Source organism: Sus scrofa, chromosome 16 (assembly GCF_000003025.6).
Source record: "Sus scrofa isolate TJ Tabasco breed Duroc chromosome 16, Sscrofa11.1, whole genome shotgun sequence".
Taxonomy (NCBI): domain Eukaryota; kingdom Metazoa; phylum Chordata; class Mammalia; order Artiodactyla; family Suidae; genus Sus; species Sus scrofa.
This window is the reverse complement of record NC_010458.4, coordinates 47,599,861-47,657,792: the sequence shown is the minus strand read 5'-3', so window position 1 is coordinate 47,657,792 and position 57,932 is coordinate 47,599,861. Positions and strand designations below refer to the sequence as shown.

Below are 57,932 nucleotides of genomic sequence, written 5' to 3'. Positions count from 1 at the left end.
CTGCTGCTCCTGCTCTTCATGCCACAAATATTTATTGAGCACTTACTTTGGGCTGATACAGTTCTAAGCATTGAGGATAAAGCAATGAAAACCTGACAAAAGTCCTTGCCCTCATGACAGTTACAAAGAAAAACATACTGGGTCAAATGATGATCATGCCATAGAAAAAAAATTAAGCATGGAAGGGGAAAAAGTTGCAGTTTATTTTTTTGTTGTTGTTTTTTGCTTTTTAGGGTCACACCCATGGCATATGAAGGTCCCCAGGCTAAGGGTCCAATCAGCACTATAGCTGCTGGCCTACGCCACAGCAACTACCAGCGGAGACTGCGACCTACACCACAGCTCATGACAAAACTGGTTCCTTAACGCACTGAGCGAGGCCAGAGATAGAACCTGCAACCTTGTGGTTGCTAGTCGGACTCATTTCCACTTCACCACAACAGGAACTCCAAAAGTTGCAGTTTAAAGTAGCATGGTCATGGAGTTCCCGTCGTGGCTCAGCTCAGTGGTTAGCGAATCCGACTGGGAACCATGAGGTTGCGTGTTTGATCTGTGGCCTCGCTCAGTGGCTCAAGGATCCGGCATTGCCGCGAGCTGTGGTGCAGGTCACAGACGCGGCTCGGATCACAAGTTGCTGTGGCTGTGTTGGCGGCTAATCCTCCGATCAGACCCCTAGCCTGACCTCCATATGCCCTGGGTGTGGCCCTAGGAAGACAAAATAATTAAATTTAGAAAAGAAATAAATAAAGTAGCGTGGTCAGAGTTCCCCGTGGCTCACCGGGTTAAGGTTAGGGTCACTGTTGTGGTTCGAGTTCCATTCCTGGCCCAAGGACTTCTGCATGCCGCAGTGTGGGGAGCGGGTGGGGGCTGGCGGCTGGCCTGAGGCTGGGTCAGAGTAGTCCTGCGGAAAAGACAGAGGAACCATGACCAGAATGTGGGAGGGGAGGGAGTTAACCAGGCTGATACCTAGGGGAAAATCCCTCCAGGGAAAGGGAGCTACAAGTGCAAAGGCCATGGGGTGGAAGCACATTGGTGTGTTTGAGGGGTGGCATGCAGAAGGAGGGGAGGAGTGGTGGCGGCTGAAAAAACTTTAGAGAACTTCTCAAGCTAGTGAGAAACTTTGGATTCTGGATCTTGTCATTAGAGGGGATGTGTGTTATGAAAAAAGAACCAATGACTCTAGTTTTGAGCTGAGCAAATGAAAGGTTGGAGTTGCAATTACTGAGAGGTTGGGGGCAGGGTTGGTAAGATCAGTTCAATTTTGGACAAGTTGTTTGATGATACATACAGAATTAGTAGCATTTCCCACACTTGAGAAATGGAGGGGCAAGGCACCTGGGAAGCATCAGAAAAGGATTATGCCCAGGAAAAGCAGAGGACCAAGGAACTGCGGGAGCTGGAGCCTCTCTCTTCTCCATTAGTATTTGCTTTCATTTTGTGGCCTATATTGTTTGTTGGTTCCAAAATCTTTCCAGGTATTCTTCCCCCCCTCCAAAAAAACATAAACAAGAGTTCCCATCATGGTGTATCCGAAACCAACCATACTAGGAACCATGAGGTTGAGGGTTTGATCCCTGGCCTCGCTCAGTGGGTTAAGGATCCCGCATTGCCTAAGCTGTGGTGTAGGTCGAAGATTCGGCTCGGCTCGGATCTGATGTTGCTGTGGCTGTGGTATAGGCCAGCAGCTGTAGCTCCGAATGTACCCCTAGCCTGGGAACCTCCATATGCCACAGGTGCTGCTCTAAAAAGCAAAAACAAACAAAAAACCCAACAAAATGAAACATAAGTCGTTCTGCATAGTAGTGGAAAGAAGAGACCTGAATTTAAAAAACAACCCTGCAGAGTTCCCACTTTGGTGCAACAGATAGGCACCCTCTGGAGTGCTGGGACACAGGTTCATTCCCCAATTGGCATAGTAGGTTAAGACCCATGCCAGCTTCAGAGTGGGGAAAAAAAAAAAAATCTGGCTCTATCACAATAGCTAGGGGACCTCAAGCAAGTCACAACCCAATAATCTTTTTGGCCACAGTGTTGGCATATGGAAGTACCTAGTCCAGGGATGGAACCTGCATCGCCACAGTGATCCAAACACCTGCTGTGACAACGCAGGATTTTTAACCCACTGCATCACAGGAGAACACCACAACACAATTCTGATCTATAAAGCGGGGATATTTCCACCTATCCTACAGGGCTTCACATCACAATGACAACTCACAATGATAACCAGTTCCTTTTATGCGCCCCCTCCCCCACCCCAGAAGACAAGGTCTTATTATTGAGCTCTGGCCGTGTCTGTACAGGAGAAGAGGTGAAATTAATATTGCTGATTTCCAAGGCCAGTTGACTTCCATCTTTGCTTCCCCCGTATCTTTGACTCCTTCTCAGGATTCATATACAAACTCCACCATTTTTTCCTTTTTTTTTTTTTTTTCCTTTTTACCCTCTTTCCTCCCTCTCCCCTTCCTTCCACAAACTCCAGTTTGCTTTTCTCTCCTTTTCTTCTGATTGGCCATACTATTCCAAGATGGGATGCAATAGCCCCAACCCAAGTTTCTCATTTATGTCTACAACCATCTGGGAAGACTTTATGGAAAACCTGGAAAAGACAGAGGACTCTGTAATAAATTGAAATTAAAGCATATTTGTGGACAGGAGGCTCAATCATTCAGGTTTTTTCCAACTGAAAAATTTACTCTCCTCTGACTATATTTCAGTCACAGATCTTGACTCAAGTAGGAATGTCATTTGTCCAAGGTTACAAAGCAAAACAAAAATGCATAAATCCATGGTAATCTCTTGTCATTATTATGACTGACACAGTATTTTAATTGTGTACAGTGGTAGAATAAAGAAATAATATAACCTAGCCAAACGTTTCAACTTGTAAATCTACGGAACAACTATAAAGAATGGAACAATTTGTTCTCTGCCCATGGGTAGCTGGACACAATCCATGGGAGTTAGGAAATTCACGAACAGCTCAGCCAGTGGAATCAGGCTGAAATTCAAAGTGTGCAACTTCAAAGACTGGGAGAGGTGAAATTGCCTATTCTGAAATCTTTAGATGGAACCACAATCATCCAGGAAACTCATTAAAAAGTTCCAGAATTCCTTATAACAGTATCAAATAATATTTATCTGGATATGTAAATTCTCTACTTTTAAAGCATTTATTCACTATTTGTGAATAATCACGATGTTAAGCCTAATGTAGCTGCCTAAAATTAAAAAGAATTTATACCCTAAAGCTGTACGCAGCATACACCAAGCACATGAAATTAAGATAATACATGCACTTTTTTTTTTTTTTTTTTTTTTTTTTTTTTGCCAGCATGCGGAATTCCTGGGCTAGGAATTGAACCCGAATCACAGCAGTGACAATGCCAAATCCTTAACTGCTAAGCCACCAGGGAAATCCCAGATACATGTACTTTTAAAACTCAGTTTGGAGTTCCCATTGTGGCTCAGCAGTTAACAAATCTGACTAGCATTCATGTGGATGCAGGTTCAAGCCCTGGCCCCGCTCAGTGTGTTAAGGATCCAGCGTTGCCATGAGTTGTGGTGTAGGTCGCAGACACAGCTCAGATTCTGCATTGCTGTGGTTGTGGCATAGGCCAGCAGCTACAGCTCTGATTCAACCCCCCAGCCCGGGAACCTCCACATGCCATGGGAACTCTAAAAAGCAAAACAAAATAAACCCTCAGTTTTCCTTTTAAAAACTTGTTTAAAGTTTCACCATTTGGCTTTGGGAAATAGGTGTAACTGGTTATATTTATTTACTTTCTGACAAGGACTGTTTTAAGTCACACATTAACTACCTCATAACAACCATGAGATTTGGTACAAATACCTTTCTTACATATAAGCAAACTGAGACACAGGCTAAGTAATTTGTCCAAGGTCACATAAGTAACTGGTGGAGGGCAAAGCAACAATAGGGCAACACGAGCTGGGAAAGCAAGCGGGTCTTGGGTCCGCAACTGTTAAGTTTTCTGGGGACACCCTTCTGATTTGTTGCACTCACACACAGACAAACACACAAAATCCTGATTGTGTGTCCATGTTCTTTTTCTAACTCCAAAGTGGAATCATTAAAACATTTTCAGGAGTTTTCGTCATGGCTCAGTAGTTAACGAATTCGACTAGGAACCATGAGGTTTTAGGTTCGATCCCTGGCCTTGCTCAGTGGGCTAAGGATCTGGCGTTGCCGTGAGCTGTGGTGTAGTTTGCAGACAGCTCGGATCCGGCATTGCTGTGGCTCTGGTGTAGGCCAGTGGCTACAGCTCCGATTAGACCCCTAGCCTGGGAACCTCCATACGCCACAGGAGCGGCCCCAGAAAAAGGCAAAAAGACAAAAAAAAATTTTTTTTTTTTCTAAAAACCGCCCAAGTGACTTGAGTGTTTTTTTTTCCTACGAAAACTATTCCCACGAGAAGAAATGCTCACAATATGAAACACATGTGGGAGGTCGTGGAGGTCCTCCATCTAATTTATGTGCCCTGTCACTTAGCAAGTGAGACGTATAGGACAGTAGAAACATAAACTGCCAGAAGATTAAGTTTGAATTCTGAGCCTTGGAAAATGTCCAGATGGGAGACATTTCCATCCCAATCCTGAGGCAGGGAGACTGTCTGCTTCAACCCCACCTGAAGCTAAGGTCCCTGGAGCCATGGTTAAAAGCACTCTTCTGCCTTGACCCTTCTTTACACATGCACATCCATCCGGGCCTTCACAGGTACTGCAGATCTTCCCCATGAAGCACTTGATGCTGCCTCGAAGTACACTTAACAGAATTCCTGTTGTGGCTCAGCGGAAAACAAATCTGACTAGCATTCATGAGGACGCAGGTTCGATCCCTGATCTTGCCGAGCGGATTAAGGATCCAGTGTTGCGGTGAGCTGTGGTGTAGGTTGAAGACACGGCTTGGGTCTGGCATCGCTGTGGCTGTGGCCAGAGGCTACAGCCCCGATTCGACTGCTAGCCTGGGAACCTCCATATGCCGAGATGCAGCCCTAAAAAGACACAAAAGAAAAAAGAAAGAAAGTTCAAGGATTAACTGTAAAATGTGCTCAAAATTATAATAGGGTTAATAACAGCAAACAGAGCAACCCTAGCTTTGCCAACACACGAATTTACTACTAACCAAATCAACCTAGAGTGGAAGTACAGAAACTAATATTCCAAAAGACCGGTCCAATCCTAGTTTAGTCACTTGTTAATGAGACAATAGACCAATTAACCTATCAAATCATTAGTTTCCTTATCTGTAAAATGAGAATGAGAAATGGTTACGTCAACAGACTCTTATAAGGATTGAGATTTCATGTTATGTGCATACAATGTAACTTTTACCATACTTACAGACTTAAATTTATTTCCAAAAATACAAAGTATATATGACAAAATATCAACACTTGTTCTTTCTGGGTGGTAGGTTTACAAGTTCCTATTTTTCTGTATTTTTTTAAACTTTCCAAGATAAAGAGAAATGAAAGTATTGATGTTATCTATGTTTAATACACATGTAAGGAAATCACTTCATGCTGTGAGTCTTCAGCAAATGAACCACATGCATTTTCAACAGAATCTTTGGAATAGTGGTTTAGAGCAGGAAGTATTATGCAAACATAACCAAAGAAGGTCAGAGATGTAAAAGACCTCTGAAATCGATCTAAACCTCTATTTTCCAGGTGAGAACATAGCCCGAGTGGTTTTTCAAAGTTATATTTCATTAGTTAATGCCAACTCCAACAAAAACATCCTGATCCTGGCTCCTGAAGCGGTCTTTGGAGTTAAATATCACATTTGAAAAATGATTTTTTAAAAAACTTTCAAAGTCTAATTTTATGGCACAATTTTACAATGCAAACTCGTCCTATTTAATTTTCTGCATTCTGCTGAATGGTTTTGTTTTGTCACAACGCTGGCAAACTTGTCTTCATAAACAAAGTACGCTGATTTCCAAGAATAAAGAGTTTAAATTTTAACACAGAAAAATTCAGTTGCTCAAGAGTCCTTACCATTTAGTATGAATCCAAAAGTCATAAAAAGCATAAACTATTTATTACTTTCTATAGTATATGCGGCACATAGAAAACAAAAAATTTCTTCAACTTGAAGAAATAAATCTGTTATAATGGAAACCTTATTTAAAAGTTTATCTTTGGAAAACGATTCAGACTTCTATATTAAAATCTATAGACTTAAATGTCCAAATTGTATAGTAATGATAAATTTGAAATTATTCTTTAACATTTTTTCAGAAAGAATTCTAGGAGTTCCTGCTCAGCGGAAACAAATTTGACTAGCATCCATGAGGATGCAGGTTCGATCCTTGGCCTCACTCAGTGGGTTAAGGATCCGGCGTTGCTGTGAACTGTGGGGTAGGTTGCAGACACGGCTTGGATCCCAAGTTGCTGTAGCTGTGGTGTAGGCCAGCAGCCGTAGCTCCAATTCGACCCCTAACCTGGGAACTTCCATATGCCACGGGCATAGCCCTTAAAAAAAAAAAAAAGGAAAGAAGAGTTCTAAACTGAGGAGATCATCACAACCAACTTGGTGGGCTATATGTCCAGGATTATCAGCTAATTTTACATTACCAGGAAACATCTGAATTAAAAACAAAAAACTTTCGAGATTTAAAAGCACCACTTGAAATAATTTGGCATTTTAGGGTCTTGCATTCTGTTTCCTGACAAATCAGTCAAAGGACTTAGGAAACTACCAACTAGCACAGCACCCAAAGTAGTTTAAAACAATAACAGATAAAACTCCTGAGTGTAGTTTCCCATAGCTTAGTTTTCCAGTTTTCCACAGGACTAGTGATGTCAAAAATGTATATTATGGAAAGGAAACACCAGGTTTAATAATTATAAAATATGTACAAAGCTCCAACATTCCCCAAAGATACAATTCAAGTCACAATTGAATTATAAATGTAATTGGATACTTTGATATAATGAAACAGCCTAGCTGGTTTAAAAAGAAGTATGTAAACCATAAAAGATAAAAAGCATTTAAAAATACACAACAAAATTCTAACCAGTAGGTTTCAACTTTGATTTTTAAAAAAGTAAACATGTATTTACAATCTTCAAATTTCACACATCTGTTACTTTTACGTGATCTTTATTACCAGGATAACATGAAATACAAACCTCTTAAGCATTTATACACAGAAAAAAAATTAATAGGAGGCCTGGTGGAATGCACTATCTGTAGTAGCTGAAATATGAAAAGGCCAGGGACTTTATCCATGCAGTCATAAAACAGACTTAACCAAAACTGCAAGCTAGAAAACAAGCAGTTTCACTTCAGAGACTTTATTGCAGGGGCCCAATTTCCTTATCTGAAGAGAAATGATGAGAGAGAACAGTTATCGGAAGGGCGAATTCTGGGAGACCCAAAGAGTACATTTTAGGTATTAGGACCTGATTGCCTAGAGTGTCAAAGTTCACAGTTCACTCCCGGACCGTCCCTAAAGATTTAAAAACTTTAAACAACAGTGAGTTCTTAACACAAGAACCAATGTTTAAAGCATAAAATCCTTTCTTTGGAGTTCCCCTTGTGGCTCAGTGGAAACGAACCCGACTAGCATCCATGAGGATGCAGGTTCAATCCGTGGCCCCGCTCAGTGGGTTGAAGGATCTGGCATTGCTGTGGCTGTGGCGTAGGCCGGCAGCTGTAGCTCAGTTTAGACCCCTAGCCTGGGAACTTCCATATGGCATGGGGGCAGCCCTAAAAAACAAACAAAACAGATAGACAAACAAAAATCCTTCCTTGGAGTGTTCAGACCAGTTGATTATCAAAAGCTATTTATAAAATGCTTCAATACTGATGATATTAAAGCTACCAAATCTCCGTAATGACCAGAAAGGTTTGGCCTCCTGGGTCAGAGTCCAGTGTCATTTTGACTCCTGACAACACTGCAGAGATGTCAGATCAGATACTTCTTAATCTCTCAAACAAGGTGGCCTCTGCCTCCTATGTTTTCCTTCGATCATAATCTCCAACCATCTTCTTGATGTGTGACAATTTGCTCTTCAACTGCTTGCAATAATTCCTCTTACTTTTGTAATCCGCAGACTAAAAAGGGAAACAAACAAATTATTGAGTAAATTTAACAAAATAAAAACACACGAGTTATGTGCTAGCTGCTGGCAAGGCAGAGGTGAACAAAGAAACATGAGAATTAGTCATAAAGAACTGCTAAGAGTGGTAAATAAAGTAATTCTTTAGGTACCTGGCAGGATCTGTAACCGCATGAGCAGCTGATTCTTTTTCAAGCCTATCTTCTAACCTGAGTTTACAAGGATACACTCATTTCTAACGATTTGTAAAGTCATCAAGAGAAAATTTATTGGCCAGGGATCAAACCTGCGCCTCACAGATGCTAGTCAGATTCATTAACCACTGAGCCATAACGGCAACTCCCCTATATACACACTTTTAAACTCAAATGTAAATGTGTGACATTATGTAATTTAAAAAAATTAATACAGAATCTTTCAAAAACCAAAACAGTTTTAAGTCAATAAGGACTGATGATGCCGAGTGGTGGCAAGGATATGAGCAACAGGAAACTACACTGTTGGTGGGAATATAAACTGGCACAAACCAGGAACGCTGGTGGCAGCTCCTACCCAAGGCTGGATCCGCACTTGCTCAACAACCCTGCAATTTCACACCTATGTATATACCTAGCAAATGTGTGCCCCCGGTGCAGAGACACTTAAAAATGAACCACCACTCATGCCACCACATGAATGGAGCTCACAAACAATACTGAGCAAAGGAATTACAAAATCCATATGGTATGATTCTATTTACATAAAATTCAAAATAGGCAATACTAATCCATGATGTTAGAATTTAGGATGGTGGTTACTTCTGGGGTGAGTGTAAAACTGGAAAAGTGGACAAGGGGTACTAGGAAATGTACTTCTGTTTTTGTTTTTTTTTTTATTATGCCCACAACACGTGGAAATTCCTGGGCAAGAGACCAAACCTGTGCCGCAATAGGAACCCAAGCCGCTGCAGCCAAATCCTTAACTTGGTGTGCCACAAGGAAACTCCCCAAATGTAACACTTTATCGGGCGTGCCAGGCACAAAGGTGTGTGGTTCCTTTGTGAAAATTTACCAAGTTGTACATTTATGATCTATGTACTTTTTTGTATGTATACTTCAAACTAAAAAAAAAAAAATTTTTTTTGTTTTAAGGCTGCACCTGCGGCATACGGAGGTTCCCGGGCTAGGGGTCTAATTGGAGCTACAGCTGCCGGCCTACACCACAGCCACAGCAACGTGAGATCTGAGCCGTGACTGCAACGTACACCACAGCTCATGTCAATGCCAGATCCCTAACCCATTGAGCAAGGCCAATGATTGAACCCGCAACCTCACGGTCCCTAGTTGGATTTGTTTCCTATGTGCCACGATGGGAACTCCTCAAACTAAAACAAATTTTTTTTATAAAATCAGTGCTGGTTATAGCTGCAAACAACTGAAATGAAGGATCCAACTTAGTACAGTTTTCATCTTGCAATTATAGGGTCTTTTGTTCATAGTCAGTGCATATGTGGCAACATATTCATAGCCATTCTAAAGGTTAAAGGAAAAACATAGAATAAAGAAGTTCTTCCTAAAAGAATCTTAGAAGCCAACATACTTACTCCCTTAACTTGCTTCAGTCTATTGTATTCATCAGCAGCAGCCTATTAATGAGAAACAAAGGAATGTGTTTAGTGGGGAATTTTCTCTTTCAAAAACAACACTTCTGATGTATCTTGGAGCTAAAAATGCCAGCTTATGACAAAAATATAAGAGAATTAAAATAACGAAGTCTTAAAGTTCTCCAAGCTATTAGGGAGTTTTATGACCTTAAGGTACTTCTCACGTTCCATTTGCACAGGAGCAGGTAACTTTGTTCCGCTGCCTCCCATCCACCCCCGTGCCAGTCTATGTGCCACACCGACACAGAGAGGTTTGTTATTCAAGCCCAGCTCTGAAGAGGTTACATCCCATTATAAAGCTGGTCTGAGCATCCCATTAACCTCCCTACTCATCTAGTTGCCTGCCTTTCCAGTCTCAGTGCCCACCATGTGCAATCCCTTTAAAAAAATTAAGCGCATTAATGCTTCCAGATTTCCATCGTGGTCCCCTTACAGCTGCATTCATGTACCCCGCCTACTGTCTGGAGAATTTGTAGTGGTTACCATTCAATGAAGCCTCCCCTCAACAATCCAGGCCCTCAGTCAACTTTGTTCCTTCTCCGAGCAGTGAGTTACTGTACTTTCTATACATAATGTAAATATGGCATCAGTCCCATTGCCTGAGCTGTTTAGGTGTCAGTCTCTCTCTTTGAATACGAGCTCTTTGAGGGCAGATACGAGCTCTTTGAGGGCAGACACGTAGTAACCTTTCTAACCGCAGCAGTTCCACATCAAGAACATAGTAACAGTGAAAACATTTCCTGGACTGAGAAAGGTACATGATACCATCCAGAAGACATCAAAGAAAACAATTCAACACTGAAAAGCAGATCACCCCAATTAAAAACGGCAAAGAGTCTTTTATAAAATGACCATGAAGTGCCACTAAATATTTGATGCGGTAAAAAGTTTAAATTCTAGTATCTAAGACACAAGGCACTATTCTTTCAGGCACAAAATGTTAGAGATTTGTGGGTCAAAGGAGCCCTCTAGAGCATAACCAGAGGGAATTCAGCCAATATAATTTTTTGCCTTTTTTAAAAAATTACTGTTGATTTACAATGCTGTGGGAATTTCTGCTGTACAGCAAAGTGACCTAGTTATTTATATATATACATATATATATACATATACATATATATATATACATATACATATATATACATATATATGTATATATAAAACTTTCCTTTTCTTACACTATCTTCCATCACGGTCTATCCATCAACTGATATAATCTTTCTGCAGGGCAGCTTTGCAATGGAGGTTTAAATGTACATAACCTCTGACTCAGCTACTTCACATTCTGGAATTCATTCCAGCGTATCAGTGGACAAGTGGGCAAGGATGGAGAGGTTCACCCATTGGCACTAGGAGGGGCAGAGTGTATGTGCGGCAAGTGGGAGACATACCTAAATGTTTGTTCATACAGGATGACTCTTGATTATGGCACAACCACAAAATTGAAAATCGTGGAGTTATTTATGTATTTATTTGCCTTTTAGGGCCACACCTGAGGCATATGGAAGTTCCCAGGCTAGGAGTCAAATCGGAGCCACAGCTGCCAGCCTACACCACAGCCACAGCAACACCAGATCCGAGCCATGTCAGTGACCTACCCCACAGCTCATGGCAACGCCAGATCCTTAACCCACTGAGCGAGGCCAGGGATAGAACCCACATCCTCATGGATCCTAGTCAAGTTCATTAATTGCTGAGCCACGAAGGAAATTCAAAAGTTATTTTTTTAAAACATAAAATTATTTTCTAAGTAGATCTTTATTACTGACATGAAACAATAATCATAAACTGTTGGAATAAAAAAGCAGGATATAATTAATGACAGAAAGTATTTAAAAAGAAAAACCTTGGAGCTCCCATCGTGGCACAGCGGAAATGAATCCCACTAGGAACCATGAGGTTGTGGGTTCGATCCCTGGACTCACTCAGTGGGTTAAGGATCTGGCGTTGCCGTGAGCTCTGGTGTAGGTCGCAGATGTGGCTCAGATCTGGCATGGCTGTGGCTGTGGCGTAAGCCAGCAGCAACAGCTCCGATTCGACCCCTAGCCTGGGAACCTTCATATACCAGGGGAGCGGCCCTAAAATGACAAAAAGACAAAAAAAAAAAAAAAAAAAAAAAAAGAAAAAGCTTCACAATGATGGGGGGGTATGTCAAATAAAGGCAGGAGACAACTTCAAGAGTTCCCAAGAGTCCACGCCATAACTGAATTGACAAAACTAAGTAGTGTTGGATTATAACCCAAAGTAAAAAAGAGTATCCAGGAATCTAAACCGATAGAAATGACTAAATATATGGGAGGAAGTGACAGATTCCCCAGGCAGATGAATTCCAAAAAATGTGTGTAGGTCTACTGCCCTTAAAGAGCTGGAGCATCTTTGCCCAATTCTTAAGTGTGACCTATGTATAGTGACTTTCTTCCAGAGAATCCAATATGGAAGGGGAATTAAAAAGGAAAGAGTAACTTTACAAGGACAAACACTACCCTAGCCAGGTGACCAAGAAAAAAAAAAATGAAACAGACAAACTCAACAAACTATAAACTACTATTGAGTAAAAAAGCAGGAAGGATATAAATAAAACATAGAACATGATTCTTTAATTTTTTTTTTTTTTTTTTTTTTTTTTTTTAGGGCTGCACCTGTGGCATATGGAGGTTCCCAGGCTAGGGGTCTAATTGGAGCTGTAGCCACGAGCCTCTGCCACAGCCACAGCAACACCAGATCTGAGCCTCATCTGCGACCCACACTACAGCTCATGACAATGTCGGATCCTTCACCCACTGAGCGAGGCCAGGGATTGAACACTCAACTTCATGGTTCCTAGTCGGATTCGTTTCCATTGTGCCACGACAGGAATTCCTGGAAAGACTTTCATCCTAGACTTGATTTCCACTACTCTCAGTGAGATTACAATTGAATAATAACTAGCAAAACCTGTATCAACATTACAAAGGATATGAAGGAAATTGTGTCTCCCCAGAGTAGAATACAATTCTATGTAACATGTACTTATTGGGTTTGCATTTACCATGTACTCTTCACTTTCTTCTCTATAATCATCCAGCTCTTTATCCAGTCGAGAGAGCTCTTTATTGATCTCATCAAGTTCTGCTTGTAAGCTCTTGTACTCCTGCAGGCCACTGTCAAAATTTCTCTTGTAGAGTTGCCTTTGTTGATCTGAAGTGATGGGTGGATATTCCCTAAAAATTGAGTAAGAAAATGACTGCTTGTGTATCCTTTGCAGACATAAGACCTGGGGCTTCTTTCTCGAAGAAAACAAACTTGGTGGGATGTGTGGAGAACAACGTGCTCTTGCTTTGTTTTTGTTGTCATTGTTTAGACAACAAAGGTGAGATACCAATAAGCACTTTTAAGAATGATTACACTTTTTAGATCACTGTTCATGTTTTTTAAAAAAACTATGCATACTTAATTTTTTTTTTTTTTTTCTTTTTTAGATGGCTGCATCCATGGCATATGGAAGTTCCTGGGCCAGAGACCGAATGAGCCCAAGCCATAGCTTTGACTTACAACATAGCTGAGGCAGCACTGGGTCCTTTAACCCACTGTGCTGGGCTGGGGAACCCAAACCTCAGCAACAACCTGAGCCAATGCAGCTGGATTCTTAACCCACTGTGCCATGGCGGCAACTCCTATACCAGCTCTTTACATGTGACGGTGAGGCTATTAACCCTTAATCCATTGAGGAAATACTCTGATGAACTGTTTCACAGGACTAAGGAACTTTACAGCAATGTGGAATTTTACTTTATTTTTGTTTTGGCCATGTCCATGGCATGTGGACACGTCCTGGGCCACGGATCAAACCCAAGCTACTGCAGTGACAACGCCAGATCCTTAACCCAGTGTGCCATAAGATAACTCCACAATATGGCATTTTGAATGTTAGATCTAAGACAGCCTAAATATCTCCATTTTACAGAGTGGAGAAATTAAATGATATGCTCAGAAGGGAAATGAGAATTCGGGATTCCTAACAATTGTCATTTAAATCTTGCATGATAAGATGGCTGAACCAGACCAAAACTTGTGAGGGGGGAGGGAGAGGTAACAAATAAGAGCTACCAATGAGCGGGGATTTCTGGCCGTACCTGCTCCACCCACCTCTCTGAACACCTCAAGAAGCAATGTTTTGATTAACTATAATTCATACAGCCAGTGTTTCCGATGTGTGTCCCATTCCTCAGAACGTGGGCCAAAAAAAAAAAAAAAAAAGCCTACCGTTCAGACACGAGGACAGCTGGCAATGACGGACTGTAACAAAATCACTGACACACCAGGTCATTTGACCATGACACTGAATTGTTAACTCAATTGTTTACAAAAGTGTTTGCCAGAGTCCTTTGGATTAAACTTTCAAAAGAATCTCTGGTCTCATCGTGAAAACTTAACTTAAACGTACATGCCAAAGGAAAACCCTAGCACTGGTCTGGGATTTTCATAAATAGTAAAACCAAGTTCCTCTGTACTGTATTTTGCTCATGTGAAAGACCTTGCTTGGGTGACTACGGGTAGAAGTAGGAGCACCCGCCAAGGTCATCAGCCATTCCGTGGGGGCGATCAAAGCGTTAAGACATGTTTTGAAACCCCCGTGTTCTTCAGCCAAACACACAACCTCCACGTCAATGTTTATTATGAAAGAGTACTAAGGGGAAAAATCTAGCACAACACCTTCTCTTGTCCTGGTTGGCAAAGAAGGAAGTGTATCACCCACCCCCGTAGAGGAAGCAACACCACCAACACCCAGTGGGGCCAGGCCAACAATCAGATGTGCAAGTGGTCCCAGCAAGCAGCAGCCCGGTACCTGATCCAGTCTTCCTCCAGCTCGTCGCAGGACTCGCCGCCCGTCGTGTAGTCTGTCTCGTAATGGTCTTGCTCTGATCTCCTAGACTTTCCTGCTCTGCCCTTTGCGGGAGCCCGTTTTGAAGACGCCTCCAAGTTACCACTGCTGCTGTAATGAGGCTGCCTGAGGTCCTCCACGGGGGACATCAGTGGAAGTTCCTGAACCACTTCCGGCACCCTAACAAAACAGGAATCGTCTGTCAGTGAGCACCGTGATCACAGAGGGCGACAGTAAGGGCTGAGACCCCTACACGTGGGCGCAGCCCCTCAAGCAGCCACACGCCCAATACTGAGCAGATCCCTCAATTCCGCACCAGCTCAGCCCCTCTAACACACACAACCAGCTGTAAGGCTCTGATGTAAGGGGAGCACACCAGTAATCTTTCTAAAGAAAATGGATGTGAGATTTCACTTTAGGAAAGCCATGCTGATCTGGGAGACGTGTTGACCTGTGCCAGGGACTTACTCCACAAAAGGCTGTTAGGAAACTAACAGTCATGATGCTTCTCTATAGGTTCTTCCAGTTCCATGGAATGCTGAGCAAGGAGAGGAATGCACACACCTATCTACCTTTGGAAGCTGACCCTCAGAGATAAGCTCCTGGAGATATTAATTTTAGACTTCTATATATCAATTCTCTTTTCAAGATCCAATTTTTTTTTTTTTTTTCCTTTTAGGGTCTGACCCACAGCATATGGAGGTTCCCAGGCTAGGGGTCCAATCGGAGTTGTAGCCCCTGGCCTACGCCACAGCCACAGCAATGCCAGATCCAAGGCGCGTCTGCGACCTATACCACAGCTCATGGCAACGTTGGAACCTTAACCCACTGAGCAAAGCCAGGGATTGAACCTGCATCCTCAAGGATGCTACTCAGATTCGTTTCCGCTGAGCCACAGATACAATGTTGAAGAACTAAAAAGTACTAAAAATTAAAAAAAAAAAACTAAAATAAAAGGTTTATAGTGTGAGAAAGAGCTCATTAGGACTTCTTTTCAAAATTGCTCTGTTAATCCTGAAGTCACGTAGAATGAAATGGTAGGGTTACCATTATCCTTATTTTTCTAATGCTATTATTTAATATTGCATCAGATGTTTAATCACGTATAATGTTTCTGCTACAAGCGGGAAAACAAAGCCTAACACAGAATAAAAGACCAAGAGCTGCGGCAACTCTTCTGTGGTAGACTACTAACAGAAATGCAAAGCTTCATTCTCCTGTAGCAGAGCTGGAGAAGGGCAAGGAGAGAGACAGGAGATAAAGCGCCCGAGACTTTCCTGTATCAGCCTTGCTAGTCAAATCAACTATTAAAAAGTGTGAATAATTTTTTTTTTTTCTCATTGCTTTCAACTTATAGAAGCTGCCACCTGGAGCTTTATGCATGAGATGGATTCTGTTTTCTAGGTGATCCAGAACTGCTTGGTTCTGTTGTCAAAGTCTTAATTTCTAATCTCACTTATTAATTTCTTGAAGGCTCCTAAAGCTTTTCAGTGGGGAGGGGTGTAACTGCGGGTGGTGCTGGTATTTATTTCTTCTAAATTTATCCATGTTAACAAGGCTTTGTGTGTTCTGTTAATACCACTGCTAAAGGAAGGAAAATGTGACTTTCTCCATGAGTCAATGATTAATGAGTTCCTAGACACTCTGCCAAAACTGCCAGGTACTGTGCTTCTAGCTTTGAGGTGGCAAACGAAAGCTTTAGAATGCACTGTGTCTGTCTGAGGGATCGGGAGTCAAAGGAAGAGGATGCAAAAGGGCAAAGGAATTAAAAAAAAAAATCATAGCAGGCTCTTCCCATAAATTTATATTGAGAGGGTACGTCTTTACTTTAGAAGATTTCCATCTCCTCTCTTCCTAAACCCTTTTAAACACCAAAGAGTAACTTGATACAGCATGAAAGCTAAAAAGAAAATGCTTAGCAAGAAAAGTATTCGCCAACTTAGGAGTTAGAGGATATGTGCACTCTCAGTCATCTTCAAACCTACTTTTTGACGATGAGGTGAAAACATGCACAACCCAGGAGAGGTAAGCAACTGTGTACATTCCTCAGTATCTGACTGAGTTGCCTACGTGTAGGAAAAACTTCGCCTTCCAGCAGCTGCTGACATCTTTCTTTTGCACTCCCTCGTTTTATTCTCACCCACACACCACCCCCTCACTGCCTTGGCTGCTCCTAGCTCACCCTGCCAGGGTAGGTATTATGCCTTTTCTGCTGCCCCTGGCAGAGAGACTACCACCTCCAGGGGAACACGGACTCCGGAGGACCTGGCCCAGTACTGTGCACCTGGCAGGGGTTCCAGGTACTTACTGAATTGAAAACACCTCCACAAGATCCTCGCTCCTGAGGACAGCCAGAATCAGTGGAGAGAGAGAAACAATGCATGATCACATCAGTGTCATGACTGTTTGAATGACACCCATGATATACACGGGGTTTTAGAACTGCCACTGTCATTGAGGACAATACCTGAGCATGGCCGATCGGAAAACTCCTTCTTCCTGGACTCAAAAAGGGCCAATGCGAATCTTCCAATAGATTTGATATGGTAAACTTTGGGAAAGGAAATGCCATTTTTTGAATTCAGTGCTAGAAGATCAAGGTAGCCTGGGGAATATATACATGACCAACCTGCTACACAGAAGCTCTACTGAGAATAAAACCAGCAGAGCAACAAGAGCCCTGATATCTTCTGAGTCCCTGGGTCATGAAGTTAGCACCATCACCGGGCCTTAATTCCTACAACTTGCATACAAATCCCAACAGATTATCCTATCAGCCTAAACACTGCTACCAAACAAAGGTCTCATTCGAAGGTGTCAGCCTGCCTTCAGAGCTCTGCATCACATCAACACTCTTTGATCTACAAAGGTTTTTTTGATTTTTGTCTTTTTAGGGTCCCACCTGTGGCATATAGAGGTTCCGAGGCTAGGGGTCAAATCGGAGCTGTAGCCGCTGGCCTACGCTACAGCCACAGCAATGCGAGATCTGAGCAGCATCTGCAACCTACACCACAGCTCATGGCAACACCAGATCCTTAACCCACTGAGCAAGGCCAGGGATCGAACCTGTGTCCTCATGGATACTAGTCAGATTCATTTCCCCTGAGCCATGATGGGAACTCCTGATCTATAAAGGTTAATTTACCCTGGGTGTGGACAAGATAGTAGGGAGTGTCCCTACTATCTCCCCAAATCACTCAGAAAACGTGGAGGAGCAAGAATTTTCAGTTAAATTCAGCTATCTCCTAATCTCGGATTAATTCTAACTTCCTTAAAAGGTATATTGGAACTCCTGTTGTGGCTCAGTGGGTTAAGACATAGTCTCCATGAGGATGTGGGTTCAATCCCTGGCCTTGTTCACTGGGTTAAGGGTCCAGCGTTGCTGTGAGCTGAGGTGTAGGTTGCAGGTGGAGCTTGGATCTGGTATTTCTGTGGCTGTGGTGTGTAGGCCCGGAGCTGTAGCTCCAATTTGACCCCTAGCCTAGGAAATTCCATATGCCCCAGTGAGGCCATAGAAAAAAATTCTAAGATATAGGACATCATGATGAGCAAAAGGAGCCAGATACAAAAATAATTACCACATAATCAATTCCATTCTGTAAGAACCCCAATAAGGTGACTGGCATCAAGACAGCGGTGGAGGAAGGACTATTCATGGAGAAAAGGCACAAGAGGCCTGCCTTGTTTTTGGCCACACCCCAATATGAAAAGGTTCCTAGGCCAGGGATCCAGTCCACACAGCTATAACCAGAGCCATGGTAGTGACGCCACAGGATCCTTAGCCTGCTGAGCCATGAGGGATCCTTAGCCTGCTGAGCCATGAGGGAACTCCAAGGAGAGCTTTCAGAGCGCTTGAAATGTCTCTCTCTTGGTGTGTGGTGGTAGTTACTTCAGAGTTCACATGTGTGAAATCTCCTCAAATTACTCAAGATTAATGCTCTCTATGCTTTGGGGGAGAGGTGAAATCTTAATATTCAAGGCGACTTCTTAACATGGACGTCAGGCAGTGTTTCCACTCTAATTCCTTCTCGGTTCACTACAACTGCAAAGGCGAGAGGTGCTGCTGGGTTAACTAAGCACCTTCAAGAAAGCCCGAGGAAGAGTTCCCTGGTTGCTCAGGAGGTTAAGGATTCAGTGTTGTCACTGCTGGGGCTCAGGTCGCTGATGTGGCGTGGGTTTGATCCCTTGCCCAGGAACTTTTGCATGTCACAGGTGTGGCCAAAGAAAAAGAAAAAAAGCCTGAGGAAAGACAGGTGATGAATTAATGTGCATCCCTACCTGGTCCAGGAGGATGTACTCTGAATCCTCCATAGGACAGTGCTCTGCCCAGACAACGCTCAACAACATCTATTACACCCGCAGAGGCTGGGGACTCCTCCCCGCACACACTGCTGTGTTCTTATCCCTCGGCACCACCCCCATCCTCCCCTTTTTTGGTTCCTACAACTATCATATTTGCATTTTCTAGACCTTCAAAAAACCTCTGGGGTGTAGGTTGGGAGTATAACTGGTACAATCCTTATGGAGCACAATTTGACTACATCTACATCCATTAAATTGAAACATGCAATAGCCTTTAACCCCGCAGTTCTGCTTTTAATATTTTTTTCCTCCAGATACATCCACATACTTGCCAAGTGGTGAATGTACAAGTGTATTCCCTGCAGAGGTCTGTAATAACGAAACACTGGGGAAAAGCCTGCATCAATGTGAGATTAATAAAATAAATCCCAGTCTACCCACATGACGGATTATTATGCAGCTATAAAACAGATCAGGGAACTCTATGTAAATTGAAATGGACAATCACTAAGATTCATGGCTAACAAAATGCATTAAATATGCTAGTATTTTTTATTTTTATTTATTTATTTATTTTGTCTTTTCTAGGGCCACACCGTGGCAAATGGAGCTTCCCAGGCTAGGGGTCTAATCGGAGCTGCAGCTGCTGGCCTACGCCACAGCCACAGCAACGCCAGATCCGAGCCATGTCTTTGACCTACACCACAGCTCACGGCAATGCCGGATCCTTATCCCACTGAGTGAGGCCAGAGATCGAACCCACAACCTCATGGTTCCTAGTCGGATTTGTGAACCACTGCACCCTGAGAGGAACTCCAAATATGCTAGTATTTTTAAAAAGGAAAAAATAACCAATGTACATATGTGACCAGCATACTTATTTAAAAATACCCTCTGGAAGGACATAAAAGAAACTGGTAACACAAGCTGCCCCTAGGGAAAGGAACTAGACAACTGGGGACAAAAGGTATCCTCTTTTTTTCCTTTTGAATTTTACGTCATGAATGTACTGGCTTATTCAAGAATAAGATTTTTAAACTGTTCCAGAGGAATTTGTGAAAATATCTTGGTTTCCATGAAAAGGGACAGCACATGGGAATGCTGTTTAACCCTGCAGGCCTCACAATCAATTTGGAGGCACAGCTGGTTCCAAGATGCAGTTTATTTATTCTGCACACATGAAAGTCACGCAAACAAGAGCTTGAAACTTTTACATGGATTGCATCTCTACCGGGTACCTCACGTACGCTGGTTTTTGTCAAAATCCAGTGAAAAGACAGAGAACAGAGAAAATGCTCTTCCCCAAATCATTCACAACTGAAACCAAGAGCAAGGTGGATTCTGCAGACCAAAGCAAAATATACAGAAGGTAAGACCGAATGCCGGTCTGCTACCAAATTCCCTTGCAGGGTAATAATAAAACCTATTATCTTCAGACTGATCCCATACTTAATTCAGCTGCTGGTGTCATCTTACAGGGCTCCAGGCACCCCAACTACTGTGCACTCAGTGGATCTCCACAAACTCGACCCACTAAGTCGGGGTAGGGGTTGGAGATAAAAGTGAAGTAACTGTCCAGCAGATATACCTTTAGCTTAGAAGGATCAAATTAGCTAAGGAGAAGGTTTATTTTTTTTAGGTCTACAAAGGAATTTGGAGTTCTAGAATTATATATACAGGAACACTATCTTACCATCCTTGGGCAATAATTATATCCAAGTTTTTAAAAATATGGAGCCTACTCTTACCAGACATTAAGCTGAATTTAGAATGAGGGCCTCGGGGTAACCTAAAACAGCCCAGTTACCATTTCAGCAACCTGAATGGCACCTACTCTGGGCCAGAAACCCACTGTGAGATTTTTTACACCACATGTAGCAAAATCTAGAGTTCTTATCAGCTTCATGTCCCCCATGAACACAGACGATCGAGCATAATAAATGAGATCTCAGAATTCCTGAATCCAGGAGTTCCCATTGTGGCTCAGCGTTATGAACCCAATTAGTATCCACGAGGATGTGGGTGTGATCCCTGGCCTCCCTGGCCTCCTTGCTTAATGGGTTAAGGACCTGGTGCTGCCATAAGCTGTGGTATAGGTCAAAGATTCGGCTCAGATCCTGCGTTGCCGTGGCTGTGGTGTAGTCCCATAGCCGTAGCTCTAATTCGACCCCTAGTCTGGGAACTTTCATATGCTGCAAGTGCTGCTTTAAGAAGCAAAAAAACTCAAAAAAAAAAAAAAAAAAAAAAACAACCCTGAATCCAAATGAAGTCTTCCAGTTTAAGAAAAATATATGTGGACAGGGTTGATATATGAGCAATCTCTCCCTTCCATTAATGACATCTAATAATTACAGGCAGAAGGAGAAACCAAGAACCACGCCTAGCTCTGCCATCAATCAGTAACACCCTTTCACCCTCACCAGAACTTCAAAACCAGAAATAGGAAGGAGAACCACATTCCAACCCCACCTACAAAGCAGTTAGTCTCCAGCCTTTGTGCAAAATGGGAGACTTTTTTTTTTAAAGGTGCATAGCACAAAACAGCAACTGATTTATAAACACATGCAGATACTCATTATTTTTCAAACTCATCCCAGGAAAAGAAGGACCATGCTACTTACGGTGTTGATTTATACGAAGACTCTGGATATGGCCGCTTCTCGTTCACTTTCCCGTTGGACGAGTAGGCCATGGGGCTGTCCACTCTCTCCGCATAGTCCGAAAGGGGAGGAGGCATGTCTTGGGTGCCTGCCGACACGTTTTTAACCTAAGGAAATGGCCCCAAGAAACAGTTATTATTTAGCCTGTAACTTAAAGGGAGAAGAAATGGAGGAAAAATATATATGCAGTCATATAATATTTATTTGGCTCATTAAATATTATTAACCTATCTAACTACCTTGTTATAATATAGTGTTAACAGTCAAATCAGTATTTTTACAAACACAGAAATGATGGTGTTATTAGTTTAACAAATCCAGAATGAATTACAAAGAAGGAAAAAAATCCCAGGGGAGTTCCCCTTGTGGCTGCACCTTAACGAAACCAACTAGTATCTATGAGGACATGGGATTGATCCCTGGCCTCGCTCAGTGGGTTGAGGATCCAGTACTGCTGTGAGCTACCGTGTAACTTGAAGACAAGGCTTGGATTTGGCGTTGCTGTTGCTGTGGTGTAGGCTGGCAGCTATAGCTCCAATTTGACCCCTAGTTCAGGGCCGCAGGGCTCAGCCCTTTTTAGAAAAGAAAAAAAAAAAAAAAAAAAAAATCCCAATTACCTAATTCTCATCCTGATTTGATCAGGTGGAATAATTATCCACCCCATCTTAGGAAGACTAATCTCATTTTACATAGATTAGGTCTGGGTTAGAGGGAGACTGCTAACACGTTCTAAGGTAACTCTTATGCTGCTGTCTGGGCACAGCCATTGGGAAACCAATCTAGGACACAGAACTTGGTTCTTCTTAATCCATTCACCCTACATGAGGAATGTTAAAACCACATTAAGAAGCTCAAGCAGATTTCTGCTATAGTTCTTCACTAAAAGATTAGTTTATTCTCCCTTTACATTCTCAGTGGCTCTATTATTAACAGCCTGTACAGCAAGGTCACATCATCACTACCCTCTCCCCTACCTTCCTTCTTAGTCCATATTTTTGTTTCTTTGTTTTGTTGTTTTGGGCCATGCATAGGTCATGGGCCAAAAAAAAAAAAAAAAAAAAAAAGCTCTGGGGCCAAGGATTGAACACACCACAGCAGCAACCTGAGCCACAGCAGTGATGCCACAGACTTAACCCACCAAGCCACCAGGGAACTCCTTTTCTTATTCCATTCTGATGCGTGAATGAATTTGGTAATACACATGTGAGATCATGCCTTGTTATCATGAAGCGTTTCCCAGAGAATCTTTGGGAGAAAAATTTATATATAATAAGCATAGCCTATTAGATACCTGACACTATCTGTTAGATTTCATACAGTACAGCCAACACTCTTTAAATTTCATCTATAAACCTTTACCTTATTACATATTATTCTACTATAAAAAATAACTGCTAAGCCCAGACAAGTCGCTGAATTGTTTTCAAGTAAAAAAATACAAATATGGTGTGGGGGGAAAACGTAAAATAACTCCAGAAATTATTTGTGAAAAACAGCGACTTTTCAAAAATGGGGAGGGTGGAACTGCTTTAGCTTGGGCTCACTCCAGATCTGCCAACTATGAGTTCCAGAAAGCCTCAGTCTTCATCTGTAAGAAATGAGGAATTCGATATATGGCCAGGAACTTGCACACACCACGAGGAGTGTGGCTCAAAAGCGTCCTGCTTCATGAAGTTGTTTTGACAATTAAATAAGAGGACAAGGTATTTGAGCACAGGGTGTATGAACATACAGTTAAAAATACAGCACAGGGCTTTTAGGAACATAGTTAAAAATTCAGAAGGTACTGGATTCTGTAATTAAAGCACTGGATCTAAACAAAGACTTTTTAGAAGTAGTTGAAGTTGACAGCAGACTTCTAATTGGATTAGTTTGCTATTAGAACTCTTTGCAATTAGATTCAGGATCGACTTCGTCTGTTTCCCTGCCACACACATTTTACATCTGGTTTTCGGTCAAGTGCAGCATTTAAACTTGTCCTGCTCCTTTCCTATCACTGCACTATCACATACCAAAAGGTATTTATTTATCCAGCCCTGGAAGTACATAGAGGTATTTATTCTGGATTGTTTAATATTCCCGTGAGTCAGGAGGAATGGAATCATTTCCTTCTGAAAGTGGAGTTTGGCAGCCATTGGGGAACCAGTGGGTGGGTTGCCAGGGAGTGTGCTCAGATCCCACCACAGGGGGCTGGGTGGGAACCATTCTCGGTGCCCACTGCCTTTCTGAGGACTTGACACCACCACCAAGCTTCACAGGCAAATGCCCCGCCACTCCAAAGGCCTGTTTTTATTCTGGAGACTTCAGGTTTTACAAAACCTCCTTTTCTGAAAAATGCATTTAACATTTCTCCAACTTTGGTTCCCCTTTGCAAATGTAGCATCCGGTGCAGAGCTCACAGGTTCCTACTGAGCCTGGCAAACCGGAAAGTAAAACCTTACAAAAATGTTCTTCCCCCTCTCTTTGCCAGCTAATCCTTCATTGGACTTCAAGTCCTGGCTCACTAGCCAGTAGTGGTGGGGTCACCACCTCCCGGGGGCCTTCCATACATGTCCCTGCCAGGTGAGGCACCTCCCTGTCCTCCGTCTCGCCAGCACCTGTGCACACAAACCTCCCACCTGAGCATGTTCCACCTGCGGACAGACTGCTCCCACACAGCGTGATGCTGCCCCCACACCTCTAACCTCAGTAGGCAGTGGACTCTGCTAAGAACCACTGCTGTCTGCCTGCTTACAACGTGCCACATGCTGAACCCAGAGATCCCTGGGTAGGCACAACCTCAGGGGTGAATCCTAGCATTCCCTTCTTAGAAATGAGGAGGTGAGGGCTCAGCGTGCTGGACAACACTCCCAAGGACCTACACCTGGTAAAGGGTAACATGGAATTTAAACCCTTGAAAGCCTCGGCTCCAGTCCACTGCCTCGCCCTGGGCAGCCTCCTGCCTTCCTTCCCCTCTGGGTCTCCAGAGCCCAAAGCCTGGCAAAGAATCTGGCTCAAAGCAGGAGCTCAGAGTTTGCTGCATAAAGGTTACCTCGTTTATTACCGTTCACCTTCTACACTGTGTGTATCCAGCTGCCTTATCGGATGAGCTGCTGCTGCTCTGAGCTGACCTTTCTCAACAGATCTGGATGCGCCTAACCACTGACTTCATCCTTCAGCACAGGTCTTTCGTTACTGAAGCCTTTTACATGCACGTGCACAAAAAAGTCCAAGGTAGTGCTCACTCTGGCAGAACACATACTAATCAGAACAATAATGATTAATTATTAGCATGGCCCTTGCACAAGGATGATATGCAAATGTGTGATGTGTTGCATAGTTTTGAAAAAGATGCCCAGCCAGACTCAAATAAGTGAGCAGCAGCCTCGGTCCTCAAAAAGAGTTGAAGGGAGGCTGAGGCAAAATATATTTACATGTACTTGCTAAAGGTCATTTTTTTCCTTTATATACTACACTTTTCCCAAAAGAAACTAAAGGAACACTTTTTCTTATAGCGCTAATGCAAAATGAGTATAAACCTGCTGCTTTCAAAATACAGTGGGAGGGGACTTCCCGTGTGGCTCACAACAAAATACAGCGGGAGGAAGAGGGGAGGCCCCAGTGCAGAGGTATCAGTATTAACAATTTTTTTTTTTTTTTTTTTTTGGTCTTTTTGTCGTTGTTGTTGTTGTTGCTATTTCTTGGGCCGCTCCCGCGGCATATGGAGGTTCCCAGGCTAGGGGTTGAATCGGAGCTGTAGCCACCGGCCTACGCCAGAGCCACAGCAACGCGGGATCCGAGCCGCATCTGCAACCTACACCACAGCTCACGGCAACGCCGGATCGTTAACCCACTGAGCAAGGGCAGGGACCGAACCCGCAACCTCATGGTTCCTAGTCGGATTCGTTAACCACTGCGCCACAACAGGAACTCCCAACAGTTTTTTTTTTTTTAGCTGCACCCCAGGCAGGTACAAGTTCCCGGGCCAAGGTTCAAACCCGCGCCACAGCCGGCAACCCAAACCACCGCAGTGACAACACCAGATCCTAACTTGCTGCTCCACAAGGGAACGCCCAATATTAGTAATTTACACAAGTCCTCAGCCTGTGTTTCCAACAATGAGAAAAGGGATTTCTGAGCTTCACTGTTATTATTGCTAGGAGCTCAAGCCAGCCCACAATGCCTGATGATGTAGCTACAGACAAAAACAACCTTGCCATTTTAATAACTGCAGTAAAAATTTAAATGTTTAGAATCTGAGAAAAATTGGGTTTAATTCTAAACAGCAAAAGGTGAAGGGTTTTCCTCAAGTAATTTGAGAATCACTCTAAGAAATGAGGGGTAAAAGGAAGGAGAGTGAAAACATAAATTCAGGAAGATATGTCTTCTACTGAGTACTGAAGGGAAAGAAGTTTGCGAGAAACATTCAGAAGCCAAATGCTGGAATTGCTGGTGTGAAACTAAGAGGAGCCTGGGTCTCCCAGGCCCTCCAGTGACGGGGGCGGGGGTGTGGAGGTGGGGGAGCAGGGGGGATGGGGGGGCCATACAACGAGGGAGGAGGGACCCGCAGGCCACAGAAATCCCCAGGGCAGTGTCCAGCCGGCTGCTCTGAACTGGGATCTGCCTGAGGAGCCCTCGGCCCCAGGGGCACACCGACTCCACAGAGAGACTTTGTGACAGGGAAAGGTAAGACAGCAGAAGACAGACGGACAGGCTGAGGAGGAAAAGAGTACGCCTCACCAACCAAAGAACGACTAGGCTCACTCTTGAGACTAAGTGCAAAAAGGACAAGCACTCGCAGAGACCATATATATTTAAAAATAGGAATTATTCATTTAAGGTGATAGGAAAGTTTTACTAAGATGTGTATTCCAATCAAGAAAGAATTAAAGTATTTCTGAAACCTCAAAATAAATTCAAGTGAAACAATTTCAAAGTTCTTCATAACAGGTAGTTACAGAATTTAACGATACTCATGAAAAGTGTTCTGGTCATGTCACTTGTGAAAAAAACATCTCTGTAACTGGTAACATCTAACACAGCCTGGAGAATGAATGAAAACATCCTACACCCCCGTGGGGCGCCAGGAGGAAAACAAAGAGGGCGGCTGGGATCAGCGCTCCTCCCAACACCTGCTCCTCCCAACACCTGTCGGCACTGAGCCATCCACCCCTGGGACCAGGATGGAGTTGCACAATGAGGCGTATCGTGCGACTGACTCACTCCCTGAAGTCAGAGATGGAATAAAAAAGGTCAAGAATCTTTCAGGTCACTTCTCCCGAACAGAGTTTGGGAAAAACACTTCTCTCCACACGAGTCATCTAGAATCACCATAAGCAAAAAGGAGCAAGGGCAGCTAGGCCCTGTGTCGCTCTTCGTCTTGTCTTCATTCATAGCTCACACAGTACAGGAAGAGTCTGACTAGACCTGTATCCAGTGAATGCAGCAGTTTGACAAGAGTCATCCACCTCAGAGTTCCCATCATGGCACAGTGGTTAACGAATCCGACTAGGAACCATGAGGTTGCGGGTTCCATCCCTGGCCTTGCTCAGTGGGTTAAGGATCTGGCGTTGCCGTGAGCTGTGGTGTAGGTTGCACACATGGCTGGGATCCCGTGTTGCTGTGGCTCTGGCATAGGCCGGCGGCTACAGCTCCGATTAGACCCCTAGCCTGGGAACCTCCATATGCCGCAAGAGCGGCCCTAGAAAAGGCAAAAAGACAAAAAAAAAAAAAAGCCATCCACCTCAGAGTTCCCATCACAACTCCGCGGTAACAAATTAGTATCCATGAGGATTGGTTTGACCCCTGGCCTCGCTCAGTGGGTTAAAGATCCGGCGTTTCCGTGAGCTGTGGTGTAGGTGGCGGAAGAAGCTCGGATCTGGCAAGGCTGTGGCTGTGGTGTAGGCTGGCATCTACAGGTCCGATTGGACCTCCTAGCCTGGGAACTTTCATATGCTGCAAGTACAGCCCTAAAAAGACTTAAAAAAAAAAAAAAATCACAAGTCATCTATCTGTAAGAATGAGAGCAAAGTTCTGTGGAATGTCTATCATGTACCAGGCAAGACTTGACCCTGATTGTTCCTCACCAGTGTCTGATGAGATATGACTATCTCCATATTCGGATAATGAAATTGAGCCTCTAAAGTTCAATGGGAGTTCCCGTTGTGGCGCAGAGGTTAACGAATCTGACTAGGAACCATGAGGTTGAGGGTTCCATCCCTGCCCTTGCTCAGTGGGTTAAGGATCCGGCGTTGCTGTGGGCTGTGGCGTAGGTCGCAGACTTGGTTCGGATCCTGAGCTGCTGTGGCTCTAGTGTAGGCCGGTGGCTACAGATCCGATTAGACCCCTAGCCTGGAAATCTCCATATGCCCCAGGGGCAGCCCTAGAAAAAACAAAAAGACAAAAAAAAAAAAAAAAAGTTCAATGAATTTACTCAAGGTCACACAGAAGGCCATCTGGTGGAGGAGAGATGAAAACCCTGCTTCACTGGATTCCCAGACCCAGCTGTTTCTGACATAACACCCTGATATCTCAGCAATTCCAATATGGCTTGAGGTACCCATCTGGTCTGGGCACTGATGAGTCCCTGTGACAAAAAGGAACCCCTGTCATTGCCCTCGCTCCTCACCACACCCGAATGAGATACGCCCTGAGTCCATTCTGAAGAGCTTTACTTGCCACCTGCACTAATGTTCCAAGAGCAGCTTTGGACACAAAACTACTATGAATGTGTGTTTCAGTTGCCAGGTGTAGAAGCACCACCCTCACGGGGGAAGCAGAAGGGCTTTTCCTGCTGGGTAATTGAAGCAGAGAAATACATCAGCCAACAGAGGGAGGAGGCCTTAATCTCAAAGTACCATCTCCAGTTTTACAACCTGAGGTCCACTTTCCTGGCCCTGCCTGCACTCTTGCACTACAAGTTTGCAGAACACGAAGTGGTCTAACTTGTTTTTCCCGTTTTCTGGTATTTTACACTCACAGGTGCTCCCCCAACAAGAGCTTCGAAACTGCCTCTGCAAAGGTGCCTCGGACTTTTTTCCACCCTTGGTGGCTTAAAGACAGATGCTCCAAATGTCCTAATTCCACAAACGAAGAGATCACGGACCAGGCTTGGGCAAGTCTGATTAGTTTATGTTGATGGGATGGCTCTGGGGATTTAGATTTCACAAACACAATGTCCAAACTCATGCTGCCCGCAGGAAAGTACTAACATATACCAGCAAAGACGAATTCTGACACTCCTAAGAGTCAGTGAATTATTAGCACTTTGGGAGGGGTCGGGGGGGGGGAACCTTACTCTCGGAGAGATCCCACTGTTCTAGAGAGAGAAACCCTGGTGCAGCTGGATGTTCACATGAGAGTATCTTACTTATTCCAGCCTCCCCACGAGGTGTGCCACAGGCATGGAACGCCTCAGTCCTGAGTCCAGGGCCAGTCACCCACCACCTAGGGTTCCAAATCCCCTTCGGGTCACTGCAGGACTCTGTACAACCTTAGCAGTTTTTAAGCATGCCATGCCTGCATGAGGCCATGTGTATACCTGAACTCGAATCTTGCTGGGCGTGCAATGTTAGGGCTGCAGCCTGGCTCAATGGAACGGTGGTTCTCCAAGTGTGGTCCCCAGAGCAGCAGTATCAATATTAGCTGGGAACTCTGGGAACTCAGAAATGCAAGTTCTCAGCCCCCATTCCAGAGCCACTGAATGAGAAATGTGTGAGGTGGGCCCAGCAAGCTGTTTTAACCAGCCCTCCAAGTGGTTCTGATGCTTGCGAAGGTCTGAGAACCACTGATGGAAGGCAGTTTTCCTCCATGTTACAGACAACGGCCCTGTATTGGCCATTATACCTACAGTTAGAACTGACTCTATTTAGTGCTGGAGATCTAAGAACCCCTGCTTTCAGAGCCACAAAGACGGCCCCCAGCTCTAGCACACATCCTCCCTCACCTTCCACTTCTACTCTCTACACCAGCTCCCCAGGATGCCCTGGACACACGGGTCCTCCATCCTCCATGCTGCTGGGTTCTGAAAGTCTGTTCACGGATGGGGCACTTCCACTCTAGCTAGTTGCATTTTCCCCCACGTGAAGCCACAGGTAAGAGTGAAACCCTTTCCAAGGTGAGAGCCCAGAACACGAATAGTCAGCAGCCCACAGAACTGCTTTTACATTAAAGAACGTTTGGACTTCCTGGTTGAAAATAAAAAAAGCTCTTCAAGTTTCCTTAGCTGTCTAATGCTGATCACCGCCACGGCCCTGTCCCAGTCACCTGCCCCACCTGCACCTGCTTCCCCCGTCCTGTGTGCAAGATACGCAGCACCTGCCTACACCCTGCCGAGAAACATTTGTTCTTCTCTCATAGCCAGCTTACAAGTAAGAGGAAGATGAACAGTTTAACAACAGCAATGAACCTTCGATGTTTTTGTACTGTGGGTACTCTTACCCCAGCTCCCTTATAAAAGGCCAACACTGAGAATACTAACAATTATTACTCTAGCTGAAATTGACTGAGTGTTCGTAAATTGCATGCTAGCCCTGACCAAAGCCCTAAAATTGTTACAGGATAGCATATTTTATAGATGGAACTTTTATTTTCCCCATTTACACATGAGGAACCTATTAAATGAAGAGCCAGAGGTCAAGGAAACTAAAAGCTACCCGAGGTACACCACAAAGGACAGAGTGTAGGACCCTGCCCCTTGAGAGATAAATGCTGGAAACAAAGCCGTAACAAGGCTGCATCACAATGTCAAAGCCCTAGAAACTTCTAGAAATAAGGCCACCTAAATAACACACTTAGCTTTTAGATCTAAGTATTTCCTACTTAAAAAAAAGAATCTTGGGGAATTCCCATTGTGGCTCAGCGGGTTACGAACCTGACTAGTATCCATGAGGACACGCTTCGATCCCTGGCCTGGATCAGTGGGTTGAGGATCTGGTGTTGCTGTGAACTCGCAGACATGGCTTGGATCTGGTGTTGCTGTGGCAGTGGAATAGGCTGACAGCTGCCACTCTGATTTGGCCCCTAGCCTGGGAACCTCCATATGCCATGGGTGTGTCCCTAACTTAAAGCAAAAAAAAAAAAAAAAGAATCTTGTTTAATAACCTGCATTTACTACTTGGTAACAATGGAGAAATAACTGAAGGCATGTTCTTTCCAAAATTAGTCTATTCTTGCTTCTGACATAAATCATGTAACAGAACAAGAAAAGGTGCAAATTAGGAGACAGGCAGAAAATACTCGCTGAAAACTGGCATGCTGACGTGTGGTGGAGATAGACACTTTATGCATATATTACCTCATTTTAATCTGTTAGTTTTATTAACGATGTACTATTTCCCCCAATTCTATTGACAAAAAAACCTGAGGCTCAGAGGATCTCAGAGGGGGAAAAAAACACCCCAAAAACATTAAGTTATAAAGGCCAGTGTAATCCTCATCCTGTTGGATGAGTACATTAGGCTTGAAATAAACTGCTGAAGCCCTCTGCCAATCTCAGCGTCCCCTTCTGTAAGAAGAGTACCCACACTGTCTGAGTTCTCATTGTGACTCAGCAGCAGCAAAACTACCCCACTAGTAACCACGAGGATGTGGGTTCAATCCCCGGTCTCGCTCAGTGGGTTGCCTTGAGCTACAGCGTAGGTCGAAGACACGGCTCATATCTGGCATTGCTGTGGCTGTGGTATAGGCTGGCAGCTGCACCTCCGATTTGACCCCTAGCCTGGCAACTTTCATGTGTCGCATGTGTAGCCCTAAAAAGAAAAAAAATAAAAAGAAAGAAGAGTACCCACATAGTAAACTGCCGTTACGGTAAGAGGAATTATGTATAGAGTGGCTAGTCTATAATGGCAACTTGGGAAATAATGGTGCCTACCTTTAACTGTGACTTTTTCTTAACTTTGTTGCCAAAATGAAGCCCTGAAGCTCAACCCCAGATCAGCCCAACGTACTACACTGAAAAGAGCACTGAGAAGGCAAGCTGCAAACTGCTAGCCCCCATTCGTGGAGTCACCACCAACAAGCCACCATTTATCAGGGAGTCCACCGTGCAGGTCTTCAGCTTCCTTTGTGCAAATTCACGGAGACAGACCAGAGGGGATCACCTGAAGGTCCCAGACCATTCTCAGACTCTGTTTTGTTTTACTTACCAAAGCCAAACCAGAAGTTATTCACAGGAGCATCTGAAACCAGAATTCTAAACTTCCAGTTACCATTTCACCAGAATACCACAGGTATCAACAAACACTAATCTTAAGTACACCCACTTTACAATCAGCTCTTTAATATTTACTGTGGGTGTGTGGCTGTCCAAAGCCAGACCCCAGTTCTAAGTATTTACTCTAGAGAAAATGAAGATTTATGTCTTGATATTTATATTTAGGACCTTCTGAAAATGCAGATGAACATGAAATACTCATGTACCGAGAATATCAGCCCCTCCCAACGCAGCTCCAGCACCCATAGCTGAACAGTCCCACTGCCAGCATTCTCTGTGTGCTGGCCAGACACAGGTCCTCGGACAAAAGTCTCCTGTCCTTGTGTGAGGCCAAGTTCAAAGAGGAAGAAAAGGATCTGAGCAGCAAGACAACCTCGCAGGGGAAGCCAGCAGAATACTGGGGAGCACTGGGTGGGACAGGAGCCAGCGGAGTGCTGGAGGGGACTGGAGCCAGCAGAATAGTGGGGGGACACTGGGGTGATACAGGCGCATTCAAAGCTAATCTGAAACTCATCCTAAGCTATTCAAACTGCACTCTCTCCATTGAAACTTGATCAGATGAACACAGACATAAAAAACAAAAGGGCAATTACAATTAATTCATGGAGTGCATATTCAGGTAGTGTGTATTATCTACAGAGCAGCGTTTCTCTAGAAACTATCTCTCCATTCCATTAGTCACTGTGGGAACTGCCACACCCCAGGTTATGTGAGAGTGCCCTGCCCCTGGGCACAGCCAGTTAGTGTGAGGATGGCCACCTGACCCAAGCCTGCTTACTCTTCAGAACCCCTTAACCCAGCCCAGTCTTTGATGAAGCACTAATATGAAAAACTCAAAAGCTCTTAGCGGCAGCTCCCTGCTCAACTTCTCAATAAGAAAATGAAGCCTCCCTGGGCAGACAGTCAAGATGAGGAAGCAGATCCCGAGGGTCTTTAACTCCTGATTCTAGGGGTTCCTGATACACAGCCACATCCCTGCCTCTGTGGCTAAGTTGTTTAGACTCCCTCTAGGATTTCATAAATCATCACCCAAAAGCTTGCAGATATAGTACACTTTTTTCTTTTTTTTATCTTTTTAGGGCCACATGTGCAGCTTATAGAAGTTCCCAGGCTAGGGGTTGAATAGCAGCTGCAGCTGCTGGCCTATGCCACAGTCATGGGAACACCAGATCTGAGCTGCATCTGAGACATACGCTACAGCTCATGGCAATGCTGGATCCTTAACCCACAGAGCAAGGCCAAGGATTGAACCTGCATCCTCATGGATACTAGTCAGGTTCTTAACTGTTGAGCTACAATGGGAAGTCCTTTTTTTTTAAGGGCCACATCTGTGGCATATGGAGGTTCCCAGGCCAGGGGTCAAATAGGAGCTATAACTGCTAGCCTACACCACAGCCACAGCCGTGCCAGATACAAGCCACATCTGCAACCTACACCACAGCTCACAGCAATGCCGGATCCTTAACCCACTGAGAAAGGCCAGGGATCAAACCTGCATCCTTGTGGATGCTCGTCAGATTTGTTTTCTGCTGAGCCAGGATGGGAACTCCAACACAATGAAAACTCTTAAATGCCTCTTTTTACCTATGCTAACTTAAGTTCTGTTTTTATTAACAGTAACCCTAGGATTCATGCAACATCAAAATTCTTTTCTGCACAGCTGTTTACCTTTCAATATCCCTGTAAAGGAGACAGCCATACTTTTACTGGTTTTCTTCATTTTCTCATATGCATTTCACATAAGTCTCGAGAGGCAGACCAAATAATTTAGCCCATTTTATAGAGAAGGAAACTGAGGTTCAGAAGGGTTGATTTGTTTACCCAAGAGTGCTGGAATCAGGGCTCAAACCCAGGGCTTCAGAGTACAGTACTATGGTCCCTCTAATAGGCAACCTCTCCAAACCAGACTTTTCTGACATACATAAAAAAAACAGAACTCATCTGCCTCAAGTCACAGCAACAGCAGCATAGCTAGAATTCAAACTCTGGTAGTCCACCTCCTGCTTCTATTAGAAGTAAAACAGTCAGCACTGCACAGAGAGAGTGGAAGAAAGGGGAGACTACCAGGCCTACAAGGCTGTTCATCTGAGATTGAACCTACAAGTGAAGGGTCTCCAACAGAGCAGTGCACAAACCCTATAGAGCCTGGTTTTCTGGCCCGTGTGTAGTAACATTGCTCAGAGCAAGGGTGAGGAGGTCCGCTCAGCGTAAGAAGAACATCTGATCACAATGGAACCATGGGTTCCATTCCCACACTGAAGAGCACTCAGTCATGCAATCGAGATGAAGCAAAAGGGAAGGAACACATCGTGGCCTTTTCCATTTTTGGGGGGGCGTGGCTTTTGTCTTTTTAGGCCCACACCCACGGCACATGGAGGTTCCAAGGCTAGGGGTCGAATCAGATCCACAGCTGCTAGCCTATGCCACAGCCACAGCAACACCAGATCCGAGCCGCGTCTGGGACCTACACCACAGCTCATGGCAACGCCGGATCCTTAACCCACTGAGCGAGGCCAGGGATCGAACCCACAACCTCATGGTTCCTAGTCGGATTCATTTCTACTGCGATCATGGCCTTTTCTAATTGATGTGGGGAAGGCACTGTGCAGACAGGTCACTTCTGGGAGGAGGTAGAAGCAGATGGATGGGAAAGTAAAAAACACATGGGGTAATGTAACTCAAACCTAGCATTCAAATTCTTGGATGGGATGAACCGGATCAATAAATACAAGAAGGCTATGAATGGACCAAAGATGACAATGTCATGAACCAAGAACTGGGATTAATCTATTTCTAGAGAAAAGAAGTTTAAAAAAAAAAAAAAAGCTTTCCATTTACATAATAGCAAAGATACCTTCAACATCAATTTTCTCCATTTTCAAAGAACTTACCATATACTTACTGTAAGAAAATGACTTAATTTGTTACAGAATTATTCTGGTCAAAATGGGTTTGCAAAAGGAAGAATAGCCAAAAGACTTGACTTTCACTAAAAATGTAAAAATTTTAAGAAGATAAAACTTTAGGATGACTCATTGGCCATTTGGGAATGAGATTAAGTTAGCTCTTACCTCACGCTACAGCAAAAAACGAGTTTCTCGGAGTTCCTGTTGTGGCTCAGTGTTAACGAATCCAACTAGGAACCATGAGGTTGCGGGTTCGATCCCTGGCCTCGCTCAGTGGGTTAAGGATCCGGGGCTGCCGTGAGCTGTGGTGTAGGTCACAGACACGGCTCAAATCCCGCATTGCTGTGGCTGTGGTGTAGGCAGGCAGCTGTAGCACTGATTAAACCCCTAGCCTGGGAACATCCATATGTTGCAGGTACACCCTAAAAAAGCAAAAAAAAAAAAAAAAAAATTGGGGTGTTCCTATTGTGGCGTAGCAGAAACAAATTGTTTGTAGTATCAAACAACACACATATTCATCAATGAGAGACTGAGCACATAAACCATGATACATCTATACCACCAAGAAGCTCTGAAGTGATAAGGGCAGATCACCTAGATACACTGTAAAGTAAAAGGGGTGAGGTACAGGCAGAATGGCCTAGTTACACTAGCTTTTGCATTAAAAAAAAAAAAAGCAGAAAAGCATTTTTCTTCCTTCCTCCCTTTCTTTTCGTCTCTTCAGGGCTGTATCCAAAGTATATGGAGGCTGCCAGGCTAGGGGTCAAATTGGAGCTGTAGATGCCAGTCTAGGCCACAGGCACAGCCACAGCCACACAGGATGCAAGCCGTGTCTGTGACCTGCACCACAGCTTACAGCAACGCTGGATCCCCGGCCTACTGAGTGAGGCCGAGGATCGAACCTGCGTCCCCAGGGATACTAGTCAGATTTGTTTCTGCTGAGCCAAGACGGGAACTCCCTCTTTCATTTTTTTAATCACAAAATAAAACAATGAAAGGAATCAGAAACTGAGAAGATTATGTACGGGTGTGGGAGAGGGTAGGGAAAGATATACAGAAACGGGCAAATGGAACCAAAAAGAGGGCAGGGAGACTACCCTGAAAACTCGTTATTTCAAAACTTGTAATTCTGACCATGGGCTTTTTAAAACATAGTAATTAAAAATTTTATCTTGTCAACAAATACAAAAATAAAAACAGTATCAAAACGACATGAATAAATGTTACAGCAGTATGTCAGGTGGACACAAAAGTAGAGTACCTAATTCCATTTATATAAAGTGTAAGAACAGGCAAACTAACTGATGTGACAGGAGAAAGAGGAGTTAACACCCCCTAGGGGATACTAAGAGGCATGAGAAACCTTGGACACTGGCATGTTCTAGATCTTGATTTAGGTGTTGGTTACAAAGGGGCATATAGGCATTCCTGCTCTGGTGTGTTGGGATAGTTGAGATAATGAATCTGACTGCAGGAGTTCCTGTCATGGCTCAGCGGAAACAAATCTGACTAGTATCTATGAGGACGCAGGTTCAATCCCTAGCCTTCAGTGGGTTAAGGATCTGGCATTGCCGTGAGCTGTGGGACAGGTTGCGGAGGGGACTCGGACCCCATGTTGCTGTGGATGTGGTGCAGGCCAGCAGCTACAGGTCTGATTTGATCCCTAGAGCCTGGGAACTTCCATATGCCTCAGGTGTGGCCCTAAAAAGACAAAAAAAAAAAAAAAAAAAAAGAATCTGACTACAGTGGCTTAGGTCACTGCAGAGCTGTAGATCCTTGGCTGGGCCCAGTGGGTTAAAGGATCCAGTGTTGCTGCAGCTGTAGCTCAGATTCAATCCCTGCCCCAGGAAATCCATATGCCATGGGTGTGGCCATTAAAAACCAACACAAAACTAAATGGGCATATACATTAAAATTTTACCAGATCACACAATTAAATTAGCACACCTAATGCACCTTACTCTGTGTGTATAGATACACATTACACTTCAATAAAAATTTTTAACAGTATCAAAACTGTGTTTGAGGAATACTTAATGAAGTAACAAAATGCCTATAAAATCATGTTTAATTAAAAAGGGAGAATTTTACACTAACGACTATAATCATTCTTCTGAATTAGAATAAGCAGGAGAGGGAAAGTATTAAAGAACCTACACCAAAAAGGTAACTCAGGATGACAAAATTTTCTTTGTCCTTCACAGTATTTTCAAAATTATTTACTTACCAGTCAGATAAAGATAACCATGCATTCAGAAAAAGTATCACTTAATCTGGGGTTTGAGGACATAATAGAAAAAATAAAGATCTAACCATTTAATTAAAAGAGGCTTTAAACATTTAAAATGCAAGTTGGTACAAACTGAAGTGAATGACTGACTACAAAGGGCCAGGTTAACATCCAAACTGTGTGCAAACACGACCTGTTTATTTTACAAAGTACAAGATATCCAGAGCAGGGAGGAGAAAGAAAACAACAACCCTAAAAATCCCTAAGAAGGCAGAGAAGCCATTGTGCTGGAGATTCAGAGACAGGAAATCAGAAAGTTGCAGGTTTTCCCACAGAGGATACAAAAGGGCTGAAACCTGCTTAGATCTGAAGTGTCAGGAGTTGAGGTGCCTTTGCACTAGGAATTCTGATCTTACAGATTTAAAAAACCCAAGAAAGGCAGTAAGATTTAATAATGAACATGGAGACGTACCCTAATCCATAGAGAAGGAGCAAACAAGTATTCACTAGCGAAGAGCTCCTTTAGTGAGTTTCGTAAGATGTTCCCCATCCCAAACAAGCCACTATTAGCTGAATGAGGAGTACCTTGTGTTAGTTCTCCACGATTAGAATTCAAATTTTAATTCTCACCTAGTACAAGTTATTAATTCTAGATTCTTGTCCATTATTTCAGGTGGAGATTACTTTTATGATATTAATGTCTAATGACCAAAAGGGAGAAAAATCACTAATCTTGTCTGGCATTTTAGATGCAGCATCAAACATTTCCACTTGGGCGGCTACATTCTCTTATCTGAGTGAAACCCAATCGAGCAGTATATCGCCCAGGAGCAGAGAAACAAACAAAGAGTTTCTGCCGCTGGTTATGGAAGGAAACGGAGGCAAGAATGAGAATGTGGGATGGAGCTGAGCAAAGCAAACCTGGGCAGGTGAGAGGAGAAGGGCAGGAAAAGCACCATACCAGGGGCTAAACCCACCTCCCAACAGCTTAGCCTTTCGTAGGCATTTCAGTGGAGGAAACAAGGGGAAAGGAAGGGAGAGAAGTGATTATTGCATGAAAAACTAGTGCGCTGGAACAATAGGTGATTCTTTAGTTTCTTTTTCTTTCTTTCTTTTTTTTTGGTTGCCCCTGTGGCATGCGGAAGTTCCAGGGCCAGGTATCTAACCCACACCACAGCAGCGACCAAAGTCACAGCAGGCAGCAGGGACAACAATGGTTCCTTATCCCACTGTGCCACTAGGGAATTCTGATTCTTCAGTTTCTTAGGACAAAACGTTTACTTACTACACCAGAGAAACTATGAAGTACATGTGAAACCACCTAGAGGCTAGCCATTGAATTTCTGGAGATTCGGTGAGGAAGCACTGTAAAAACAATACCTCTTTAGAAGTTAAGTCCTTTCAGCTTCATCGTCATCATCACCTCCAGAAGTTACGATGTCTATCTTTTGTCAAATTATCAAAAACGTGATTGGAGTTCCCGTCGCGGCTCAGTGGTTCACGAATCCAACTAGGAACGTGGGTTCAATCCCTGGCCTCATTCAGTGGGTTAAGGATCCGGCGTTGCCGTGAGCTGTGGTGTAGGTTGCAAACGCGGCTTGGATCCCAAGTTGCTGTGGCTCAGGCGTAGGTCGGCAGCTATAGCTCTCATTCGACCCCTAGCCTGGGAACCTCCATATGCCGCGGGAGTGGCCCAAGAAATGGCAAAAAGACAAAAAAAAAAAAAAAACAAAAAAAACCCAAAGAACAAAAAACAAAGCGTGATTAAACTCTCAGGACAGTAAAATCAGATGAGAAGTCAAAGTTCACTGGGACACTAACGTTACTGGTGCTAGTCTCTCTGAGTCAGTTTTGTAGTGTCTCGAAACCTTGAGTAAACAAATCCAACAGCCAGTGAAAACTGCCACACCCAGAAACTCTCAGCGAAACCTTGACTTCACAGTTCACAACAGACGGACTGTCCCATCCACTTTACAGGTGGCCTTGCCTGGAGCTAAAGGTCGAAAGAAAACATTCTCAACACCTTCACATTTTACTGGGGAACAAAATGAGGAGGAAAAAAACCTCAAGCAGGTTTCAAGGAGAGGTCAGGAACTACCATCGCGTTGGTTATGAATCTCGTTAGTTATGTTAGTTAGAATCACACCTTCTGATTTTCCTAAGACTGTTTAGCGCCTGACCTAGAAACATTTCATCTGCATTCCTAGATCGCCTCAACAGCAGATGTACAGGAAGCTAGGAGCCTTCGAGATGATCTGTATATTTTCCCCCTCCCCGGACCTGACCAGCAGTCCCCACTCTTGGCCGACTCAGCTCCAGTCCCACCAGACAAAACCAAATCACCCTGGAACCAGTGCCCAGGATTCTCAACTAACCTTCGTGGCAAGAGACCAATCTGTTCAAAGAAACCTGTGACGGCCGTTTCTAAGGCTGTTTTCAATACCTTTAAAGACAAGCGAGGTTGCAATAACACTCATTTGGGAGCTATTTTTGGTGAAAGGGACCTTGTGCTCTTTTAGCAAATCACATCATTGAGGAAGCCACCTTCTGGTAGAATTAACAGTAGATGCAAAAAAGGAAATTGCTCTAATCGCTCTCTGCCTTCCCTAAAGGAGTTCATAAGTCAATGGTAGGGCAGAAGTAGTCCCTGTGATTTGCCAGGCTGTTCTCCATGTAAATAGTTTAAAGCCCTGCCACCACCCCAAAAACATCCTTAACAACCTTGACTCAAGACAGCAAGCACCCTGAGCAATGGTGGTTCCCTCCTAAACCATAAGCAGGAAAATAAAAGGGGAGGGGAGAGGAGTTGCTTTTGTTTGGCAAAGGCCACAGTTTTTCCCTCTGATTCCTTTAGAAGCCATTTCTTTTCAGCACTCGGATCCACTTCTTGGAAATGGAAATCTGACTTTTACCTTGTAGTAAAACCATGTCCACTTATCCCACCGTCTTAACATTCTAAAGGAAACCTGAGGTCACAATTTTTGCCAGGTACGCAGAAAATAATTCTAAGAATAAAGTTGCACAAAGCACTAAAAGTCAAGTTTAGAGAAAGAAATCTGAGAGGTTAATAATCATAATTTTTAAAAACCTGGATGTTCGCTGATTTTTTAAAAATACTTACCCACTCTTCAACATTGGGGGGCTGCTCGTCATAAATACGTTCCTTGTCCCACAAAATATTCGACTTGTCATAGTGGTACATCTTGCTTCGAGTTTTCACAGCAAAGAAAATCATTAAGGCAAAAGCCACAATAACCATGAACCCTAGTACAATGGCAATGGCCTATAAAAAAATGAAAGGTATTGACATATTTAGATTTTTAAATGCTTACTTTATCCCAACCCACACTCTACAAATAGTTTAGATCCTACTAACTATCTAGGGTGTAACTGATATAAAATTGATACAAATGGTTACATTTTAGAAATATAAAACCCTGCCACTTGGGCTAAGGCTAACAAAACACACACACACAACACACACCTAGATTCAATCATTGCAACATGCTTAAAGTTAGGCATTATAATTATCCCTGTTTTAGAATTAAAGAAAACTATTTCCAAGGCCTGAGGACCAAGGAGTCATATTGTTATAAACAGATGAGAATGGCCAATAAATTAACTCAATCACTGGTGTACTTCTAAAAGGCTTTAAATACATGGGAGTTCCCACCATGGCTCAGTGGAAACAAATCTGACTAGGATCCATGAGGACGCAGGTTTGACCTTGGCCTTGCTCAATGAGTTCAGGATCTGGCATTCCCATGAGCTGTGCTGTAGGTTGCAGATGAGGCTCAGATCCCAAGTTGCTGTGGCTGTGGTATAGGCTGGTGGCTACAGCTCCAATTCAACCCCTGGCCTGGGAACATCCATATGCCATGGATATGGCCCTAAAAAGACAAACAAAACAAAAAAAAAAGGCTTTAAAAATGTTCTTCTCAAAAGTATCTTTATACACCAAATCATGCTTATAGTCTTGTTCATAACACTTACTTGGCAAATCTTTTTACACTGAATGTAAATTTCAGTCCATAGAGAATCTGCCTTACTATAAATTATGTAGACATGATCTAACCAAGCTATGAATTAAAGAAAATAGGCTAATGATTCATTTAGTCTGGCAGGTTCCTCTGTTTTAGGAGTCTTTTGAGCACTTACTAAAAGGGGGCTTGTAACAAGGAAACCCTCCCCCTGACAGTTCTCCTAGAGTCTGACAAGTGTGTTGAGTGGTACACTGGCCTGGAGACACTCGGAGGTGAGGCAGGTAGCAGGACTGTGGCCTGGATGTTTGCTAACGGCTAACAGGAGGCTCTCTTTGCAGCTGAGTATCTAACAGCAATACCCTTTTTCAAAGAATAAGAGGGATGGCAGTATGCTAAGACAGGAATACCAACCCTCAGCCCTATTTACCACAGACACATCTCAATGTCAACAACAACCACTCTGAAACCTACACTTCAGCCTTCAAAATAATGGTACTTATTGGAGAAAGTCTAACCCCTAAAGTATGACTCATTCTGGGAAAAGAATGAACATTCCTGAGTCAGTGTAAGGAGAAAAAAAAAGAAAAGAAAAAAATTGGTAACCTAGAAACATTCTTAATATAATTAGGGTGACTCATGGTTACTGAAGGCAGGGTTCTCAACCCCACCTGTATATCTGAATCACCTGACAGCTTTTTAAAATACTGATTTACATTCTCAAAACAATAAAACACTTTTGAAAAAAATTACAGACTAGGTTAATGGAAAGTCATCCTATGTTCACGGGTCAGCAGACTTGTAAAGATGACAATTCCTCTCCTGAAAGTGATCTACAAATTCAGTGCAATCCTTCAAAATCCTAAGTGGCTTTTTTGCAGAAACTGACAAGCTGATCCCAAAATTCACATGAAAATGCAAGGGACCTAGAATCCAGCCAAAAGAATCTTGAAAATGAACAAAGTTGGAGGACTCCCCACTTTCCAAATTCAAAATTTATGACAAAGCTACAGCAATCAAGAAGTGTGGTGCTGACCTAAGGTTAGAAATACAGATTAATGGAAACAAATTGGGAGTCTAGAAATAAATCCACACATGTATGGTCAATTCATTTTTCATAAGGGCATGTGAAAATAACTTAATGGAGAAATAATCCATTTAACAGATAATACTAAGAAAACTGGATATCCAAACGCGATGAATGTTGGACCCCTTCCTTGCCAAATTAACTCAAAATGTACCCCAGAGTTAACTGTGCACCTAAGAGCTTTCTCCTCAGAAGAAAACATAGGAGTAAATCTCTGTGACCTTGAATTAGGCAAAGTGTTTTTAGATATGACACCAAAAGCACAAAAAACTACGGAAAATTAATTTAGATCTCATCAAGATTGAAAACTTTTCCGTGTAGTTCCTGCTGTGGTGCATGGGTTAAGGATCTGGCATTGCTGCAGCTACAGCTTGGATCCAATCCCTGGCCTGGGAAGTTCTACATGCCACAGGTGTGGCCAAAAAACAAAACAAAACAACACAAAACAACAACAACAAAACTTTTCTGCAAAGATCATCATCCAGAAAGTGAAAAGACAATGACCAAATGGAGAGAAAATATCTGCACCTCACATATCACAAGGGAGTTGGACCCAGATATATACAAACTTTTACAATTCAATAATAAAAATTCAAATAGCCCAACTTCAAAAGGGACAAAAGATCCTGAATAACCATTTCTCCAAGGAAAATATACTAACGGCGAATAAGCACCAGAAAATATCACCAGCAATCAAGACAAGGCAAATCGAAACCAAAATGAGGTACTACTTCACACCCATCAGCATGGCTAGAATCAAAAAGACAAAAACAGTGCTGCTGAGGATGTATGGAAACTGGAATCCTCATACATTTCTGGTACAACGGTGCAACCTCTTTGGGGAACACTGACAGTTCCTCAAAAGGTTAAACACAGAGTCTCTATAAGACCCAGCAACTATGCCCCTAGGAATATACTGAACTCAAGAGAAGTTAAGACATTTCACACAAAAACGTATTCACAAATGTTCAGAGCATTATTCCTAACAGCCAGTGTGGCAGTGGCCATCAGTCGATGAATAAATAAAATGTGGTCTATTCACACAACGGAATGTTACTCAGCAATGGTCAGGAAGGAGGTACTGGTATATGCTTTACGTGGATGAACCTTAAAAACATTAATGCTAAATGAAAGGAGCCGATCAAAAAAAAAAATGTATTGTATGATTCTGCTTATATGAGGTAACCAGAACAGGCAAATCTATAGGACAGAATTAGGTTTCTGGATCTGGGAGGATGGGGGAAATGGAGAGTGACTCTGCTAAAGAGGATGGGGTTTCTTCTGGGGGTAGTGAAAACATTCTACGATCAACTGTGGTGATGGCTGCATAACTCTGTGAATATAATGAAAACAAATGAACTGTACTTTAAATGGATAAATTAGATGGTATGTCAATTATACCTTAATAATGACACCTAGCCCTTCTCTCAGATTCTGATTTAAATAGAAGTGGGTCCTTGACACCAACATGTTTTTAAATGTTCCCAAAGTGACTCAATTACGCACCCCAAGCTGTTAGCCTCTGACCCGAGGAGAGAGGGGAGGAAAAAAATGAAAACCACCCATACCTCCTGGGGATCCACCACGCAGTAGTGATATAAATATTGATCCACGTAGAGTCCAGTCACCGCAGTCGTATAAAACTGGTTGCAGAGGGCATAGATTTGTGAGCTGTAGAGAGACCCTGACGCCTGGGCTGTTGGGTTGACGCCCATTATGTAGACAATCGTGGCAATGAACACCATCACACCCAGGATAGCACTCATTATTATCACAGTCAAATAATACCTTCTTGTTCTAGATATTTCAGATCTTATAACGCTGGTCACAAATATCACCAATGCAGCAATGAAGCAGAAGGCAGCCATGGCCAGGAAGAATCCCTTTGCTGCTCGTGGATCTGTATAGCCCCCTCCATAGCCATAACCGTAGCCATAACCATAGCCATAGCTACTTCCATAGCCACCAAAGCCACTGCCGGCATAAGGGTAGCCCATACCACCTCCTATTAAGGTTCCATAGCCTCGGTCCCAGGCAAGCGTGGAGGCAACACAGGCAAAGATAGCAATGCACATCACGATAACGAGCATAGACAGAATCCGAATCACTCCTGGAGGAGAGGTCCATTTGTAAAAGTGGAGAATTTCATCTTCTGGGTAGAAAGAATACGCTGGCTGAGAAAGCATTGGTCGAATGGGCGTCTCTCCACCATATATGTCGTTGCTGGGTGCATAATGATTGGGTTTGCTGAAATGCGCAAGAAAACAATTTTAAGTTAGCACTTTTTGGCCATAACCAGAAAGAACACAGGAAGTAACTGGAGTAATTTGAAACAAACCATTGGCAAATGAAACTATTACTTGTATACCCATTACAATAGCACAATTTGTGTCCCCCTCACTGCCACTAAATTCAAATGTCACAATCCTAACCCCTGATGTGATGGTATTAGGAAGTGGACCTTTGGGAAGTAATTAGGTCATGTGGCTGGAGCCCTCGTGAATGCGATTAGTGCCCTTATAAAAGAGGCCCCTGGAGTTCCTGCTGTGGCTCAGGGGGTTAAGAACCTAACGCAAAGTCCATGAGGATGCAGGTTCAATGCCTGGCCTCACTCAGTGGGTTAAGGATTTGGTGTGACTGTGGTGTAGGCCTGCAGCTGTAGCTCCGATTTGACCCCTAGCCTGGGAACTTCCACATGACATAGGTGTGATGCTAAAAGGAAACAAACAAACAAACAAACAAAAAAAAATGGAAAAGACCCCAGAGAGCTCTCTCACCCCTTCTAGCATGTAAGGATCCAAGAAGCTGGCAGTCTGCAACCTGGAAACCCAGCCTATAGTACTTGATGATAGGAGCCAGAACTGACTCAGACGCCCACTGAGCAGGAAAGGTTCATGCATCATAATCACCTGAAGAGTTTCCTGAAACATAGATTGTTGGGCCCCATCCCCAGAGGTGCTGAGTCTGCAGGTCTGGGGGACAAGTTTCTAGATGCTGCTGATGCTGCAGTCTGGGAACCATACATTGAGAAGGACTGCTTAGCTTCTATGGAGCAGAGGTTTCCAAATTTTGCTGCATATTAGGATCACCTGGCAAAGGTATAAAATCTCCAGACAGAGCACTCCAGACCAGTTGAATCAAAATCCCTGGGGATGGGACGCAGGCATTTTGACAATGGTGTCAACCCTTTGGCCTCTGTGAGGAGACTGATTCCTTCAGATAGGATGCCTACACTGGGTCAGGTGCAATTCCTGGCAGCCTCGCTCTCTTGCCTAAGAAAGCACAATAATTCATGACTTCATTTGGCAGCTACTTATGGAGCTGCTGGGCTGACACATGGTGGGCACCGGGCTAGGTACTGGGGATATGACAATGAAGAGGACAGCCTCAGTTCGGACTCTCACAGAGTGCAGTCTAGAGGGGTAGTAAGACATGAGACAAATTACCCACCACATGAACCACAGCCAGTTATGGCAAGAGCTACAAAGGAGATCAAATATCAATGAAGGCTCATCAGGATGAAGGCTGATCAGATCTTGAATCTCTTTTGTAAAAATACCTTGCAAATCCAGTCTTTTAATCATTAACACACAGCTTGTAATTGTCACAGTGACGTATGGACACACTGAATCTACAAACTGTGGGCCCTGGGGAGGCAAAATTCAATCCCTAAACTCAATCAGACTCTTTTGTTCTCGGCGCTATTTCCACAGACCACCTTCCTCACTCCTAAGGAGATACCTTACTACTGGGTACCACTAACCCCAGGAATTAGAAAAAATTATCTGAGTGTATGAGAATGAAAATGAAATGGAGGCGTTCCCGTCGTGGCTCAGTGGTTAGGAACGAATCCCACTAGGAACCATGAGGTTGCAGGTTCGATCCCTGGCCTCGCTCAGTGGGTTAAGGATCCGGCGTTGCGGTGAGCTATGGTGTAGGTTGCAGATGAGGCTTGGATCCCGAGTTGCTGTGGCTGTGGCGTAGGCTGGTGGCTGCAGCTCCGATCAGACCCCTAGCCTAGGAACCTCCATATGTCCTGGGTGCGGCCCTAGAAAAGACAATAAATAAATAAGGAAATAAATAAGGAAATGGAGAAAGTGGAAAAGACACTGAAAACGTCAAGTAAGAAAATTCCCTAAGGCATTCTCCTTGGCTCTTTGGGTTGTCTCCATCTGGGCCTGTCATGAACAGACTAGCTCTGACACATCCTCCAACATACATCCTAGGACCCGTAAGCACCTATTTTTCTAGGGAGTAGAATTTCTGGGTCAAGTTTTTTGTTGGTTTTTTTTGCTTTTTAAGCCCACACCCATGGCATATGGAGGTTCCCAGGCTAGGAGTCCAATCAGAGCTACGACTGCTGGCCTACACCACAGCAACGCAGGATCCAAGCCGCGTCTGTGACCTACACCACAGCTCACGGCAATGCCAGATCCTTAACCCACGGAGCGACGCCAGGGATCGAACCTGCAACCTCATGATTCCTAGTCAGATTCATTTCCACTGTGCCCCAACAGGAACTCCAAGTTTATTTTGTTTTTTAAATCTTCAGCTCTACAAGACAATCAAACTGTTTTCCAATATGATTTTATCACCTCCCATTAACAGTGTAATGTTCACAGAAACATTGCTTATGATAACCCCAAACTGGAAACAGTCCAGATGTCTACTTAGAGTGCAGTGGGTAACGGCGATACAGCCTCACGATGGAGTGCTAGGGAGCTGTGCTAATACGGCAGCCACCAGCCCCACAGATCAACAGAGACCTTGAGATGTGGCTCATCCAAAGTGAGCTCTGCCGCTAAGGGCTCAGAGTATGAATAAAGAATGTAACACCAGCAAGACCGAACCCTAATAGTAACTATGTACTTTGGGGGATAATGATGTGTGTCAGTGCAAGTTCATCAGCTGTACCGAATGCACCACTCGGGTGGGGGATACTGATAATGGGGAAGGCTGTGCAATTGTGAGCATGGGGGCCTACAGGAAATTTCTATACCTTCCTCTCGATTTTGCTGTGAAGCTAAGAACTGCTCTAAAAATAAAGACTACGTTTAAAAAAAGTCTATACAATAGCTCATGAATCAGTGTTTATATAAATCACATGTTGAAATGGTAACAGTTTGACTATATTAAGTGAAATGTATTATTAAAATTAATTTCTTCCTTTCTATCTAAATATTGTTACAAGAAAACATGAAACTACACATATGGCTTACATGTTTTAGCACTGCTCTAAAGCAAAAAATGAGCCACAAATGATCGCAGATAAACCTTATATAAGTAAAGCTTAAAGAAACAAGGCAGGAAAGAAGACATATAGCATGTAGCATTCATATAAAGTTTAAAAACAAATGAAACTAGAAGTTCCCATTGTGGCTCAGCAGTAACAAAAGCGACTAGTATCCATGACGATGCAGGTTCGATCCCTGGGCTCGATCAGTGGGTTAAGGACCAGGTGTTGCTACAAGCTGTGGTGTAGGTCACAAACGTGGCTGGGATCCCATGCTGCTGTGGCTGTGGTGTAGGCCTGCAACTGCAGCTCTGATTTGACCCCTAGCCTGGGAACGTCCATATGCCTCAGGTAAGACCCTAAAAAGAACAACAACAAAAAAAAAAAAGAGTAGGAGTTCCCATCGTGGCGCTGTAGAAACAAATCTGACTAGCATCCATGAGGATGCAGGTTCGATCCCTGGCCTTGCTCAGTGGGTTAAGGATCTGGCATTACCATGAGCTGTGGTGTACGTTGCAGACACGGCTCAGATCCAGCATTGCTGTGGCTGTGGTGTAGGCTGGCAGCTACAGCTCTGATTCAACCCCCAGCCTGGGAACCTCCAAATGCTGTGGGTGCTGCCCTAAAAAGACAAAAAAAAAAAAAAAAAAAAAAAAGTAAAACTAAACCATATTGTTTAAGATGTAAAAAGTGGAAAATAATAGGGAAAAGGAAATGACGCTCATACATCAGAACACTGGTTTCCACAGAAAGGAGAGGACTCAGGGAAAGACTTTGAGGTATTCTGTTTCTTGACCTGGTAATGACTCTACTTCGTATTTACTCATCATCTCATGTGCACGTTCTGTGCCTTTTTCTATAGGTATATTTCACCATTGTTTACAAAAATAAGCATGATTTTACGGGTTACTACTCAAATACAATATTCTCCAGCATATTTTTTTTCTTCTTTTGGCCACACCCACAGAGTATGGAAGTTCCTGGGCCAGGGATTGAATTGCAGCTGGAGCTGTGACCTACATCACAGCTGCAGCAATGACGGTTCCTCAATCCAACGTGCCACAGAGGGAACTCCTCTCCAGCATATTTTAAGGCTCTCATTGTCATAAACAACTGGGTCCCCACCACCTTCAGATATTAGTCAGGAGGCTATGTAATAGAAACACACCCTCTGCTACAGTTTTCAGAGTTAAAGCTACAAACTACTTACAGGAAGAAACCCCCATTGATGTTTAATAGCAAATTTAATATTTAAGTAATCATTGTTAAATTTCTGAATGGTTAAGGACACCAAGAATCATCAACTTTTTTTTTTTTTTTTTTGTCTTTTTAGGGCCGCATCCACATTATATGGAGGTTCCCAGGCTAGGGGTCCAAACAGAGCTGTAGCCGCCGACCTACGCCAGAGCCACAGCAATGCCAGATCTGAGCTGTATCTGCGACCTACACTACAGCTCACGCAACCCGGATCCTTAACCCACTGAGGCAAGCCAGGGATCGAACCTGTGTCCTCATGGATGCTGGTCAGGTTTGTTTCTGCTGAGCCATGATGGGAACCCCAAGGCATATATTATTTTATTTTTAAGCACACACAACACTGTGATGAAAGTTTCAACTATACATATTTTTACATGTAATTGACTTAAAAGAAAAAAAAGAATTATGTATTTACTTACAATTCATCAGGCCTATAAGGAGGTGGACTTTCAAAAGGCCTGGATGACATGGCTGATGTCAGCGGGTCACCTGATCTTCAGGATGGGCAACGCCCCGTAGCTCTCGAGATCAGCCAATCTAAGCAACATAAGTAGGGTAATGACATTACCACTGAGTTCAGAGTTTCCTTATATCACTAAGAAAACTACTGATACCAATCTCAAGTAACCTTTCCCTCCAGTTACTTCTCTTGTCCTTCCCACTGCTGTTTTTACATGCTGGACCATTAATTCTTTAAGCACAAGAAATCACTGAGCGTAGGAATCATTCAGCCTGGTGGTCCTCATTTGCACCCAGCATGTGCTCTGCACAGCACTGTCACACGCACGCTGTTCAAACTTGAAATTCTAAATTTTTTTTTGGTTTTCTTTGTTTACCCTCGTAGGGCCGCACCCGCGGCATATAAAGGATTCCAGGCTAGGGGTTGAATTGAAGCTGCAGCCACTAGCCTGTACCACCACCACGCCAACATGGGATCCAAGCCTTATCTCTGGCCTACACCACAGCTCATGGCAATGCCAGATCCTTAACCCACTGAGGGAGGCCAGGGGTCAAACCTGCATCCTCATGGATGATGGTCAGATTCATTCCCTCTGAGCCACGATGGGAATGCCCCCCTCATATTACTTTTGAGAGTTCATATAAAATGAGAATGGAGAAGTTCCTTGGTGCCTTAGTGAGTTAAGGATCTGGCATTGCTACTGCTGTGGCACAGGTTTGTTCCCTGGCCTGGAAGCTCTTGCATGCCACAGGCACAGCCAAAAAAAAAAAGAGAGAATGCATATGAAAGTGTATGCATAGCTGTGTCCGGCACCTACCAGCCCTTCAATGTTACCTAAAGCATAATCTGGTTTAAAAGCATGCTTTTATCATTAAAAAGGATTACAACATGAATGGTAGGATTGTGGACATTTTTTTCCTTATCCCCCTTTACAAGTCTTCAAAATGGAACATAATTTTCACAAAAAAGGAAAAACATCAAACACACAGTGTATTAAAGAGTCCTCTTTACTAAGACAAAAGCAGAGTAATTTTGTTCTATAATTCCTCAGAGCAAAAAGCCCTAAACATGTGAGAGGCAATTTCACTCCATCAACAAGTATTTATTAGGTGCCTACACTGTACCACAGGAGCCTGTGGAAGTTAAGGGTCAAAGTTCTCTTGAAAGTCACAAAGAAAACAGCCACTACAACAGACACTATTTAGGGCTGAACTACATGATTAACTGCAGTTTGGGGATAATAGGAAAGACTCAGGGAGAAAGAGCCGGGGGCTTAGGGGTGGATGGGGGAAAGAACATGAGCAGATCTGTAACCTGAGTGTATTAAAGTGTCTAATATTTTTTCCTTTTCAAATAAGGGCTCTACGATCCTAACTTGCCACATTAGGAACAATAAATCAATTCAGACTCTTTAGACTTGTTCTTTAAAATCATTAGCAGCTAGGAGTTCCTGTCATTATCTCAGTGGTTAATGAATCTGACTAGGAACCATGAGGTTGCGGGGTTCGATCCCTGGCCTTGCTCAGTGGGTTAAGGATCCGGTGTTGCCGTGAGCTGTGGTGTAGGTTGCAGACGTGGCTCAGATCCTGCGTTGCTGTGGCTCTGGCGTAGGCCGACGGCTACAGCTCTGATTTGACCCCTAGCCTGGGAACCTCCATATGCCGCAAGATCGGCTCAAGAAATGGCAAAAGACAAAAATAAAATAAAATCATTAGCAGCTATCCTCCACATTCTCGAGGACAGTCCACTACAAATTTCTTAGAATAAAATATTGCCCAAATGTACGTAAGGTAAAACCTCAAAGATAGAAATATATTAAATGTGACACCAACACCAGTAGCACATATTTCCAAACACAGTGAGGAAAGACAACTTCTCCACATTCTTTGACTTCTAAAAACTGCTTTCTTGAAACACACCATCAAGCATACAAATGATAAGTGTATACAGCCCCATAACTGGTACCCAACTACACACATAGACAAGAAATTTTTAGGCCAAAATGCTATGATGACATGAAAGAGTAAAAGTCCAGACTGTCTTCCAAATCGATGTTCAGAAAAAGGACATTAAAAAAAACTGAATTTAAACCCTTAAATGTGGGACCCTGTTTCTGAAGCTCAATGTCAAATACTGATAAACTGACTTAAAGAAATCTTATCCTTCCTGGGACCCTATTATTGTATTAAAATACAAATACTATGTAAAAAAAAAAAAAGAAAGAAAAAAGAAATCTTGTCTTTTTTTTTTTTTTTTTGCTATTTCTTGGGCCGCTCCCGCGGCATATGGAGGTTCCCAGGCTAGGGGTCTAAACGGAGCTGTAGCTACCGGCCTACGCCAGAGCCACAGCAACGTGGGATCCAAGCCGCATCTGCAACCTACACCACAGCTCACGGCAACGCCGGATCATTAACCCACTGAGCAAGGGCAGGGACCGAACCCGCAACCTCATGGTTCCTAGTCGGATTCGTTAACCACTGCGCCACGACGGGAACTCCCAGAAAAAAGAAATCTTATCCCTTCTATGGCTAGGTCTCATTCATTTGAGACTATTCCAAAAATTCCCAGCTCAATGGCAGTTTTTGAAAATTCTATATTAATCCTGACTCAGGTTGAAATTTTAACCTTGTCAAAAATACAGACAACAGAGAGTTCCCATCGTGGCTCAGTGGTAATGAATCCGACTAGGATCCATGACGATTTGGGTTCAATCCCTGGCTTTGCTCAGTGGGTTAAGGATCCAGCATTGCCGTGAGCTGTGGTGTATGTAGATCATAGAGGCAATCGGATCCGATGTTGCTGTGGCTGTGGTGTGGGCCGGGAGCTGTAGCTTGGATTCCACCCCTAGCCTAAGAATTTCCATATGCTGCAGTGTGGTCCTATAAAAAACAAAACAAAACAAAACAATCTAGACCTCAAAATTCCTTTCCAAACTACTCTTTCCTGGATTCAGAGTTTAGCTGTCATGTCTCTTTTAAAAGTAGAGATTTTTAAACGGCAAAACAAATAATTTTAGAAAGTTCATTAAGAATAAGACATGGCCGATCAACTTCATTTCCTTTTTTTGAGAACTTTTCCAGACGGGAGATGAAGGGAATGCCTAGAAAATCCTGAGAATCTTGGGCACATTCTTGTGCACAGAGTGTGGGTAGCCAGACACCCATGGGCTGAACAGTGGAACCTAATTAAGATGAATGAATGGACCATTTATGTCCACCTGGAAGGAGGTCCCTAGTAGTGACCACGGACAGTGTGGACAGCCTCATCCAGATCTGCAGCTGACAAAACACTGGAAAGGATAAGTAACCCAGTGGCCCCAAGGACGCTGACACCAGCCAAGCTGATCAAGGTCTTCGTCAGGCTAGAATAACAGGCTGAACCAAACCGAGAGGTTTTAAAAGCTCACAACATGAGAGCACAAAATTCCCCTTCTCCCTGTGACCACCACTACTTTTCTGGGTCGAAGAGGGGGACAATCCTGACCTCTGGGCTGGGATAAACACGTAAGACAAGGTTTTCAAGAAGACCAGCAAAAAGCATTCACAGCAAAGTGATTATCCCGAAGATGAGAAATTTTAGTATATTGTATTTCGGTACATTGTATCCAATTTCAAATGTTGGGGGCAGGAACACATTTTAAATAGGTAAAACTCAACTGTTAAAAATTAACAGTAGGAGTTCTCCAGTGGCACAGCAGATTAAGGATCTGGCGTTGTCACTGCTGTGGCTCAGGTTGCTGCCACCGCACAGATTCAATCCCTGGCCCAGAAACTTCCATGTACCAAGGGCACAGCCAAAAAGAAAAAAAAGTAATAGTATGAGTAGTAGGTAAGGGAAATCTGGCTGTTTGTTTTTTTGTTTTTTGTTTTTAAAGGCCACACCCTGGGCATATGGAAGTGCCCAGGTGGTGTGGAATGAGAGCTGCAGCTGCTGGCCTACACCCCAGCCACAGCAACGCCAGATCCTTAACCCACTGAGGGAGGCCAGGGATCAAACCTGCATTCTCATGGATACTCACTGAGTTCGTTACCGCTGAGACACAACGGTAACTCTAGCAACTATTCATTTTTTTTTTTTTTTTTTTTTTTTTTTTTTGTGTTTTTTGCTATTTCTTGGGCCGCTCCCGCGGCATATGGAGGTTCCCAGGCTAGGGGTCTAATCGGAGCTGTAGCTACTGGCCTACGCCAGAGCCACAGCAACGTGGGATCCGAGCCGTGTCTGCAACCTACACCACAGCTCACGGCAACGCCGGATCATTAACCCACTGAGCAAGGGCAGGGACCGAACCCGCAACCTCATGGTTCCTAGTCGGATTCGTTAACCACTGCGCCACGACGGGAACTCCAACTATTCATTTTTAAAAGTGCATTTCCTTGGTCAGAATTTCAACAAAAGCTAACAAGTGATCCCAAACTTAGGCAGTATTTTTAAAGGTAGTGCTAACATTTAGGCATGACAAAGTTATTAAAAAAAAAATCCCCGAAGAACCTTGAAATTGGAACATGTTTCAGCTAGGTGCCTCTCCAGGAGAGAGACTAAGATTGTTAAAGATCTAGAAAAATCATGCCTTAAGACAAAACATCAGGATATGTCTGGCCTGGAGAACTCAACATTATAAGGACCACTATAGCAGCCTTCAAAGAGCTGAAGAGCTGTCTTTGTAGTCCTAGAAATGGTTCCTTTAAAAAAACCCAAACACTCCAGAGGGTGAGATTTCATCTCAGTGTTAGGAAGTCTCTCCACACACCCTCCCAAAATAACAAATAACAATTTGATCTTGTGCTATTTATGCAAAGCTTCAGTTGTTTGATATTGGAGAGGGTGGGGTAGAGGAACTGCACTGGAAGACCTCTAAGGTCTAGCCTGGGAACCTCCATATGCTGTGGGTGCGGCCCTAAAAGACAAAAAAAAAAAAAAAAAAAAAAGATACTGGCAAATCTTAATAGAAAACTAACCTAAGCTAAAAAAGAAAAGCCTGAAAATGCTATGCTATGCTTCCAAATTATTCTTTAAAGCAAGCTATCAATAAGTAAAAAATAAAATATTGTTTTTTTGTTTGTTTGTTTTGTCTTTTTGCCATTTCTTGGGCCGCTCCTGCGGCATATGGAGGTTCCCAGACTAGGGGTCTAATCGGAGCTGTAGCCACCAGCCTACGCCAGAGCCACAGCAACGTGGGATCCGAGCCGCGTCTGCAACCTACACCACAGCTCACGGCAACGCCATATCCTTTAACCCACTGAGTAAGGCCAGGGACCGAACCTGCAACCTCATGGTTCTTAGTCGGATTCGTTAACCACTGCGCCACGATGGGAACTCCAAAATATTGTTTTTTAAGAGCAGTTTGTTCCTTTCCAATCATATGCTTTTAATTAATTTGTCTTTTAAGAAGTTCTTTTCAACATTTTAAAAAATTGATGTATAGCTGATTTATAATTTCTACTGTAAAGCAAAGTGATTCAGTTATACATATGTATATACACATTTAAAAAATATTATTTTCCATTATGGTTTATTATAGAACATTAAATACAGTTCTCTGTGCACTAGGACCTTGTTAAGTTTTTAAGGTGGGCATTAGGAGTTCCTGCCTTGGCGCAGCGGAAATGAATCCAACTAGGAACCATGAGGTTTCCATCCCTGGCCTCACTCAGTGGGTTAAGGATCTGGCGTTGCGGTGAGCTATGGTGTAGGTCGCAGACAAGGCTTGGATCTGGCATTGCTGTGGCTGTGAGTAGGCCAGCGGCTACAGCTCTGAGTGGACCCCTAGCCTAGGAACCCCCATATGATGCGGGTATGGCCCTGAAAAGACAAAAAAAAATTAAAATTAAAATTAAAAAAAAAAAGATCCCCAAGTGACTCATACCACATTCAAGATTAGAAAGCACAAAGTTACAGAAAAGCTACATGCCTGAAGTAAAGATTTTTAAAACGGTGTAGCAATAATCTAGTCTTTTTACTCCCTAATATTTCCATAAATAATAATGTGGATGAAAAAAAGCCCGCTAAATATTCTAATTAAGTAAGCCTTGAAATGCACCTGAAGAAAACTTCCCTCTAGGAGGTTCCTGGGAAGGTGAAAGACATTATATCAGTTAATTTATGTGGCTGAAAGTAATCTCTCTCTCTTTTTTTTTTTATATTTTCTAGGGCTAAACCCGCAGCATATGGAGGTTCCCAGGCTAGAGGTCTAATCAGAGCCACAGCAACTCGGGATCCGAGCCGCATCTGCAATCTACACCACAGCTCACGGGACCGCTGGATCCTTAACCCACTGAGCAAGGCCAGGGATCAAACCTGCAACCTCATGGTTCCTACTCAGATTAACCACTGAGCCACGACGGGAACTCCTCATTTTGAAAGGACAATAGTTTCAATATTATCCTCAGAAGAAAAGAGTAAAGATTTTTACCTTTAGATCAAGCAAGATGGGGAACACTTATATGAGGCCACAGGGTATAGTCAAAGGTAGAGAATTCCAGAACAACTCCCCAAATCTGGTTCTCCTGCTGGCTTATAAGGACTGCTGCTTTTCTAATATACCTTCCCTAACTAGCTGAAGAAGTTTTCAAGCCAGCCCGTTTGCAACATGTTTCCCCTACCTGGTGTTCACTCACAACTGGAGTTCTAATAAGATCTAGCTTTTAGAGATGCTGGGATGATTAAATGATATAAAGTACAAAAGGGCAACACTCATCATTTCCCTAAATTGCCTGTTGGTGTGTAAATCTCCATCATTTAACAAGGAGGCACCTAATAATGAAATAAATGCAAAACTAGATAAAACCAGTGCTGTTGCTTTTTCTGAGAAAATATCAATTACTGCAGAGCCAACTTTTAAAATGTCTATTTTAGGGGACTTCCCTGGTGGCCTAGAAGTTAAGGATCTCGCTTTGCCACTGCTGAGGCTCTGGTACAGGTTGGAGCCCTGGTCCAGGAACTTCCGCATGCCACACACAGCCAAAACTAAGACAAATAAGGTGTTTATTTTAAAACACCAGGAAGACAAAATATTCAATACATACAGTGCAAAGGAAACACTGTTACACTAGGGAATGCAAAGTTGAGAACTCTACCACTGTCTGGAAAGAACTAGTTTTCTATCAAAAAGCCTAAGGGCCTTAAGAGGAAGGGATTCTCTTTCCCAGGGATCGCAATAATATACCTGTAGTGCGTGAGGGCCACACAGTAACCTGGAAATCTGCCTCCTGCCTGCCCCGGGTCACCTCCCGGGTGGGCAGGCTACCCGGCCCAGGGATGCCCCGGCTTCTCCTCCGTCTCAGTCGCTTCACCTGGGACCGGAGGGTCTTGGAGCCGCTGCTGCAGCCGCAAGGTGCAGAGGCCATTTTGGCCCCTCCGCCCGCCTGGCCCCTCCACCCACCTGGCCTCACACACTTGGTCCGACACAGGCAACATGTCCGCTGCGCGCCGGGCCGGCCCTTCCCCGGGTCGCAGGAGCGCGCGGCCGGCCGGCCGGGGCCAGGTCCCGGAGGTCATGCACCCCCGCCACTTCCAGAGCGCCCCGGGCCGTGAGCGCTCGTCGAGCACGGACGGCCCCGAGGCAGGTCCGCCCACCTGGCGGCGGCCTTTAGGTCACGGGTGAAATAGCCCAGGCGTGTGCGGCTTCCCTCGAAGTACAGCTACACTCGAAATTAAGTCCCCGCCCCCCAGCTTAAATCCACGCGGAACCACACAACTGCCCCCCAGGGGCTTGAAAACAGCCCATCGGCCCACCCCACGTCTCCAGGAATATTGCACGGATTAAATCTGGCCACCCCTTCTCCCCCTGGGGTACCCAAAAGGGTGGGGCGGGATGGCGTCGAGGAGGTCCCCCGGGGGTCCTAACCGCCACGCCCCGGCCAGCGAGCCGACCCCCCTCGCTCCAGTGCTCAGGATCAGAGCCCACTTTCCCCGAGGACCCTCTTCGCGAGGACCCTCCCTCCCAACTGTACCTCGGAGAGCTGGGCGCAGGATCCTCGCTGTTCACTTAACTTCCCGCCAGCCCCCATGTAACCGAAAGGTTGCCCCCACCGCCTAGACACCGGTGGCTTCAAGCGTTTCCGCGGCAGAAGTTGATGGGCGTCTCCAAGCGCACCCCCGCTCGGGAGGCAGCCTCTCAAGTTCGCCCCGCGCGGCTCCCTCGGACGACCCGCGCCTTTTCGCTTCCCGCGAGTCCCAGCCCAGGGACGAAACCGCCACCGAAACCAGCGCGGGCTTCCTCCCCCCGCGCCGCTCCTACCAGACAGAAGGGCCCCTCGTGCGCCCTGGGCGCGGCGCCCAACTCTCACCTTCTCACCGCAGCCTGGCCCGACCCACCTGGAAAGGCGAGACCCAAGGAGCGCGCTCACCTGGAGGGTGCACCTGACGCAGTGCAGACGGCCAGCTCGCCCCGCGGCTCAGCTGGGGACCCAGCCCTCCTCCTCTCCACCCTCCTCCCCTCTCCTCCTCTCCCCTCCTCCTCCTCTCCCCACCCACCCCGCCGTCCGGCCCACGGGCATGCGCACCAAAGCCAGGCCCGTGTGCCAGTTACCCCCCCGCCCCCGCCGCCCCGAGATCCACCTGCTGCACCCCGCGAGGGCTCTGCGGCGCTCTGTCTAGCTCTCCCCGGAGTCCCGCCGCCCCAACCAGAGGAAGGAGAAAGGGGGTGGTGGACACGGGCGAGGAGGAGTGGTGTGGTGGCCTCCTCCCACCGTGATCCATCCACCTGAAACTCAGATGGGAGGGGGAAGGGAGCGGTGGAGAAGGAGGCGGGAGTAACCAGCCCTTCGCACACCCTTGCTGCGCCCGGCGTTAAAGGAACAGTGCGGCCTTTTGGCCTGAAGCACAGGGGACAGAGCACCGAAGGGCTGCTTGGGGTGGGGTCTCGGACATTGAGAGGTTGGGGAGGGGTCCTGGACCATCTGGGAAGCGCTGGGAGACCGGTGGGCTTCGGGTAGAACTGCAGAGTGTTTGGCAAGTAAGGTCTGAAAAGTGTCCAGGGGTGCTCAGCGCTTTGACAAAAAAGGCACGATCTCACACAAAACTTTCCTGCT

General features: G+C 44.2%; 1 protein-coding gene across 6 annotated transcripts; it reads right to left on the bottom strand.

Annotated features, from left to right (window-relative positions):
- Positions 5,358–57,618, bottom strand: OCLN (occludin). 6 transcript variants are annotated; one of them, XM_005672522.3, is made up of 9 exons: positions 57,460–57,618; positions 48,863–48,980; positions 43,522–44,200; positions 40,008–40,169; positions 21,520–21,665; positions 14,561–14,776; positions 12,764–12,935; positions 9,676–9,717; positions 5,358–8,088 (listed from the first exon to the last, which is right to left on the bottom strand). In XM_005672522.3, the coding sequence occupies exons 2-9, from the start codon at positions 48,910–48,912 to the stop codon at positions 7,987–7,989; spliced, it is 1,569 nt and encodes a 522-aa protein (XP_005672579.1). In that variant the 5' UTR covers positions 48,913–48,980; positions 57,460–57,618; the 3' UTR covers positions 5,358–7,986.

What these genes read in the sequence shown, in the direction of transcription:
- OCLN (XM_005672522.3), bottom strand. Translation starts at nt 48,912, where the DNA reads ATGTCATCCAGGCCTTTTGAAAGTCCACCTCCTTATAGGCCTGATGAA. An exon ending in GCGTGGTGGATCCCCAGGAG is followed by an intron (nt 40,170 to 43,521) that starts GTATGGGTGGTT and finishes ATTTTTTTATAG; the next exon opens with GCCATTGCCATTGTACTAGG. An exon ending in CCCCCAATGTTGAAGAGTGG is followed by an intron (nt 21,666 to 40,007) that starts GTAAGTATTTTT and finishes CCATTTCCTTAG; the next exon opens with GTTAAAAACGTGTCGGCAGG.